The sequence below is a fragment of the Camellia sinensis genome, chromosome 5 (assembly GCF_055761805.1).
Source record: "Camellia sinensis isolate YWXY chromosome 5, ASM5576180v1, whole genome shotgun sequence".
NCBI classification, from domain to species: Eukaryota; Viridiplantae; Streptophyta; class Magnoliopsida; order Ericales; family Theaceae; genus Camellia; species Camellia sinensis.
The window spans coordinates 164,936,992-165,009,080 of NC_138965.1; the positions used below are offsets into that span (position 1 = coordinate 164,936,992).

Consider the following 72,089-nt stretch of genomic DNA (forward strand, 5'->3'; position numbering starts at 1 on the left):
TTGGGAGGTTTAGAGGCTAAAGGCTCCATTTTGCTATTTTGCTTTGTGTTAAGTGTAAATTCAAGCCGAGGGCTTTATATGTATAGAGCTAGGCCTCTTCTTTTGTTGTAACCAAGTGATAACTTCGAAAGATATAAGCCCGTAGGGCATATATTTTGTTGTTAGAGTTACATGCTATAGTTTCGAGATGAATATTTATGAAAGTGTAATGCATGTAATATCTTTTGTAACACAGACTCTGATGAATGACTAATTTATATAATATGACTAATTTATATAATATTTTGAGGGCGCTACATCAGGTGCAGGTAAAGAATTGCTCCATGGCAGCAATGAAATCCACCTGCAACATGCGAAAGGCAGAAACAATAAAAATTGAGGACGAGGACATGGAGGTCATGAACAATGTCGGCAAAGAGCCGGCCGACAAAAGCGAGGAAGCCTTAAAGAAAATTCTGGTCCAACAAGGTGATGAAGAGCGCTTCTTCCTTCTTAGCTCAAGACTGGCCGAGGAGGAGGAAAGGGAGTTAGAGTCATTCTTGTAAGAAAACATAGAGGTGTTTGCCTGGACGTCATACGAGATGTCTGGCATTGATCCCGAGGTCACTTGCCATAGACTAAATGTAGATTGATTGGCTAAACCCGTCATTCAATGAGCAAGGAGGCCGACGTTGGCTCATGTGGAGACAGTAGAGGAGGAAGTGAACAAATTGTTGGAGGCTAGAGCCATTCAGGAAGTAAACTACCCACCTTGGTCGTCAAACACAGTTGTTGTGAAAAAGAAGAATGGGAAGTGGAGGGTCTACGTGGACTTCATCAGCCTGAATAAGGCTTGTCCCAAAGATAGTTTCCCACTCCCCAAGATCGATCAATTTGTCGATGCCACTTCAGGGCATAGAAGGATGAGCTTCCTGGACGCTTGCAGGGGGTACCATCAGATAGCAATGTACCTTCCAAATGAGGATAAGACTGTATTTATCACCCCAAAAGGGCTGTATTGCTACAGAGTGATGCCTTTCGGGTTGAAAAATATAGGAGCAACCTACTAGAGGTTGGTGACCAAGATATTCAGACATCTGATTGGCAAAACGGTGGAAGTATACATTGATGACATGGTCATGAAGACCAACGAGCCTGAGAATCACCTGGCTGACTTGAAGGCAATTTTCGACATTCTTAGAACATATCGGCTCTGACTCAATGCTTCGAAATGCGTATTTGGAGTTAGGTCTGGTAAGTTTCTGGGATACTTGGTTACTAGAAGGGGCATTGAGGCAAGTCTAGATCAAATCAAGGCTATCCTTGACTTGAAGAGCCCAACATCGGCAAGATAAGTATAGCTACTGACAGGAAGGGCCACAGCCCTGAATAGGTTTATAAACAAAAGTTCAGATAAGTGTAAACCATTTTTTAGTTTATTGAAAAAGGCCACAGATTTTTTGTGGACAGATGAGTGCGAAGTCGTCTTGGCCGACTTAAAAAAAATACCTGACCACAACTCCAGTTCTTTCAAAACCAGTACCTGGAAAGGAACTGTTCTTATACTTGAGAAGGGAGAACAAAGGGCAGTATACTACATGAGTAAAACCTTAGCAAGTGCAGAGACCAAGTACTTGCCCCTGGAGAAATTGACACTGGCCTTGGTAATGACTTCCAAAAAGTTGAATCATTACTTCCAAGCCCACAAGATTGTGGTGTTGACTGAGCATCCCTTGAATTCCCTATTACAGCAAGGAGATTTGACAAGCAGGGTAGCCAGGTAGGCAGTGATATTAGGCCAGTATGACTTAGAGTTTAGACCCAGAACGACAATCAAAAGCCAGGCTCTGGCTGACTTTGTGGCCGAGTTCACACCTAGTGCCATCCCACATTGGGCTCTAGTGAACCGCGACTTAGGGTGTCTAGGGGAACAAAAGAAGACCTAGCTGGGAATGAAAAACCCCACAGCAGAACAGAAGAAAGAAGAAAAACCCTTGTCCTACGATATTTACATCGACAACACCTTCCGCCTGTTTGTTAATGGGAGTTCAAATCGTTAAGGAGCGGGGGGTAGGAGTAGTGTTGGTATCACCAGATGGGCGAATGCTGGAACAGTCTATTCGTTTGGGGTTCAAAACCTCAAACAATGAAGCAGAATATGAGGCACTAATCGCAGGGCTAAAGCTAGCAGCAGCAATGGAAGCCGACGAGGTGGTAGTCTTCTGTGACTCCCAACTTATTGTAAACTGGGAACATGCGAGTATGCAGCCCGAGATGAAAGAATGATAGCCTATGTCAAAGAAGTTATTGGGCTGCTAGCCTTATTTTAGGATTGTCGACTACAACAGGTTAGCCAAGATGACAACAGCCATGCTGATGCCTTGGCTAACCTCTCTAGTGCAATGAAATTAGGGGAGACAAGGACAATAATGGTTGATAATTTGTCAGGCCCAAGTGTGGAATCACTAATCACAGAGTATGAAGCAATGTGTGTGGAGATGAGTCCAAGTTGGATGGATGCAATAGTGATGTTTCTTAGGGACGGAAAACTGCTAGATGATCGCAAAGAGGTGCATAAGACCAGACTAAAGTCGACAAGGTTTAGCCTAATAGCAGAAGGACATCTCTACAGAAGGTCTTTTACTGGTCCCGTTTTGAGGTGTTTGCATCCCTTCCAGGTTGAAGACTTCTTGTATGAAATACATGAAGGAGTACGTGGCAGCCATACCGGGGGCAGATCGCTTGCTCGTAGGGCAATTACTCAGGGGTATTGGTGGCCCTACATGCAGAAGGATGCTGACGCCTACGTCCGAAAGTACGAGAAGTGTTAGAGGTTTGCACTCTTGATACATTAACTAGTAGCAGATTTGTACCCAGTATCTAACCCTTAGCTGTTTGCCCAGTGGGGCATAGATCTTGTTGGACAACTTCCCCAAGCAACTGGGCAAAGGAAGTTTCTGCTGGTAGCAACTAATTACTTCACAAAATGGGTAGAAGCTGAGCCCCTTGCAAATATTCGAGATATTGATGTGAATAACTTCATATGGAAGAACATTATCACCAGATTTGGGATTCCAAGGGCAATAATAGCAGACAATGGCACTTAGTTTGACAGGGAGTTAATCAAAAGTTTCTATGCAAAGTACAAAATCAAGAACTACTACTCTACTCCAAGTTTTTCCCAGAGTAATGGTTAGGTAGAAGCATCCAATAAGATTATCTTGGATGGGATCAAAAAAAGGCTGGAAGCAACAAAGGGAAAGTGGGTGGAGGAGTTGCTCAATGTACTCTGGGCATATCGGACTACGCCGAGAAAATCAACTGGAGAGTCTTCATTTGCCATGATTTATGGCACTGAAGCAATTATCCTACTAGAAGTCGGCATTCCAGAGATCAGAACCCAGGGAGTGGAAAACGGTACTAATGAGGCATTTCTTGCCCGAGATCTAGACTTACTGGAGGAGAAAAGAGAGAGAGAGCAGCAATTTGGCCAGGGGCATACCTGCAACAACTTGCTAGGGCTTACAACAAGAAGGTCAACTCTAGAGAGTTCAAAGTTGGGGACCTTGTGTTAAGGAAAGTAGTCGGCAGCAAGAAGGATTCTAGGGAGGGCAAGCTTGGCCCAAATTTAGAGGGGCCTTATAGAATCATCTCAGTCGCCAGTAATGGGGCATATCTACTTGAAGACAGTGATGGAAAAGAGTTGCCAAGACCTTTGAACACTTGCAACCTGAAGTTTTTCTATCATTAGATTTTTGTTTTTCGAAGTTTATGTCATAGCCGAAGTAATAATAAAATTTTAGTTTGATTTTTATGAATCTAAAATTTGTGTGATAGGACTGACCAGTCCTATGGCGATGCTTCTGATTGAAACATGATGAATAACTTAGACTTATTATATGACAGAGTTGAATTATACTTGCATATAATAGAGTTGAATTAAGTTGGTAATGTTTCTGAATGAAACATGACAAATAACTTAGACTTATTATATGGCAGAGTTAAATTATACTTGTATATAATAGAGTTGAACTAAGTTGGCGATGTTTCTGAATAAAATATAATGAATAAACTTATCATATGACAGAGTCGAATTGTGCTTGCATATGATAGAGTTGAACTAAGATTTGCCATGTCGGCAGAGTTAAATTCCGAATGGCACTAAGTGTGCTTTAATCGGATTAACAGAGAAACCCAGGTTGAACATCTTGGTTAGTCTTTGTTCGAATCTGACTTCGGTGAAAGACTATAAGTGCTTAATGTGAACTTAAGTGAAACTTAGGTTCACATTAAGAGGCAGAGAGCTTGGGAAGACTTGTTGAAATTTTTTACAAGCTAGAATTGGCTTAAACACTTGTTGAAATTTCAGGAAAATTTACAAGTTGAAGTTAACCGAGGTAATATTGAAAGAAGTATCTGAGATACATATTGGCCGAGATGACCAACTAGGTTGTTAAAACTTGGAAAGAATGAAGTCTTAATAGAAGACAGCTCATGGAGGTAAACAAGGAATGTTTGACTGAATAAACACTTGTAAAAATATTTTTTAAGTGTTATCCAAGGTATTCCAATTGTTGGCCGAGGCAAACAGTCAAGGTTTATATCCGAGGTATTATATTCTGGAGTTATTATACAGCTAAGGTATACTTTGAAGAAATGCAAAAATAACCTAAGTATGAAAGCAGTAAACATGCATAGAAGAAAATAAGGCATAAAGACTTGCATTCAGAAGATGGAACTTGTTCACAGACAAAAAAGCACTTCGGCCTGGCAAAAAGACAACTTGTTTGGATACAAAAGAAGGCACATCGACCAAATTGAAGTTTAGAATTGTTCAGACAAAAAGTACATACTGAAAGAAGAAAAGTTCAGATAAAAGAAAAAAGTTCTAAGTGTTGAAGGCATGGGCATAAGTTTCAGTTTGCTCAACCTCGGCTTTTGGCGTTGTGTCGACCTCGGTTGGCAAACTGGTTTCCTTCTCCGCCACTATCTCGGCATCAATTTCTAGCAAGGTTTGGTTCAAACTCCTCTCGGTTGCCTGAACCTCGGCCTCATAAGTGGTTTGTTTTGGAGAGGCTGCCTTGGAAACCAAGTCTTCCTCATCATGAGTCAAGTTTAGGACTTGATCATTCAAAGTTGGGGACTTGGTCCCCTTAGCAGTATCATCTTCCTCCTCAGCGTCGTTGGATCCGGATTCCTCTTTCTCGGCTTCCCCATTTGACTCTTTGGAAGTTAGAGGGAATGACGTTTGGAGTTTGCTTATATCCCAGAGGTCAGAGTCCATAGGGACAAATAATTTGTTAAAGGCTGTAGTCCAACCGAGATATGTTACAGGCTTGGTTGACTTGATCTTTGTACGGGTCGCGAACTACAGCTTGCCCTTCTGAGAAGGCCTTCTCGTCGGTCGCCTTAACCTCGACTTCCTTCGCAACCAGCATTTCTTGGAGCTCCGGCTTGACCTTGGCAGTTTTCTCCTTGGCATCCTTGATCTTAGATCTCAACACTTCGGCTACAGCCTCGGCCACCTCAGTTTTTTCCTCGGCCCGATCTTGGGTCCGTTTGGCTACCTTGGCTTGATCAAGCAGAACTTTGATTTTGGCTTCAGCATTGTTTAGAGAAAAGAGAAAACCAGCAGCTTCCTTGGTTTTGTACACTAACTCCTCTTTGAAAGCCTCAGCTTTCGTGGCGAAAGAGTGGGCGTGTTGGATTGCCTGCAAGAAGGCAAAGAAAATTCATTAAGTATGAAAATTAGAGTTCGAGCAAGATAAAAGAGTACCAAGTGTTAGATGCTTACCAAAACGGAATACTACATCATCAGAGCAAAATTCTCATATTTAGTGATCTCGGCCATACGAGTGAGATTGGTTGGAAGGAGCACGGCTATTGAGAGAGCGGTACCGACCTCAATACTATCGATGGTGCTGTCATTAGCCTTCATTGGCCAATCCCAATCATTATGGCTGGGGCCCAGGGCTCATTGGCTTTAAATGTACCAGAGGTTACGGCAGCTTCGGACCTCGGCTTCTTTGACGGAGCGGTATCAGTTGGATCGGCCTCAACAAGCCTCTTCTCGGCAGCAGGGACTGTTTTCTTGATCTCGGCAAGCTTCGAGATTGGTACTATATCTTCCGATTCGACTTGGGTGGCAGAGGCTTTTGCCTTAGCCCTCTTTACCTTTTTTTGTTTTGGTTTTTGTTGAGACTGAGATGGCGAAGAAGAGGTAACAGTGACCACTCCTGGTAGGTCGGCTAAGAGGTCCTCAACAATTGTTTTTCGGCCCATGTCTTCATGTTAAAACCTACCATCACCTACTCCACCTACTACACCTACCACCACCTACTACCACCTACTACACACCTACCACTACCACCTACTACCACCTACTCCACTACATCTCCTATATAAGGAGCCCCTCACCATTTGTAAAAAATAACAATAAATACATCAATCAATAATACAATTCTCTATTTCTCTATACATCAATTCTAACATGGTATCAGAGCTATAAGATTTAGGCCGGTATTTCTTTCTCACCGGCGGGCAGCCGGCCGGCAACTTTGCCTTTGGAATTTTCTACCCACTTCTTCTCACCTCTTCTTACCTACCGCCGTCCCAAACCCTAGAGAAAGTAGAGAGAGAGAGATGGGAAGCGATAGCAAAGCAGATAAGTCGGCTCAGAAGGAGAAGAAGAAGATTTCAGCTTTGGCCCCCATTGCCAAACCCCTTGCTGGCAAGAAACTCAGCAGACGCACTTTCAAGCTCGTCCGCCGAGCGGCTGAACACAAATGCCTGAGGAGAGGAGTTAAGGAGGTGGTTAAAACTATTCGTCGGGGTAACAAAGGATTCTGTGTTATTGCGGGGAACATATCTCCTATTGATGTCATCACTCACCTTTCAATCTTATGTGAAGAAGTTGATATTCCCTATATATATGTGTCATCAAAAGAAGATCTTGTAAATGCAGGAGCCACCAAGAGGCCAACATGCTGTATCCTGGTGCTAACCAAGCCTATGACGGGGGAACTAGGCCAGGTTGCCGGAGGAGGACGTACTACAAAGCCCAAAGAAGAAGCTGGTGAGGAAGAGGAGGAGGCACCAAACAATCCACTATTTTCAAAAGTTGTTCTGAATAGAATCTGCTGCCAGGACCAAAACCCCCCGAAAAACAAGGCCACAAACTTTGAACTGTCAAAAGTAAACCAACTATCAAGAGATCGAAGGAATCTTAGTCCAAGCCCCAACCTGCACTCTCTTTCACACGCAGTTCCCAAAACACATCCACTACCTCACCTTTATTTTTATTATTATAAAGCACTGCCCCTTGTTGATCTCTGACTCATGACTCATTATTATGCTTCTCCCTCTCTCCAACTTTCTTTATTATATATATATATATATATATATCTCTTTTTATTATACTATATTACCCAAATTCTCTCCACTTTCTCACATGGGTTTGTCCCTCTCTCTCCTCCGTTTGATTTCCAAATCAATTTCTTTTATTTATTTTTTCCAATTCACTTTTCATCTTTTTTAAATACCCACTCTCCAATAATCTATCTTTTGTAAGGGCCCTCACCCCCACTTTATTTTGAAACCATCACACTGATGTTTTTCATATAATCCATCTCCAAATATTTTTATCTCTTTTCTTTATCCCTTGTTTTCTTTCATTTTATTTTTATTTTTAAACAAAACAAACCAAAAAAAAAAACCTTTTCCAAACTTGTCATTTCTTCATGCCGGGGATCAACCCCGATCAGCATTTTACACCAAAACAAAAAAAAAAAAAAAAAAAACACACAAACCAAAAACAAAAAAACAAAACAAAACACACATCCACAGGCATGATTTTTCTTCTCTACTCTGCCGCCGGTCTCTTCTTCTTGCCTCCGTCCTGGGCGGCCCTTGACGGTGCTGCCTTCGTGTTTTCCACGCCGCCGAGCACGTTCACTCCCCCATACTCCTCCACTGCAGCATATGACGGACCTCCAAATCGGAACATCACGGTGGCCTTCCGCTTCAGCTCCTTGTTTTCTGCCTTTAGCACACTTATCTCTGCTCGCGCATCCTTATACATGCGCTGGAGCAGAGCCAGTTGGGCGTTTAATTGCTGCACCTCATTTGTCCTACTCTGCAGCCGGTGCGACAGGTTTGTGACCGCCGTCATGGTCTCCACACATGACTTCAAAGTATACTGATTGGCCTCAATATCTGTTTGCACTGCCATTTTTTGCTCCACCGACCGCATAGGGAAGTTCAACGGTGCAAAACCAGAGGCGCTTGGTTGAGGTTCACTGGCCACCGCACCAGTTATCTCTCTTGTTGACTCGTTGAGGTCGGGAAAGAAAGTGAGCAGACCACGGGACGAAGAGGCCATATTCTGGGTAGCTGAACGGGAAGACGAGGCCATGTTATGGGTTGCTGAGTGTTTCAGAGAAGGGTTGGTTACAGAGTGTTACAGAGTATCTCTCTCAAGACAACGAAGAGTTTCTCAGAGGTTTTTAGCCAGTTTTTTGTCTTAGCCTCAGCCTCAGCCTCAGCATCCGTCTTGGTTAAATAGCCAAGGCAGACACGCGCATCGCGCGCCACTTGACGCCAGACGACAAAACGGGCGCGCAAGCCAATGTGGTGACGCGCCTCGCCATCATGTCCGGCTCATCTTTTTATGACTTGGGCTCGCCTTTTGATGGCACGCCTTTTGATGGCACGCCTTTTGAAAAATTGGGCACACCTTTTGAGGGTGCGACTTTTTAGGGGTCCGACAAGACTCTGTAAACTGTCCCGACATTGATTCCGGTTAGCTCCTTCATGGGTCCGACAAGACTCTGTAAACTGTCCCGACATTGATTCCGGTTAGTTTCTACAAGGGTCCAGCAAGACTCCATAAACTGTCACAACAACTGTCACAACACCTTTTGAGGGTGCGACTTTTTAGGGGTCTGACAAGACTCTGTAAACTGTCCCGACATTTGATTCCGGTTAGCTTTTCCAAGGGTCCGACAAGACTCTGTAAACTGTCCCGACATTGATTCCGGTTAGTTTCTACAAGGGTCCAGCAAGACTCCGTAAACTGTCACAACAACTGTCACAACATTGTCTGCTATAACGGTCCGACATGACCCCATAAACTGTCTTCTACATCGGTCTTCCATAACCATACAGTCTTCTACAACGGTCTGACACGACCATACAATGTCTCCTATCCATTTTTTATTTTTCAGATTATTTTCTTGTTTTGTTACTCTCTCCAAACTCAAGTTGGTTAGTTCCTATCCCCCTTGAGTTAGCGGGGGGCTGTTAAAACCTACCATCACCTACTCCACCTACTACACCTACCACCACCTACTACCACCTACTACACACCTACCACTACCACCTACTACCACCTACTCCACTACATCTCCTATATAAGGAGCCCCTCACCATTTGTAAAAAATAACAATAAATACATCAATCAATAATACAATTCTCTATTTCTCTATACATCAATTCTAACACTTCAGCAGTAATAGCAAGGGTGACTTTGGTTCCAAAGTGAATGGCTGGCAAGGCAGTTGGTGGGTTCGCTGGATTGTAAGTCGATGCCTCCGAATCCTGACGTTTACGGCTACGAGTCCTGCTTGCTGGAATGTTTGCTGGGGCACGACGTCGGCGTCGGTGCTGGGATGTCGAGATAAGTTGAGGGGTAGAGGTAGATGGCAACTCAACTGGATCTGAGGAGGAGGCCTGGTCTGGCCTGGGTGATGAGGAGGTTGGAGGAGTTGTAGCGGATGGAGGAGTCTTACTTCGACATGGAACATCGGGCAGGGCTGACTTATAGGTCAAGATATAATCAAGTAGAAGTGGGGCCTTGCATTTTTCAACCGGCAAATCTAGTAGCTTTTTCAAATCTTTGCTGGGGAAGAAAGTTTGTCGGAAATCCTTTGCTGGCTGGGGAAGAGCTACAAAAAAGAACAAGAAGAAAAAACGTTCAAAAAGGGATATATGAGTTAGCAAGTCCTAAACAAAAAAAAGGATTAAAGGATGACTCAGTTCTTACCGTCACCCTCTTTAAACACCGATCGGCGCAGAGGGAAGAGATGAAGATCATCATCAGGAACAAACTCCTAGTTGCCTGAGACGATGAGGTAATCATCTTCAGTACCCTTGTTGGAGTCTGGAAGATCGGCTATGATTTTGTATGCTGCGGATATGGGTTTTAGGTAGTAAATGTAGCCTTTTTCAGACTTTAGGCCAAACATGGTATAACAATACTAAATGTCGGCTAAAGTGATCCTAGCCTTTTCTTGGCGTGTCAGTTCGATCATACTGTTTATAAACCTATATGAATTGATAGCAAGTTACATGGTGTTAAGTTTGTAATAGTGAAGGACCTCACAGAAAGGAGTGTCTAAAGGGAACCGAAGTCCACACTCTACAAAGGTAACTATGGGGAAGAGCATGGAGTCTCCGTCGAGCATGATGGAATCCTCCTTCCCGGCTAACCTAAACTGGACGTCGACAGGGATGGAAAATTCTCTCCTAAAGAGCTCAAATTTTTCTGGGGTATCCACTCTCGACCTGAACATACCCATTATCTCGGCTAGAGTGGTTGGATAACAAAGTGATGGATTTAGGTTTAAATACCTCGGCTAAAGCCTAAAACTGGAACTGAGGCGAGGGTTTTTTGAAGTTTAAAGAGGAATTTGTTTCAATTTTCCTAAAAGAATGTGATTTCTATCAAATCCCAAACCTAAGTATATATGGAAACAAGAATCAAAGGCAAGAATCTGGAAACAAGTCAAAGAAAAACAGAAAAGAACATGATTCAGAATCAAGAAAACAACATTTTTTTCGAGAAACATTGAGTAGGTGTGTACAGATGTGCAAAAGCCAAGAACAATGGCAAAATTGTTGAAGCTTCAAATTTATAACCACTATGTGTGGGAATCATGAACAATGTGAATAGACACAAGGATATATTGTACAATTAAGATTCAAGAACAAAAATTGATTTACAATGGCAACAAACAGCATGTGAACAGGTAACAGATTTTGAACAAATCAATGGAGCAATGAAAGTCCGAACTGAAAGAGGGAAGAAATTGTGAACTTACCGAGTGGAGCCGACATAAAGTACATCAGAATGAGGATCGCCAGAGTCTAACAATGGTATTGTCAAGAGCCTGACAGTAAAAAGGTCACCGGAAATAGTAGTTGGATGATCGCAGAAAGCTCGCAAACACGGTAATGGAGGTTTGGGGAAAAATTCGTAGACAGAGAAAACTTTGAGAGAGAGTGCAAGAATGCGAAGTAAAAAGACAGAGAGAGCGAAAGAGTTTTTGTTAAAACGTGAAAAGGCGGCAAAACTTAATTAAAAGGCCTTGAATGACGTGCTTGTCAGGCGGCGTGCGCAGAAGCAACATGACCTGATAGCGCGTGTTAGGTACGAACCAATAAGAAAGGGACGCGTCGAAGGAACGGTTGAGAAAATCGTGTGTGACAACTCATGCACAGATTAAACTCTTGGAATTCTTGATTTAATAATAAAAACCTCGACTAGAGGAATGATCTCAGTTAAGATACTTAAAGAACTTGGTTCTTGGTTCTTGATCCCTGATAAAAATGGACAGTTGAGTCCCGGATACTTGAAACTGACGAGTCATGATCTTGGTCAAAATAAAGAGTGAATTTTAGCTGACATCATCTAGGAGTGGGCGATGTAGGTTCTATCACCTCAGGATACCGAGGTAATAGAACCTAAGGGGCAGTTGTGGGGACATATTTTGAGCGTAACAACATGTGGCTAAGGTGACGCCGAGGTATCAGCCGAGGTGCCACGTGGCCTGGTTATGATACCGAGGTAATCTCGGCTAGGCCAAGGTTATCTGCGGGGATATCGGAATCCGAGATGAGCAGAAAAGGGATAAGAGTCCTAGACTAGGGGAGGACCTCAGTCTGGATAAAGATAAAGCTCTTAGGGAGTTTATCTCTATCTAGCTGGGAATCCAAGATGAGCATTAAGCCAAAGTCCATTAAAGTTAGCCTTCTACAGGGATCAAGTTAGTGCTGGCTATAAAAGTAAGGCACCCTCGTGGGTCTAAGGTATGGTTTTTATGTTCTGTCTAGTGAGTTAAGCGCTATTGGTTATCTTTGAGAGATATTGATTACTGACTTGATCATTAGAGTGTCCCTGGATGGACGAACCACCGTTGGATTCTTATCTTTCTGTGACAGGTTGTTTGGGCTTAATCTATTTTGCCCGTGCTCTCCTATTAAATTTTCCTATTTAGTTGTGTGGTCAAAAATCAATACATGCATTTTTCATAATCTTGTTTGGAAGCCTCAAAAAAACTTCAAAAAATGCAAGGTTTACAATCATATAAAGCAGAAACATCTAATATCAAATTTGACAACCCTACCCTAGCAATTTGGTATCGAGTTTACTGGGTGTAACCTAAGATTATGTTTGGATGACACGAATGAAGAGGCAAAATAAGAATATCATTTCAAGTCTCTTTCATTATGTTATTTGAATGTGTCTAAGAAAGAAATATGATTCATAATTTGATTCCCAAGGCAAAATGAGATCATCATACTAGTAAAAATCTTATTCAGAACTACTGCATGCTCATAAAAAATATTAAAAAAATTATTCAAAATTTAAATTGTGTGGACCAAATTTATTGTAAATATACCTAATGACACATTAAGTTTGAATTTATACCACATACTTCCTTTCTGATTAAATATTAAAGTTATGGGTTTATTTTTAAATCACATTATGTTAGCATGGGAATTTAGAACGAAGACAGTGGTAACTTTCCCATGAATCATATGATTATCTCTCAGTTTTCATTTGCTTCAACAGTATGAAACTTCAATTTCTACCTCACTACCCTTGTAGGCAAACAGTTTGCAATAAAAAGTCAAAGCACAGCGAAGGAGAGGGCTCAAGCCATCACCAAGATGTATTAATACTACATTCTACTTTACCAAGAAGAAAAGTAAAAGCACAAAAATTATTAGGTGGATCGAGAATTTTAACGTGGTCGCATGCTTATTTGGCGTGCCAATTTAATTATATGCGTTCATGTGGTCATTTTATTCATTTTATTTTTATTTTTTTGAAATAAGTCACATATTTCTTATTATTAGATGGACATATAAAGTATTTTAAGAAGATGATTAAATCTTATTTTTTGACTTTTTAAACTTTTTTTACTATTTCATGTGAGAAATAAAATGACCAAAAATAAATTAAAAATTGACTTTTGACATAGTCACCGAATATTTCCAAAATATCATATAATTTCTCACTTTTTTACATAAATTTGCACATGAGCACAGACTCTTCTAAAGCCAAGTTTAATTCGCAATTGAAGGGTGAGATTTAGGCCTTGTTTGGGAAGACTTAATAAGTTCACACTTTTTATCTTTTTATCATTTTTGGGTCACATCAATCAACATCTCCTCTCTATATTTCTACACATATTTTTATAAAAAATCAAAAAATACACTTATTTAGAACATTCCAAACAACTCATTAGACTAAATAATCCCGAAATAAAATAATTTTATGTTTGGTAGTATACTAATTTTAGACTGCAGTTTTTCTCTGTAGACTGATTTTGTCTCATGAGAGGTGAGACCAATTATTTTGAAATAACTGCGGCAAAATGACACCCCAAGATAAGTTATTTTGTAATACAACAATGATTCATCCCCCATTTTTTCCTCACCTAATCTTATTCGCAAATTAAACAAGACCTTAATTCATTAAAAAAAAAGAGATCCTAATAAGTGGATTTATTATCCAATAGGTCCTATGATAATTAATGGTATTTTTCCTCAAACATTATTGAAAAAGTACTAATTATTAATTTTCAGCGATAGTTTGAAAATAGTCACAAAAATGTCACTAATTATGAGTTTTAACGATAGTTTAAAAAATTATCACAAATAAAAGTAACTAATTTTTAAATTTCAGTAACAATTTAAAAAATTTGTCACAGAGAAATGTCACAAATTGTAAGTTTTATCAACAATTTATAAAAATCGTGACAAAAAAAGTTATTAATTGTCAATTTTTAACGACATATGCAAAAAATCGTTATAAAATTTATTTTTAGCGACGATTTTATCATGACTTATTTTTAATAGGACTCGATATAAATTAAGTCCAACTATTAGGATCTATCAATAATTTACTCAAAAAAAAAAGAGGGTAAACTCATATATATCATTTGAAATTTATTTAAAACTAGTGGTAATCTATGCTATGCACGGTATGTAAAAAAGTAACAATATATTTTTATACAAAATAATATAAATAGTTAAATTTTTGTATGCAAATTATGAAAACAAAGAAGATTGAAATTTATAATGTAAGTCCCATAATTTTATCACAATTTATTTATTATTTTTAATTTGTCACAAATTTAATAATGTAACTTTCAACCCCCTTGTTGGAATTGCAAACTTAGGTAATTTGAGTCGAGCTTAAATTTTTTTAAAGTTTGAACAACATAATTTTTAATTAAGTGAGAACCTATGCAAAAATTCAAAAATTCAAATTCAATTTGAGTGGATTTGGGTAGAAACACCAATAACCTAAGCAATCAAAACAAAATTATATATATAAATATATAAATTATTTGCTAATTTATTTTTTAAATAATAAATAAAATTATTTAAAAAATTAATATTAATGAATAAAAGAAAACGCAATATACTTAAGATTTCCAATAAAATTTTTCTTGAAAATATTTTAAAAATACACCTTTTAGAAAGGGATCAGCGAATAAAGGATTGTTTGGGAAGTGCCATATTAGCTCATTCTTTTTTTAATTTTTTAATTTTTTTATCTTTTTTAAGTCACATCACATCTCTATTTTTCTACATATCTATTCGAAATTTTTTTTAAAGTATACTTAATTATTTTTTTGAGTCACATCACATCTCTACTTTTCTATACATATTTTTGTAAAAAGTAAAAAAGTATACTTATTTCGCACTTTCCAAACTACCACGAAGTTGATATTTAAAAAATTATTTTTTATAATGGCATAAATAATTTAAATATGATTTTTTAGAAATTCTTTTTAATTTAAAAATTACAATAAAATGTTAAATAGAATAAAAACAAATTTCTTACAAAATAAAAATATTTGAATAAAAAAAGGTAAGAAGAAAATTTAATATGGTATTTTCAGTTAATCTGAAAATAATTCGAGATTAATAATAAATTATCACCTATAACCCTCTTTTTTTTAAATAAAAAAAAGTTTAATGAACTATCACTTTTAATATAAAAAAAAAATTAATCAGCTTGCTTGTTTTCATTTTTCAAAAAACACTTTTTAGAAAATTCTACTCTCTTATTTTTCATATTTTTTTGTTTTTACTGAATTTTTTTAATATTTTAAGCAATTTTTTTTTACTTTTTAGACACACCTAACATAAATACACCTAAAAAGTAAAAAAATTGTAAATTGTTTTTTTAAAAATTCACTAAATACCAAAAATATAAAAAAAAATACAAGAATTCAGTACATTTTTTGTATTTTTATGTATTTATTAATTTTTAAAAATATTTTTTCACAAATTTTTTACTTTTTAGATACATTTAAGTAAGGTGCATCTAAAAAAATAAAAAAAAATGTTTAAAATTTAAAAAATATTCACTAAAAACAAAAAAAAAAAACACGAAAACCAAAAAACTTAATTTTCAAAAAACTTAATCCAGAAAACTCAAACTAAACACATTGAATATTTCTTTCTAATTTATTTTTGCAAAAGTAATTTTTTAACAATTTGAGCCAAAGATATTTTTATTCATTATTTTATAATTGACAATTGAGATAAAAAAAATTAACAAAAAAAAAAAAACTAACAAAATCTATCATGTTTGGTGAGTGCTAAAAAAGTTATGTTTTGTTCTTTTGTTAAAAAACAAAATTTATATTAAAACATATTATTGTTCAAGTCCTTATAGTTTAGAAAAATATAATTTTTTTATAAAATTTAAAACAAAAAAAGAAAAAAAAAATAGCGATTAATAATTTGAACACATGTATTTAAAACAAATTATATTTAGACTAATAATATTATGACACATTTGAAAATTGATCTTATTCTAAATTCTTGTAATATAATTTGAAGAAGAATTTAAATTTGAAATTTTAAGGAATGAATATTGATCTCATTCCAATTATAGTAACATAACTTAAGTAAGAATCTAAATTTGAAATTTATTTTAAGAATATAAAATTAATTTATAGACCAATCATAATTTAAGTAAGGAATGAAATGACAATATTTTACAATTATAATAGTATATAGATATATAGATAAATCATGAAATAGATCATTATTTAATTTATATATTATTGAATAAATCATTATAATTTTAAATTTAAATTAATCGAATGCTGTCCATATTTAGTACCCCTCAAATTTGAATTTTGAAATGGATTAGTATACTTTCTATTTTTTATTTATATACTTGATATATTTTCCATTTGAAAGTCATAAATCAAGAGATATTAATTTTTTTTCTTTCTTGAAAGAGAGCAATAAAGAATTTTTTTAACTATTTAAAACCAAAAAATTAGAAATTTTAGTTTGAGATATTGGAGCTCCCCCAAGATTTGTGGTTAGAAATCCCTTTTTACTTATATAATATATATATATATATATATATATATAGATAGATAGATATATTTAATAAGAATTTATATTTATTTTAGATATTTTTTTAATATACAAATTATTTTTTTAGATTTTTTATAAAAATAATTTAACAATCCCATCACTAACCATAGTGTATGGGAGAAGTTGAAAATGGTGCAGCAACAGGTATGTGAGAAGTCAAAAAGACTTTTGAGTTAGGAGAAATCAATAAGTGCTGAGGGTATTTTTTTTTAAACTAAAAAATTAGAAAATTAAGATTGAGATATTAGAGTTGCCACAAAACCTGTAGGTTAGAAACCTCATTTTCTTTATATAATGTATAAATTTATATTTGTTTTAGATATTTTTTTCATATACAAATTATTTTTTAAGATTTTTTTATAAAAATAATTTAATAATCCCATTACTAATCATAGTGTATGGGAGAAGTTGAAAATGGTGCAACAATAGGTATGAGTAGGGGTTATAGCGATTCCGGTTTTGACCCAACGCATTTGATTGTCTGGACTTGGGTTTTATGGTTTCTGAATGTTGTTCATGTATTTTCTCTCTTATTCTTACTTGAGTTTGGCTATTGGGTTATGTTGAGCATGTTTGAAACAGGTTAGTTACTTAGTTTTCAAATCTCTTGTTGCCTAGGATTTTGGTCCTCCGTTCAAGCGACACTTTTTGCGCTTGAGCGGGTTTTGTGAACTCTCAGTACTTTTGTAGGTCTGCAAAATTACTGGGAATGTGCATTCTGCGCTCGAGCGTCACTTCTTGTGATCGAGCAAAATAACTTATTGTGTCCAACGCTCGAGCGTCAACTCTTGCACTCGAGCGGACTGTGCGTATATCTGTTCGTAACAGCCACTTTTTACATCATTTTTTCATCTCTTTTTCTCTAAAGCATTTCAAAACCTTAGATTTTGAGCTCCTCTCTCCAAAACTCATATTTTCTTTACATTTTCACTTAGATCCATTGGGTTCTCTACCCATGCCTTTGTTAAAAAGGTAGAGCACCTCAAGGACTTCGTTTTCATCCAAATAAAGTTTTGTCTGAGCATTTTTGAAGTTTCCACTTTGCTTTGGTCGACTTCTAACTTTGAGGTTTGGACATTCTATACTCTCCTATGATTTTTAACTTAGTTATTTATTGATGGTGTAAACAATGTTGGGATTTGAAGGATTTTAGACAAACCTAGGATTTTGGTTCAAAATCAAAAGAGGGGTTTTTAAATGAAGGTATTGAAATGGTTATGGGTGTAGATATGAGGATGTGTTGTGTTAAATTTTTTGATTTCAACACATGAGTTGGTTTTAGAAGGAAATAGAGTTTTGCCCTAAAATGTTTGAAATAATTATTTTGTATAAATAATGAAATTGGTATTGGGAATATGAAATTAGAGGAATGTTTATATAAATGGTGAAGTTTGATGTGTATTATCTCTCACTTATGGAAATTTGGATAATCTATTTGTCTTGAAGATTGTATATCTATTTAAAAATATTTGTTTTGTGTTATCGGTGGAAGATAGCTGTGATTGTTGTAGAAATTGAATGAGGATTAGGTGAATTAAAACTAATCTCTTAACTGTTGTCATTGAATATGACCGTGTTTTAATACATTGTATATGTATGATATTTGAGAGAAGAAAGGAGATGTACTCCATTGAATTAAGTTGACCTGTGTGTCTAGCGTGAAAGTTTCGAAAACCGCATGTATACATGGGTGCCAATTCCTGCAGATGAAATTTTCGTAAAATGGCAAATTGAAGTGTTTGTGTAACGGTTGTATTGGTTAGAAAACCGCTGAGTTGTAGTCTTAGTTGGGTTGTCTGCATAACAATAGATTTGACTCATGAATTGAGGTGAAATGAATTATCATGAAATGAATTAAGATGAAATTGATTAGGATATGAAACTTGGCATATTATGATCTTGTGCAAATATAAATAATTTTACCACGGGCATTGTATATGCATATCATACTTATATCTTCGTTAAGATTTATATATTATGCTAGATTATTTCTACTGGATTTTGACTCACCCTACTTGGGAAAAACTATTTTTAGATACTGGTGATGTGCCTCCGCCAAGGACTTAATTTGGGAGGACTGTGGAGATGAGGGCTCAATTTCTGTTTATTTTGTATTTACTTTCTTTTCAAGCCTGGGGCTTTATTTGTATTGAGCTGATAACTCATTTTGTTGTAACCAAGTACGGTCTTAGAAAGATGTAAGCCTTTAGGGCATATGAATATCTGTTTAGATTTCATTCCTTATTACTTCTTGTAACACATGTTGTAGATTCAGGATGAACGATCTATGATTGTATATTGCATGTGTCACATTTTGTATATCAACTCTAATTAATGAAAGCTTCATATTTTATTTATATTACTTTGTACTAGTGTTTGGAGTTAGATTTTTGTAATTATTTTGGGAGCGTTACAGGGGTACTCGCGGTTCGATTTTGGACGGTTCGGTTTGTGGTTTGGACCCGCTGGCGTATGTGCGGTTTGGGAAAAATTGAACCCGCAACCGCCTACAGTGCGTGTGACGCCCCAAATCTATACTAAGGGTTGTAATCAAGGGAAAGTCACTAATAAGTCCTATGACCAATAACTAAGTAAGAGTTCAGATCGCCAAAGGAGTCAAATTAGCCTACTTTCTAAGTCCAGCTTTCTTAGGTAGCGCACTACATTTTTCACAGATCTTAAGAGGTATTGACACAAGGTCTCATAAACAATGTAGAGAATTATATTGGTGTTGGAATATAAATATATAATAATAGAATAATTACAAATATCCTTAATTACAAAAGCTCGTTCCATCAACATTATATTCAAAAGAAAATTTAAAGTTCATATGGACTTTACAAAACAACAAAAGAAAATCCTAACTTTCTAGAATAGCCAAAAGGCCTCAAAGGTTTCTGGTTCGTCGTCTTCTGTTGTGCATTCCTCTTCGACACCTGGTATGATACGTCGTGAGCTTTGAATGCCCAGTAAACACATATACACCCCATCCCCTTTTCCCAGTCCAATACGCAACAGTATTTACAAAAAAACAGAGGGAAGGATCATCGCATTTAAGTTCATAGCCCAGATTATATGGTTAATTGTTAGTAGTTTAGAAATCTCCCAAAGAGATTTCGTCCTCCCAACTCCAAGAATTAGATGCGGATTATTCGGTATGCCCCCTCTTTTCCTACTTTGTTGTAAACTTTACCTTGGATGCCTACTAACGGTTATATACCGCGTAGCGCCAGCTGCAGGGCCTCAAAAGAGACGGTAATGACGGGCCCTGCCCAAATCCTTCCTTACACCGATCTACCTAGGGTCCGAATACAACCGCTTCATTCAAGGGTTCTGAAACAATCACTTGCGCAAGATTTAACTTACCAAAGGGAATGCATCCCACTAACTAATAATTTCTTCTCATAACAATAATCGGGTGATCGAAACCCCATTAGCCACCCTCATTAAGTTTTCCGTTAGATTAATCATTGTAATTAGTTAGTACAAATGAGAAGGAAAATAAATTTGTATAAGTGTAAGCATCATTAAAGAACAAAAAAAAAAAAAAAAAACTTAACCATGACATGTATAATATCATGCCAAGACATGATATAAGTAAGCACATTCATAAAGTCAAGAGCACAAAACATCAATGCAAAAAAAATTTCCAGATTCAAAGTCACTTAAAGATCAAGATTAAAAGAACTTTTTCAAATTTTTTCCAAATCCAGCCATCCTATAGTTCGTAGAGAATTTTATCTAGTTTTCGGAACATTTTTCAGAAATGGAATAGTTTTCCAGATTTTTAGTTATTTCAGAAATACTCCAGCTCTATCCAGATTAGTCGACCGTTTTGAAAATCGGATTTTCTCACAAACCGCTCACTCGTTTTCCCTGAAACCAATTTCCCTTGAAATCTAACTCCTTAAGGAAGATTTTTACATAAAATGGAGGTCCAGAAGATTTTTATACATTTTTCTATAATTTTTGAAAGTTTGTTGTAACATAGATTTTTCTAGCACAGTTCTTGAAAATAGAAAGTTTGTGAGAAAAGAGGTCAGCTAGGGGAAATTTTCCACTTTTCTTGTGACGAAAACATACTAAATAATATGTATTAAACTCAAAAATTTAAGGTGAAGGTGTGCCTTTGAAAATTTTGAGAGTTTGATATGGAAAAATGTAGTCTTATACCGATTAAGAGAAATACACGAAGGGTAGAATCAAGGCTCAACTTCTTTCATTTTTAACACAAGAATGCCATCAAAACACCCCTGAAATGAATGTTTAAAACTTCTAAGAGTATGTGTTTGAAAGGAAAAGAAATAAGAGAGAGTGGTTTTGTGGCTTATTTGAGGGTTGTTGAAATTGCTAGCAAATTTTTTCTTCCTCTCATCTCTTTTACCAAGATCACCCTCCTTCCTCTCTTCTCTCTCAGCTGAATATAGTGTGTATGTGTGTGTTCTTGCATGTAAAATGCTATGGGAGGGGTTGTTTTTATAATGAATTTGGTGCAAAAGGTCCTAAATGGCCGTTGGTTGGAATTGGATTGGACAGTTTGGATTTAGTTTGAATTCAATGGAATAGTGGAGGATTAGAGGTCTTAATTTGGTTCCTAAATATGATCTAGTTAGAGTTTTTCTCCTAATCAAGCCAACCTAGTTGCATATATACACACACACACATATATATATATATATATATATATGTATATATATAAGTTGTACCAAGTCAAAGATTTTTTTTCCTTAAATCATGCAAGATTATCTCAAAGTACGTTCATTATACCCACAATGGTGATGGGCAGCCATGTGATGGTGAATTGATGGACCTGTTTTATATATATATATTTTTGTGTACAATTGTTGGGATTTGTAAAATAAAATGTTTAAAAAAAGATTTTGGGGTACAATTGTATATATAAATATATAATGGTACTTGTTTGGGGTCTTTGTGTTATTTAATAAAAATGTGAGGGCTTCGGGTATAATTTATGAATTGAAATATATACTTTAGTGTAGAATTAAATTAAATTAGTGTTAGAGAGTCTAATTCGGTTTGGATCCTTGTTTCGAATAAAAAGACTATCTACTGACGAACAAAATGAAAACCTGATAATCTAGAATTTTCGAGTGGTAATTCCACATGTAGGGAGTCAATTAATCAGTATTAGAGTATTAGAATTGATTCCTAAGTTACCGAAATCGATTAGGGTTTGCGTGGTTTTAATTGGTGCATGCATTTTGGTCCTAAGGTTAGAATGACAATTAATTAAGAAACAGAAGGACTTCAAAGAAATAATTTAAAAGTAAGGGACTTTTAAGAAAATAAAATTTTCAGGGGCCTCACAGTACGGGTCGCGGTTTGTGTGGATAGGGTTCGTGGATATACAGGCGGTTTTCGGATTGAACTTTTTCCCTTAAAAATTTATTTTTGGGCCTTTTTTTTTCCGTTTTGTAAATATTTATTTTTGGCCATTTTCCCCCCATTTTCTAAAATGCTTGACATTAATAATTAATGAATTAAAATTTATAAAATTAAAAACACAACAAAATCAATTCCTAATACAAGTAAATCATTCAAAATCCTAACTTTTAAATAAAATCATAAACTAACACAAGTACATCTTTCAAAATTCTAAACTAAATTATCAAAATCATTTACTACCCAACAATACAATTAAAGTAAAACCATTCAAAATCTTAAACTTGCCTAAATGTAATTCTTCATTAACTTTTACATTCATCGAAAATGTAATAATAAAATAACAATAAATTGTTTTCAAACTTCATCCAATTCAAATCCATTAAATAAAATAAAAATATTTACAAACTTGCAAACTCTATCATGAATCACATCTAACTTTCAAAAATTTCAATTCTATGCATATGTTTGTTGAGCAAAAATATCTAGGATAAAATGAATGAAATCAACGGTCTAAGTTTTTATAAAAAAGGTGCAAGAGGGGATAAAACCAGCAACCAGCAATAATGCCATATTTCAAACCACACGTACTCGTATTGTATCTATGAAACCGCCCATTTGTATGCAGATCGGTTTGGATTGGGCGGGTTATGCGGTTCAGATAACCTAATACCCAGCCTTAGGTATGAGAGAAGTCAAATAGGTTTGTGGGTTGGGGAAAGTCAATAAATGGTGGGATTATTTTTTTAAATCAAAAAATTAAAAAATTAAGATTGAGATATTGGAGCTTCCATAAAGTTTGTAGGTTAAAAATTCCATTTTCATTATATAATATACTAGCATATCACTTGTGCTATGCACGGGATAAAATAATATATTATTTAATAAAAATATGATAATTATATTTAATTTTTTAACATTATAAAATAAAAGTTAAATGGAAGTTAGCCAATGAGAATTTTCTTAATTGTTTAAAATTAAGAAAATCAAAAAAATTAGTATGAGATATTGATCATAAGGTTTCTCACTAAAAATCTCATTTTGCTTATATAAATGATAGTATAAGATTTACTTTACGTAAGTGAAATAATTCACTTTTTTCTTCTTTTCTTGATGTGAGATTATAAAATAAAAGTTAAACGAGAGCTAGTCAATGGAGATCTTTTTAATTGTTTAAAAGTTGACAATTATTTAGACGGAAAGTTTCTTTCAAATCAAGTAATCTTAGTTGTTTAATTTTTAATTTATTTCGAATCAAACAAATTTATCCAACATATTTTGATAAAACTGCTAAAATCACGGTTAAACCAGCGAATCAGTCAAACCGAAAACGATTCACCCTATCAGTTAGGTCAAAAGACCAGCCAACTTATAGAAAAATTAATTAATTAAAACTTTTAAATTTTATTTTAATTTTAAAATTTAAACTGTCTTGAATTGAAACATACACAATACTACATTATTAAATGGAAGCATAAGGTTTATATAGTGGAACAACTCATTTTTTCTTTTTTTTCCTGATGTGAGATTATAGAATAAAGTTAGCAGTTGTTTGGACGGGAAGTTCATTTCTAATTAAGCAATCTCAGTCGTTCAATTTTTAATAAGGTTAATCTTAGTTTATTTAAAATTAAACAAATCTAAGCAATATATTTTAATAAAACAACTAAAACCGTGATTAAACCAGTAAATCAGTCAAATCGAAAATGATTCAGTCTAATCGGCTAAGTCAAAAGAGCAACCAATTTACAACAAAATTAATTAATTAAAACCTTTAAATTTTATTTTAAAATTTAACCATTTTGAACTGAAACATGCACAATACTATAATATTAAATGATAGTGTAAGATTCACTATATACAAGTGAAACAACTCACTTTTTATTTCTTTTCTCGATGTGAGATTGTAATTATTTTTAAGTTAAATATTATGAGAGTTTCAAAATTTCATACAAAATTATTTTTAAAATCAAAATGTTTATGTGAGATTGTAAAATAAAAGTTAAACGGAAGCTAACCAACGGAGATTTTCTTAATTGTTTAAAATTAAGAAAATCAAAAAAAAAAAAAAAAAATGGTATTGATTATAAAGGTTCTCACTAAAAATCTTCTTTTACTTATATAAATGGGAGTATTAGATTCATTTTATATAGGTGAAACAATTCACTTTTTCCTTCCTTTTTTTTTTTTTTTTTTTTCACAATGTCGGATTGTAAAATAAAAGTTAAATGGAAGTTAACCAATGTGGATTTTTTTTAATTATTTAAAATTAAGAAATCTCAGTTATTTATATAAATAAGAGCATGAGATTCACTTTATGTAAAATGAAACAATTCACTTTTTCCTCTCTTTTTTTTCCCAATTTGAGATTGTAAAATAAAAGGTAGGGCAAATTACACTAACGGTCTCTATAGTTTGAGCCTTGTATCACTTTGATCCCTGACTTTTCAATTATGACACATTCGACCTTGAATTTTAAATCTTGTTCCAAATAAAGACATTTGAAGATACTATTGCTCAATTTCAAAGGTAAAGTCGTCAATTTGATAAAATATAAACTAATTTGACAAAAATAAATGTCAAAAAAATATTTTTAAATTTTAAAAAATTATTTCTACCCACTAAAAATAAAATTAATAAAATTGATAAATCTTTTAGATATTTATTCATTTACCAAGTTAATTTTTATTATGTATTTGGATGATGATCATATAATGAGTGGTTATTTTTATTTTCATTAAATTAGTTTCTATTTTTCTAAAAGTCAAATATGACGACAACTTTGATATCATTATTAAACCAATCTATTAAATAAAAAAATCCAAAAATATAAACATTTCATATATTAAATATATCAATTACACATTAAAAGCCTAACAACCACCCATTACATGATCATCATCTAAACACAGAATAAAAGTTAATTTGGCAAACGAAAAAAATGTCTAATAGATTTATCAATTTTATATTATTTTATCTTTGGTGGGTAGAAAATATTTTTAAAAATTCAAAAATATTTTTTTGACATTTATTTTTGTCAAATTACTTTATATTTTATTGAATTGACGACTTTGCCCTTCAAATTGGACAACGATATCTTCAATTGTTCTTATTTGAAACAAAATTCAAAATTCAGGGTCAAATGTGTCACAATTGAAAAGTCAGGAACCAAAGTGACACGAGCCCCAAACTATAGGGATTGTTAGTGTAATTTACCCTATAAGGTAAATAGAAGCTAGCAAATGGAAATTTTCTTAATTGTTTAAAATTAAGAAAATTCAATAATTTTAGAATGAGAGTTTGGAACTTCTAGAAGGTTTCTCCCTCAAAACCTCTTTTATAAAATTCACTTTATATAAGTGAAACAACTCATTTTTTTCCCTTGATGTGAGATTGTAACACTTTATATAAGCCAAACAACTCATTTTTTCTTTTTTTTCTCAATGTGGGATTGTAATTATTTTAAAGTTAAATATTACGAAAGCTTCAAAATCTCATACAAAATTATTTTTAAAATCAAAATTATGTGGGATTGTAAAACAAAAGTTAAATAGAAGCTAACCAATGAGGATTTTCTTAATTGTTTAAAATTAAGAAAATCAAAAAAATGAGTATGAGATATTGATCATAGGGTTTCTCACTAAAAATCTCATTTTGCTTATATAAATGGGAGTATAAGATTCAGTTTATGTAAGTGAAACAATTCACTTTTTTTTTTCGATGTGGGTATTGTAAAATAAAAGGTAAATGGAAGCTAACTACCGGGAATTTTCTTAATTGTTTAAAATTAAGAAAAATCAATAATTTTAAAATAAGGGTTTGGAGTTCTTAGAAGGTTTCTCCTTAAAAACCTCATTTTCCTTATATAATATATAGATAGATAGTAAAACAAACTTTGTTTTTCTTCTTCTCCCAATGTGGGATTATAAAATAAATTATAAATTAATTAGAGTTTTATTTTTACATGGTTAATGGAAGTTAGCCAATGAATTTTTTTTTTAATTTTTTAAAATTAATAAAATTAATATGAGAAATCGTGATTAAACCGGCGAATTAGTCAAACCTAAAATGATTCAGCCTAATCGGTTAGATCAAATGACCAACCAACTTATACAAAAATTAATTAATTAAAACTTTTAAATGTTATTTTAATTTTAAAATTTAAACTGTTTTGAATTAAAGTATATACAATACTACATTATTAAAACTCACCTTATATAAGTGAAACAACTCTTTTTTTTTTCTTTTTCCGATGTGGGATTATAAAATAAAAGTTAACAATTATTTGGACGAAAAGTTTATTTCTAATCAAGCAATCTCAGTCTTTAAATCTTTAATCAGATCAATCTTTAGTTTATTTCGAATTAAATCAATCAAATCAAAAATGATTTAGCTTAATTGGCTAGGTCATAATTAATTAATTAAAATTTTTAAAATTGGGCAAATTTCACTAACAGTCCCTATAGTTTGGGACTCGTGTCACTTTGGTCCTTGACTTTTCAATTGTAATACATTTGACCTTGAATTTTGTACTTAATTTCAAGGGTAAAATTATCAATTAGATAAAATATAAATTAATTTGACAAACATGAATGTCAAAAAAATATTTTTAGATTTTTAGAAATTATTTCTACTAACCAAAGATAAAATTATATAAAATTGATAAATCTTTTAGACATTTATTTATTTTTTACCAAATTAATTTTTATTATGTATTTGGATGATAATTATGTAATTGGTAGTTATTAAAATTTTAATGTATAATTGATATATTTAATATATGAAATATTTTTAGTTTTAGTTTTTTTGATTTAATTAATTAGTTTAACAATGATATCAAAGTTGTCGTCATATTTGACTTTTTAAAAAAATAAAAACTAATTTAATGAAAATAAAAACAACCACTCATTACATGATCATCATCCGAACACATAATAAAAATTAATTTGGTAATAAATAAATAAATAATAAATATCTAAGAGATTTATCAATTTTATATAATTTTATCTTTAGTGGGTAGAAATAATTTTTAAAAATTCAAAAATATTTTTTTGACGTATTTGTCAAATTAGTTTATATTTTATCAAATTGACGATTTTGCTCTTGAAATTAAGTAATGGTATCTTCAATTGTCCTTATTTGGAATAAGATTCAAAATTCAGGGTCAAATGTGTCACAATTGAAAAGTTACGGATTAAAATGACACAAGTTCCAAACTATAGAAACTATTAGTGTAATTCGCCCTTTAAATTTTAAACTATATTGAATTAAAACATGCACAACACTACAATATTAAATAGGATGAGAGTATAAAATTCAGTTTATATGAGTAAAATAATTCATTTTTTTTCTTTCTTTTCCCAATATGAGATTATCAAATAAAAGCTAGCCAATTGAGATTTTTTTAATTGTTTAAAATTAAGAAAATTAGAATGAGATATTAAAACTTTCATAAGGCTCCTCACTAAATGAGATGTAAGTATAAGATTCTCTTTATATGAGTAAAACAATTAATTTTTTTTTTCTTTTCCCGATATGGGATTATCAAATAAAAGCTAGCCAATGAAATTTTTTTTTAATTATTTAAAATTAAGAAAATCAAGAAAATTAGTATAAGATATTGAAACTCTTATAAGACTCTTCACTAAAAAGATCATTTTCCTTATATATATATATATAGATAGATAGATATGAATCGTCTCTTGTAGTTTTAGAAATTACATCGTGTTCCTTTTCAAGTTTCTAATTTCATAACAAATGGCCTATTTTATTGATAAATTATTAAGTTAATTAATAGTTTTTAATAATATTTGAAAAAAATCAATTAACAATTCAAGTTATATAGTGTTATATAGGAGAATAGTTAGATTTTTTTGGGTTAATTATGTTAAATAAAAAAAATCTAATAAATGAGTATTTGTAATTTTTTAAATCACATGTGGCAATTCGTATTTTAAACAAATGTCAAGAGACGCATTTGTAATTTACCAAAAAAAATTTATGAGAAGAGAGTTACATAAAATTCAAATTTGTTAGTGTTTGCCAACTGATTAATTACATCAAGACCCCCTCAATTATTAATAAAAATAATATTGATCCATTCAACTATAAACTTATATACATTGACCCATTTAACTATAAGAATCGTACAAATATACTCATTTTTGAGGTGGTCTGAAAGTAGCATAGAAAAGTCAAAATGCATGAGTTGATAAATAAGAGAATAAAGTAATATTCGTTAATAATTGAACATCTTATTATAATTAACTCTTAATTAAACCCAACCAGATCTGTTATTGGACTCTCTCTCTCTCCCCTCTCTCTCATGAGCAGTGAAACCACCGACCATGTATGCTAGAATCCAAAATGGAAGGAACTTTTTATTCACAATGTGATTAGGAACAACATGAGCTCCACCCACTTCTCTCCACAAAAAACACAATCCTTGTGCACATAAAACACATGCAATCAAAGTTTTAAAAAATAAAAATAAAGAGCATGACCACAAAAGGAAATTCATCTTCCAAGACCTATAATTATAAATAAAAAAAATTAATTTAATTTAATGTAATAATTATAATTATTTTATTTCATTATAATTGTTTCATAATAAATTCTTAAAAACTATGTTCGTCGTTCATTTGTTTAAAGAAAAGAGAGGAATGTATGGGTTATGAAAAAAGTTCTTAAAAAAAAAAATTAATAATAATACCTTAAAAAGTCAAATTATTCTCCCAAACCAATCTCTCAAAGAACCCAATATATATATATATATATATATATAAATGGAATCCCTAATGAAAGATTCGAGTAAAGTTGAAGCACGAGAGAAATGGTGCCCTTCTAGCTTAAGCTATTGAAAAGGTACTTCAGATTCTCTTTTTTCATTTTCTATTTTAATTCTTTGGTAATTTTTGATATAATTTATTACAAGTTAAAAGTTGATAATGCAAAAACAGAAATCAAAAATACCCCCCACTCAACTTTTAGAAATCATTTTTTTTTCAACTTATTTAAACTATTTCTGCCTAATAAGTTATAGACACAATTTGTATCAAATAGTATGTCACTCTCAAAAAAAAAAAAAAAACTATAAACAACTTTGTCTCACACTCTAATGTTGTTACAATTTGAATAAGGGCATGTTTGGTATAATTTTGCACCCTGAAAATTGATAATAATATAAACTAAAAATAATCCCCTCTAGTTTCTCAATAATCAACGCCTTTTAATTTATTTAAATTATTTTTATGTAAAAGTTACGCTAAATATTCTGTGACACAAACTTTCAAAAAAAAATTATTGTGATGACGTAGTGGTCTATTAGGATTGCACAGAGGACCCAATAGCCGGCACCACTAATGTGTTGCCAACAGACAAATCACACGTAGGGCTTGATCGTGGGAAGTGTGGTGGGTCACCACATATAATCACAACATCTCAGGCCACAGTTAGGCAAGTGAGGTGTGGGTGACTCATTTTTCAGATGAGTCTCTCACCACCAGCTTAACCAACACAACACTACACAACACACACAGTCATGGACAAAAGCTTTCAAGAAAAGCATACCTTCTGTGAGAATCTGACCTAAAAAAAAGCTCTTTATACCCAACTTTACTTAGCCACCTCTCTTTCCTTTCCTTTCCTTTCCTTTCCTTTCCTTTCCTACTCATATAATGCCTTAAACCAAGCATTCTCTGTCTTTTCAAGCCATTCCTTTTAATCAATCCCTCCTCAAAACAAGAATATAAAGCAGAGGAGGAAGAAAGAGAAGATAGTAGAAAAGGAAAAAAAAGATGTGTCACCCAGGTTTGCCTTTAACAAGTCTCCGGGACTTGGCCCAGCAGCGCAGATGGAATGTTCTAGAGAGGCCTGTGGTGGTTCGGAGGCCAACGGCAACTGGGCGGGTACCGGGAATTGCGGTTGAAGCAGCAGCGCAGGGTGGTGGAGGCAGGTTGAACCAGTGTGTTTGTTCACCTACAAGGCACCCAGGGTCATTCCGGTGCAGGCACCATCACGATGAGTATGTCTGGGGTGGTCGTGGTGGTGGTGGCCTAATACAAGCTGCATCAAGGAGTAGTTAACATCTTGTTAAGCTTGTTTAAGGAAAGGGCAATATTTTTTTTTTTAATTGTTAGCTTCTTCCTCAATGGTTCTTAGTACAAATTGGACTACTATGGAATGGTATGTTTCATTTGATTTCAACCAGTACACATACTACAAAACCAAGATGCTCTCTCTCTCTCTCTCTCTCTCTCTCTCTCTCTCTCTCTCTCTCTCTCTCTCGCCTGCCAGCTAAAACCTCTCCCTCCAATCCAGCCAAGATTGTGATTCAACTCAGATTGAGTCTATCCACTAACAAGTTTCATCTTAAAGACTCAGCAGCACACAGATTTGTAACCCACAGTTATTTGTAAAACAGAAATTACAGGCACCAAAAAATTGCACCGGGTAAAGACAAGGCACAGGCCCAGTGCCAGCATTAGCAGGCATGAGTAACGTGCATTTTCTGACGCTACCTCCCAGGTTCGAACTTCATTCCACCCCCAGCTACTATACTGCAGTTCTTGCTTATGAAAATAAATAAAAATTAAGAAGCACCAAAATTTGCAGGTTTCAATCTTCACGACCCCCCCCCCCGCGGCTATTTTACTGCGAATAATGCTATATGCATTAATTAGTATACTAACTAGTGTACTAATTGATGATGTGACATAATTTAAGAGATTTTTGGTATTATAATGTGATTAATAAGTGAGGTCAATAATAATATCATAATTAGTGTTAATATACTAGTTAATACACTAATTCGTGCATGTAGCAATACCTTTTTACTGCAGTTCTTGATTCCTCAAAAATAAAACAAAAAGGAGCACCGAATGACTCACCTCCCCCTAACAAGTGGGTTTTGGGGTCCGTAACACGATTATTACATATGTTTTTATAAGTAATGATATTACCACTCCACTTTTAACCTCTCACACTTCCTTTGTAAGAGGCTAAAGAACCCAAAAAAAACAAAACAAAAAAGACAGAATTTTAAAGTTGTCATTGTTCTATATTATAACCTCCAAAGTGGGACTTATGACAGAGTGACTTCACCGTTGCACATACTGCAATTTGAAAGGGCATTGCATGAAATCCTAAACAGAATTGCACAAGTCGTATGAAATTGTAGAAAAAGACCCCACCCAAGCTAAGTGAGTGATACATTTAAAAAAAAAATACAAAATATCATTTCCATGGAATCTCTATTGATTGAGCAATATAAAAACCTTTTAGAAACTTTGAATTTAGGTTAAACTTTTAGGTGCGCATTATTTGGCCTAAAGGCTTGCAGCCCGGCCCAACAGGCTTGTACCCAGCCCAAGCCTGTACCTAGGGCAGCCCAACCACTTGGCCTGTGAGAGGCGGCCTGCCAGCTTGGCTGGTGAGCCCAGCAAAAAATAGGGAAAAAAAAAAACCAAAATAAACCTGTATCTTGGCCTGTTGAGCTTAGCCTGCAGCCCAACATGCTAGCCTGCCTAGGCCAAGCCCATTGGGCTTGGGCTGGTCCAGACTGCCATTAAAAAAAAAACCGCGGGCATAGCCTAAGGGTGGGCTTGGGCACCAATTTTGCGGGCTGGGTCAGCCGGCTGCCAACCCTCAGTTCCATGCAAAGCACTCAACCAAAAAATTCTTACTTTATATTTTACCTTACTGAGGAATAGACTTGTCTTCAGAAAGTTGCTTCTCAGTTTTTATTGGGAAAGAAAGCTTGACACCCACATTGTGCATAATTCCACTCATTACAATTTTCTGAAGGAACTTGTATCAACTATTACTGCTATAATTAGTTGTACAAGTTTGTACATGAAAAAGAGATTTAACAGAGGTATCAGCTCTTCTATTAATGAAGTAAATCATCTTGATAAATTGCGTGATAACACTTATGGCCAATATGCATTCAATCATAAGCAGGTCAGATCCACATACTGAACAGTCAAGTTTGCCAAAAGGACAAGACTCCGTGCTTTCACTTCACTGCATATCTGAGATGATTTTCAGTCTCCTTTTATATCTACAACGGTTACTGCAAAATCAAACAAAGCCTTTGATAGCAAACTTAATTTAACTGCTTTAGGTTACGTTTCTCTGAAGTCAAAGACGTAGTTTCCATACAACTTCCTGTTGGCTAATAAATATCAATGACAAAGGTATGTTCATAACTGCTTTGGCCAACCATCCAATTCCCATTTTATGTTTGAGCATGCACAGCATTTCAAACAAGAACAGTATCGAGTAAATTACAATTGTAGTTTTTGTGAAGAGATGGCTATGCCCATTGCAAATTTGGATAAGATGAACTATGAAAATGGGGAACAAGGGCTAACAAGAGTCACCAAATGTCTACCCCAAGTATGAAATACCATACCAAACATGTGAATTGGACCAATCTTGGATATACAATGGGAGGATCATAGCCAGCAGCTAGGAATACTCTTGGAACATATTTAATTCAGTTGGGTACAACAAGATAAACCTACTAAGAAAGTATAAGTTCCTCACCTGAGGTAGGCAATTCTGACGAATAACTGTTTGGTTGTTTGTATTTACAAAAACTTCACATGATATTGTTGCCTGGTGAAAATTTGAAGAAAATAATATTAAATCATTGAGAAAGAAGATGAAACTTCTAATATAGGCAGAAGAAAAGAAACGAGCATATAACGAATTAATTGGCATTGCTATAATAAGAAAAAGAAAAGAAAAACTCACTCATACTAGTAGTATACCATTTATTAAGGTAATGAGTAATAAAAGCATGTTAATACACAAATATATTACAGATGATTTAAAAGACATTCATAACAAGTTAATATAACTTGATCAAAGCCCAGCATGCACTGACATATCAAGATTTTCCTCATAAAGTTCAGAGTAGATTCATTTAAATTAAAAATTATGCCAAAACAAATTAAATGTAATATAACATAACAAAACTACAAAAAACTGACTTATCCAAAAAAAAAAAAAAAAAAAAAAAAAAAAGAAGAAAAAGAACAAGAAGAGAACTACAAAGATTAAAGCATGATTGTATCAACTCATTCACTGACCACCTTCATATTGTGTGTATTCCTCCATCCGCCTTTTTCAAAACGCTCAAAGAAGACCAGTTCATGTTTTCCCTAACCGAAGAGAAGTGGGGGAACCAGCTCACAACCACATACCATCAGCATTCATTAAACTTCTCCATGCATTTAACCACCTCAAAAAGCATGCATGAGAACCAATTGGCTACCCTAGTTCCATTCAGTCTTAATAAACTAATTGAACTTGTTTTACAGGTATCAACTTTAGTCCAGCTTAATCTACAACCTCCAGATTTTAAAAGCTTTAAATAACCTTGTTCTGCTATTATAAACCAGTTGTTGGCTATGGGTATATTACAAAATATGCTATCCATATTGAAAATGAGCCATTCATACACACACTTAGTGATGTACAAACATTCATCTAAAACACAAGTTGTCAAAATTAGCCACCAACCCAAGAAGTTCTAAATACACTGAGATCTGAGCAAACAGAATTCATGCAAATTTTCTTCTCTCCCAAAAAAGCTAATCTAATTTTTATGCTTCTTCAAAACAACACAGATGTTTGTGCATATGAGGGAGAGAATGGCTTCAGTAATCTATCATCATTAAATGAAGCCAACAAGGTTTAATAAAATATTTTCATTAACACCTCCGCAATGTAAATCTTTCCTGTGTTGTTGATAACAACGTACAACTAGGAAGCTTCCTATATGTTTTATAGGGTTAATTTTGTTTTCCAAATCAGATCGTAAATACACCACCAATTTCTAACATGAGTTTTCCATACTAAATTGGAAATGACATTTGAGCAATTTCTCACCTTGTCCTGCCAAAACACCTCAATACCTCAATCAGACTAAATACATGTAAATACACAAAAAAAGAAAGACGAAACCAAATTCAACAACAAACTAACTGGCATAAGTCCTAGTTGATACAGACTCTTCCCGTTCCTACTTCCAACTTAATGTGTTTTCTTAGTTAATCCATTCGAATTGTGCATTAAATTACTTCAAAGAATACAGGCATGTGTTAATATGGACTATGTCGATGTGTCAGAAAAAAAATAGGAATTAAAACTATATACATCCGGAACAATTCCAACGCTATTCATTGGATCATAAACACAAAATACAGTGTACCATTCACCATTTTTAACCAAACTATTAAGCAAACTATTACAAGACCCTAAGCTCAGCACACGAACGAACTTACCCATTTTGTCAAACACATACAAGGCATTTTCTGTCAAACCCTTCTTAGCATTAACCTTCAGAATCATATCGAAAACAGCCGGCTAGAACTTCAATTCTCTATAAACCCTAACTAGTTCATCCCAAACCACAAAACTATTGTTCTTAGTCTTACAAGAAGCAGAGTCAAATGTTTGTCTCTCAAAGGCCCTCCCCCCCCCCCCCCCCCCCCCCCCCCCCCAAAAAAAAAAAAAAAGAAAAAAATCTTGTTAATTTCATTGGATTTTGAAAGAATGAGAGCTTCACAAGGAGGCATATGGCATGTATAATTCATCACTTTTTAGAAATATTTTTAAGTTAGATCAAATTCAATTCATAACTGGCAGACTTCCAATAGGACACTTGGTCATCTTCTGGCACCCATTAAGCGCTCCACTCGAAAAAACCGCCAACTAAGAAACGAGTTAATTGGGAAAAACTGGAAATATGAATTCAAGTGCCAAAGTGAGAAATGGCTAAACATAAAAGGAGCAAAGTATAATTTACCCAAAAAAAGCTTTACCATAAAGTAGACAACAAATGCATATAATCATATCACTCAAACGTTACACATATTTGTTCCCAATTCTTCAAAACCCTCAATCCATTTGTCCACAAATAAATCAAAAAAACCAGAACCAAAAAAAGAACATACCTTGATCGGAACATCAATGAAGAAGATCTCAACCGTGCCATTCACCTCTGAATCAGTATCAAAAGGAATCGTACCTCTGGCCAAGTCCGCAATCAAATAGACAACATCATGAATCACCTCAAATCCATCGAGCACAAGCGTGGCGTTCACATAGGACGATCCTCTAGCCTTAACGTGACCGCCATTGGAAGTGACGAACCCTAGCTCACGACCTCGGTAGCCGATTGTGACATGGACAGAAGAGTAATCGAGGGAGAAGAAGTCGCGATTGAGGACTCGGAGGGTGAGAGAGAGAGAGAGGTCGAGAGAGAGTTGAGGGGAGGTTAGGATTTGGATGTGGTTGAGGTGGATGCGGACGAGGGAGAGGTGGGGGTCGAAGGGGTAGAGGAGGAAGGCGGCGGTGGAAAGGAGGAGGAAGGCGGCGGCGACGCCGACGCACCGGGAGAGGCTCGGGTAGCGGTGGTGGTGGTGGTGGTTGTGGCGGCGGCGGAGGTGGGAGTGGGGGTAGAGCGGTAAGACGACATAGTTTTGGTTGCTGTTGTCGGGATTGGTGGGAATAGGGGCGTAAAAGACTACGGGATCTTCGTCCTTGGTAGTCGTCATTGTTCGTTGTCTGTTGTTGTGGTGGTTGTGGTTTTTGTGGTTGATAGAGAAGTCGTTTGATTGAAGCCTCGGTAAAAGGCTTGGTCATACTTTCCTATGTTGTCGTGGCAGTCTGTTTGTTTGGTTCACTATGTTGTCGTGGCAGTTGCAATTATTTTGATTTTTTTTTTTTAATTGTAGACTTTGTTTTATAAAAAATTCTAGGATAAATTACATATAACTCCCTCGAGATTTAGGCCTTGTTTGGGGACTTATCTTTTTAGTTAAAAAGTCAAAAAGTTATATTTTTAGCTAAAAAAGTCAAAGATTCTCTTTTCTCTCTACTTTTTGCACATCTTTTCGTAATTAGCTAAAAAGTCATCCCAAACATATAGCCAAATAGCCAAAAAGTTACTAAATTAGCCTGTTCCCAAACGAGGCCTTAGTTAAATTATAGATATCTTCTGAGGTTTCGGAAATTATAAATATTTCTTGAGGTTTATATTTTCATAACAAATTATCCTCTGAGATTTATATTTTCATAACAATTTGTCCCATAATTTGTTATGCAAATAGTACCTTCAGGGGTATCTGTAATTTCTTAAAGCTCAGGAGGTATCTATAATTTTGCTAAATCTCGAGGGGGTATATGTAATTTGTCCAAAATTTCTATTATACACCCTTACCATATAAGTTATGCTATTTTTTTAATTATAATTTTATTTTAATTATAACTCATGAGATTTTTAATTATATCTAATATATTATTTGGTTATGACTCTTTTTTATTTTTTTTAATTTATATCTAAAAATATATAAAATTATATCATTTTCTTATTTAGTTATAAGGCGCGTGCACAATTTAGATAAATAAGAATAAAAATGAATAATAACGAAATTAATATCATAATATATATGTTGCCTAAGTGGCATGAATGTTCTTAATGAAATCCAAAGTCTTATGATCACACCTTTGCATAATAATTTTTGGGTTGGGCTACGGACTAGAGGGTACAGTTGGGCCAACGGGGGCTCACCACGGATCCCATTTCAATAATTCGAATCATTCAATATGTAGAACTCGTTGAGTACTATATACTTGTAAAAAATCACGATGATCGGATATTGATAGTTATCTCATTTGATTGGATTTCTGTCAACCGTTTATTTTTTTACTGTCTATTTTTTTTATACAAAACTGATTAAATCATGTAGTTATTAGGGATGTAATAATGGCCCAGTCCGACCCAGCCCATTCGGGCCAGAGCTCGGGCTGGCCCAAGCGAGTTTTGCGGGCTCTCGCATTTTTAGTGGGCCGGCCCAAGCGGGCTTCGCGGGCTCTTGCATTTTTAGCGGCCCGGCCCAAGCGGGCTTCGTAGGCTCTCGTCTTTTTAGCGGGTCGGCCCGGCTTGGCCCATGGGCCAAAAAATGCCCAGCCCCAAGCCCAAGCCTACTTAGAATAGGGCCTAAGGCTTGGGCCGCGGGCTAGGTCTAGTTGGGCTTATTTTATTTTATTTTTTATATTAGGAATAAAAAATTTAAAAAAAATTATATTATAGTATTTTAGTTAAGATTAATGAGATATTTTGTTTAATTGTGTAATGTTTTATGGTGATATTTTGGCAAGCGGTGATTTTAGTTTAAAAGCCAAAAAATCACTAAAAAAATCAAAAAGCTTACAATTTTTATCCTACAAACCTATACACTGTACCTATAAATGTTTTAATAATTGTTTTCAAACCTACAAACCTACAAGCCTACAAACCTATAAACCTATAAATGTTTTCAAATTCAAGTCTATTTTTTTAAAAAATAATAATAAAAAATTAATATTTTAAATATGACTGATGCTTGCAAGTTTGCCGTCATTGTCATGGGTACAATGCCGTCATTGTCATTGTGACGATTACAAAAATTAATTATTTATATTATTTTTTTCACATCTTTTTGTAAAAAGTTAGAGAATTCTTCTCAAACATACAAGTTTTTTTTACATTATATTTTAGCCAAAATGTCCAAAAATTACTAAAAAAATCTGTTCCCAATATTAAATTATTTATATAACATTTATTGAATGAATAATTTTTATTTCAAAATGAAATAAAATATTACAAAAATTGATATTATGAAATAAATTAGGTGTAGATTACTGATGACGGTAAAGTAATTGTATCACTATAGGTCAAGCACATCCTAATTAGGTTGGCACCTACTAGCCTACCAATCATTTGCATTATACTTCACCTCAAAAACCTAATACAAAAAAAAATAAAAATGAAATGAAATAGTAAAAAACAAATTGTTGATCAATCATCGGAGGAGATAGACATTTCAGTCACGTTGCCCGCAGTTATGTCATCCAAATCATTTTGAATCTGCTCATTTTCACTATAATTTTGTTTTCTTATAAGTGCATGCATATGATCTCTCGATATCATCAGTGCCTTAACCATTTCGGGTGAAAGCTTGCTTCAGTAATCGTTTAGCATCCGTCCACCTGCACTAAAAGTTGTTTCCGAAGCAATTGTAGAAATAGGAACGATTAGTATATCATGGGCCATCTGTGAAACCACAGGTTACATAGTTTCGTTTTGTTTCCACCATTCCAAAATGTCAAAATCATCGAAATGATCCATTGACGGGCTTTCCAAATAACATTGTAATTCAGAACTACTTACACGTGTATGTTGAGATATTCTTCTACTTTTTATTGTTGAAAAAACACTTAATCTCCTGCCTCGAGATGAGACTGCTAGTGTAGTGTGTGTAGGTATATTTACAGATGCAGCTGCCCTGTATTCTTCAAATAATCTATTGCATGTTTGCATAATATGGGCAAACTGTGTTTGATCAGTGAAAAGACGTTCTAAAAATTATTGTAAACTAATTTCTTTACACCTAGAATCAATTATTATAAACCTAATATATGAGGCAAATGATCAAAATATTTATCAAAATTTTCTTTTATTGAAGTAATAATGGTTACCCAAATATATAATATTCGTTACCCAAATATTTTACGAAAATTTTAATTATTTCTACTAGCATATGTAAAACAAATGGTGAAGTAGGAATATGTAACGCCCTCAAAATAAACCTATAAATCATGCATTCATTACATCCATAAACTTAAGAGAGTAAAACATAATGCTATTTATCAGAGTATTCTTACAAAAGATATTACATGTTGACAACAAAAGTAAGTGCCCTATAAGCTTACAACTTTCCAAGTCAACACTTGGGTTCAACAAAAGTAGAGTCCTAACTCTTTACACAGAATAAGCCCATGACTTGATATACATGTAATATACGAAAGAGACAACAAAAAGAGTTGTCAGCCTCAAGCCTCCCAAGCTACTTCCTTGGAGGTGGCATATCACCTGAACTTGAAAATGATATCCCATATAGGGTGAGCCAACGCCCAGTAGAGATATGCTAAACATAATATGAGCAATAATTAAAACATTAGCATTTGATAAATGTTTAACTCATATGAACCAACTTATAACACCATCCAATTCCATGACAAATATGTCCATGTTCATTTTACTTTCCTTTACTTAACCAATTTTCAATTCATAACATGGCTCAGAACCTAACCAACAATTCAATGAGAAAATGACTAATAATAGAGCACTCCCTTTTTAAATGAGATATCAACTCAAATCAAAACACTTCCAAACTTCACAATAGATACACAAATTTGCTGTATCAGTAACATATTAAAACACTTCCATACTTCATAAATGATACACAGATTTGCTGTATCAATGGAATCCATCCCCTATCTCTTCCCAAATAACATCCAGTTTAGGAGTCCATCCCCTATCTCCTCACACACAATACAATGCATATAAATAATTATCATATACATAAACAGTCAATACACATATTTGATGTATTATTCCAACCGTCGTATTCAATGACACATTCAATAGATTAGTTTTAATTTGCCTAATCATCATGCATTGTCTACAACAATCAAGACTATCCTCCACCAATAGCCCAAAACAATTATTTCTAAATAGATAACAATTACATCCAACAGATAAATTATCAACATTATCAACGGTGAGTGATTAATCAATCCAACTCCACCATTTAATCTCATACTAAGCCAATTTCATTATTTCCAACTCAATTCCACATTTTCATAACTTCCCAAATGAATTACATAAATTAATTTGTAACAAAATTAGGGCTTTCCTTCCTCTTTTCCCAACATTGACCCAAGGTCCAAATATTAACAACTAATATCACTAATCTCATTCCAAGACCCAAAATACACATGTATTGGTCAAATTAACAAACTCCTTTTTATTCATTTTGAAACCCTAACACCCAAAATTACCCAACATCAACATTAAATCAAAATGACCAAAGGCTTATGTCAAAGATCATATACATGAGTAGTTATTCCTACCTCAAGAGATGAGACCAAATGGAGAAGTTGAAGAAAACTCGAAGTGCTCCAAACCAAGAGATTTTCGGATGGGAAGGCAGCCCAAGCCAAGCTCTACACTTTTTACAAAGGGACAAGGATGGAAGATCACTTAAACTACATCAAACCTTAGAGAGAAGTGGTATTCTAGAGAGAGAGGCTCTCAAAATAGGGTTTTGAAAAGTAAGAGAGAGAAAGAGAGCGTAAAAAGTGATTTAAAATAACACAGTCCAGATCTGATATACGTATGACCTGCTCGAACGAAGAATAGGACGCTCGAGCGTCAAACACAAAAACTTAACCCGTTCGAGCGCCAAGGCACAAAACAAAGCACCACCCACTCGAGCGTAGATTACATTCTTCCAGTACTTTTACAGACATCGAACATCGGCTCGAGCGCAAGGATACCCGCTCGAGCGTAAGGAAATCCGCTCGAGCTCGAAAAACACATCTGCAGTATTTTTTGCAGACGGACAAACTACTGAAGGGATGTAAACTTCACTCGAGCGCAAAAAGACCCGCTCGAGTGGATCACTAAAAATCCGGGCAACAAAAGTTGGGACAAAAGCTCAACCAACCTGTTCGAAACACGCCCAAGGTAATTCTAAACTCAAATACAAAGAGTTAAAGGACGGAAATGAAATACAGACAACAACAACTATCAACAGAACCAAGTCCGGAATACAGTAAACATGAGAGGAAAAACCGGGATCGCTATAACCTCCCCCCCTTAAGGAATTTCATCCCCGAAATTAGATACAAGTTTCAAAAACATGTTTTCTCAATTCTTAACAACATTATAACTCAATGTTCAACATCCTGACCCATTACCGGTCATCCCATCTCTATTCAAGAGGCAATTCACAATATATTACTCAATATGCATTCCCTTGAAATTTACCAATTTCAACACATATTCACCATTCCATTACATATTCAATGCCAATAATATATTTGCATTTCTAAAACAGAATTAACATATGCAATGTTAAAATAAACTTCCATTTCCGAACCATATTCAACAATTTCCATAAATCAAAACATTTACAATATTTTACAACTTAAGACATATTCAATACTCTTAAAGTTCATTAATACAACAAAATTCCCAACACATGATTACACATCAATGAACAAGTCCGGATATTTCTCACGGACCTCCAACTCATGTTCCCAAGTGGCTTCCTCCACTCCGTGATGTTTCCACAAAACTTTCACCAAGGGTATTGTCTTGCCTCGCAAGACTTGTTCTCGCCTATCCAAGACCCGAACCGGTCTCTCCTCATACGAGGCATCCTCATCAACCTTTAAGTCGGTTCAATCCAATACATGCGATGGATCCGGCTCGTACTTCCGAATCATACTAACATGAAACACATCATGTACTCCGGACAACTATGGCGGCAAAGCTAAACGGTAAGCAACCTAACCAATCCTCTCAAGGATCTCGAAGGGACCAATAAACCGAGGGGATAACTTCCCACTTTTCCCAAACCTCATCAAACCCCGTCTAGGTGATATTTTCAGAAAAACATGGTCACCCATCTCAAATGCCAAAGGTCTCCTCCTACGGTCAGCATAACTCTTTTGGCGACTCTGGGCTGTAACAAGCCTCCTACGGATAAGCTCAACTTTCTCCGTCGTTTCCCTCACCAACTCCGGGCCCAACAAAGGTGCATCACCCACCTCGGCCCAACACACTGGAGACCTACTCGGTCGGCCATACAAGGCCTTAAACGGTGCCATACCGATACTCGATTGGAAACTGTTATTGTAGGCAAACTCCACCAAGGGCAAGTGCCTCTCCCACGACCCACTAAAGTCAAGAACACAACCTCGAAGCATGTCCTCAAGGATCTGAATAGTACACTCGGACTGCCCGTCAGTCTGAGGATGATAAGCCGTGCTAAAGGTCAACCTAGTGCCCAAGGCACTTTGCAAACTCTGCCATAACCTAGTAGTAAAACGAGGGTCTCTATTTGAGACGATCGACACTGGGACCCCGTGCAACCTCACTATGTCCCGAACATACAAGTCGGCAAGATGATCTACCGAATCTCTCACGCGCATAGGGATAAAGTGCGCCGACTTAGTTAACCGGTCTACAACCACCCAAATAGCATCACTACCCTGCTGAGTCCTCTGAAGACCTACAACGAAGTCCATAGTGACAGGCTTCCACTTCCACTCGACAATAGGCAAGGGTTGCAACAAACCCGCTGGCCTCTGATGCTCGGTCTTCACTTGCTGACAAGTAAGGCACTTAGACACAAACATTGCCACATCCTTCTTCATCTCCCATCACCAAAACTGGTGACTCAAATCACGATACATCTTAATGCCTCTCGGATGCACCGCAAGGCGTGAATGGTGAAACTCTCGAAGTACCTCCTCTCGGCAAGACTCCGGCACACACAAACGGTCTCGGTATCTCACACTTATGTCGGGATACACAGTTAAACCCTTCTCAGCCTTCCCACTGGAGATCTTCTCTCGGAGGGATTCTACCTCAAGGTCACTTCTCTGTGCCTCCAACACTCAATTCACAAGTGTAGGCTGCGTAACTATAGAAAATAAGGTCACAGCCTCAACAGATTCACCCAGAAGCAAATCAAACTCGCCCAGTGCACCCAACATCTCCCATTCCCGGATGGCTATACAAGCTACATCACTAATGGATTTCCTACTAAGGGCATCGGCCACAACATTGGCCTTTCCCGGGTGATAATGCAACTCGAAATCATAATCCTCAATGAACTTCATCCATCTTCTCTGCCTCAAATTCAAGTCTCTCTGTGTAAACAGATACTTCAAACTCTTATGATCCGAGAACACCTCGAACCTCTCACCATAAAGGTAGTGCCTTCAAATCTTCAAGGCAAAAATCACAGCTGCTAACTCTAGGTCATGTGTAGGGTAATTCCTCTCGTGTATTTTCAACTGCCGCGAGCCATAGGCTGCCACTTTCCCCTCTTGCATCAATACACAACCCAAGCCCTCTCGTGAGGCATCACAATATACTGCATAACCCAAACCTCTCTCCGGAATAATCAACACTGGAGCGGTAGTAAGTCTAACTTTCAGCTCTTAGAACGACTTTTCACAAGTCTCACTCCATACAAACTTGACCCATTTCCGTGTCAATCTAGTCAACGGCGAAGCAAGCCTGGAGAAATCCTTCACAAACCGGCGGTAATACCCAACTAATCCTAGAAAACTGCGGATCTCAAAAATACTCTTAGGCTGTGCCCAATCCTACACTGCTTCTATCTTGGATGTATCAACAAACACCCCTTCCCCAGAGACTACATGGCCTAAGAACTTGACCTCTCTTAGCCAGAACTCACACTTCCCAAACTTGGCATACAACCTATGGGCTCTAAGAAACTCAAGCACCACTCTCAAGTGTTCCTCGTGCTCCTCCTCAGAAGGTGAATAATCAGAATGTCGTCCATAAAGACGACCACAAAGTGATCTAAGAACTCCCGGAATATCCGGTTCATCAAATCCATAAACACTACTGGTGCATTGGTGAGCCCAAAAGGCATCACCAGAAACTCATAGTGGCCATACTGTGTACGGAATGCTATCTTCGGAATATCCTTCTTCCTGACCCTCAACTGATGGTAACCCGATCTCAAGTCTATCTTAGAGAAAAAACGGGACCCCTTCAACTGGTCAAACAAATCATCTATACCGGGCATAGGGTATTTATTCTTAATCGTAGCCCGATTCAACTTTCGATAATCAATGCAAAGTCTCAAGGCACCATCTTTCTTTTTAGCAAAGCGGGCCGGTGCTCTCCACGGTGAAACACTAGGGCGGACAAAACCCTTATCAAGCAACTCCTAGAGTTGAACCTTCAACTCACTCAACTCGGCTGGGGCCAAACGATAAGGTGCCATAGAAATTGGTGCCGTGCCAGGCACTAAGTCAATAAAGAACTCGATCTCCTGATGAGGTGGTAAACTAACAAGATCCTCGGGAAAAACATTCGAATACTCACAAACCACTCTCGACAACTCAATCTAGGTCTCGTCACAATCACCACTCATAAAGCTAGCGAGAAGACCACAAAGCTCACTCTGCCCTCGCGGATCATACACCGGTGACAACACACTACCAACCCGATCTCCCAAGAAATGGAAACAATCCCCGCTCAAGGTACATACAGTGACCCTTTGGCGGTAACAATCAATAACAGCCCGGTATGACGATAGCCAGTCTATACCCAAAATTACATCAAAACCCGACATAGCCATAACTACAAAAGAAAATGGAAGCCGGCAGTCGGCGACCTCTATATCACATCCCCGACACCCTTATTTCAAAATTAACTCACCCCCAACAGGTGATACAACACAAATAAGAGATGCTAACTGCGCCAACTCCAACCCTAAAATAGATGCAAATGTAGCAGATATAAAAGAATGTGATGCACCCGTATTAATCAACACATTAGCAACCGAGTTGTAAAATAAAAAGGTACATTTCACAACAGATGGAGCCGGTACAAGATCCTGCGCGGTAATAGCATACACACGCCCTGAAGGCCCCTGATCTACTTGCTCACCTCTTAGAACAAAAGACTGCTGCACAGGTTGAGACCATGAAGCCCCGTGATTGGCCCTCGAGGCCTGAACTGACTGTGCTGGCTGAAAACTCTGTGTTGCCTCGAACCAGACGCACCAGATGTGCCACTCAACTGCGGGCAATACCTCTTCAGGTGCCCTGCCTGACCACACTGGTAACAAGAGAGCGGCTGGCCTCTGCCCTGACTCTGGCTCTGAGGTCGAGCCGAAGATGAAGCTGCTCTCTGCCCTCCACCCTTCTGCGGGCAAGTTGGAGACTTGTGGCCCAGCTGACCACATTTGTAACAAGTAATGTCTCCTTGACTGCCTCTCCCAGAGCCTGAACTCGGCACTGGAAAGGTAGACCGCACAAAAGCTCCCTGGGACTACTGAGGGTTAGAACCTCTCTGCCTCCTACCGTCCCCCTGGCCATCCTGACTCCTCTTGGAGCCCCTCATTCTCTCCTCCTCCTCCTTCTGCATCATAATCTCCATATGGGCCGCGGCATCCACAAGACGCCCATACTCCCGGGTCATGGATCCCCTAACTCTGGTCTTGAGTCCATGCCTCAACTTCTTCTTAAACTCAAGGCAACGGCGTTCCTCAAACACCACAAGCTCAGGTGTAAACCTAGATAAACTGGTAAATGCAGCCTCAAACTCGGCCATTGGCATACTCAGCTGCTTGAGCTGACAGAACTGGTCCCTCAATTTCTCCCTGATAGTTGGGGATAAAAACTTCTCCTGGAAAGCATCTACAAAGGCCTCCCATGTACCACCAACACGACCCCTCATGAACTTCCACCACTAACCCGCGTCTCCTTTCAGCTGGAAAGACGCCAATGTCATCTTCAAAGCCCCGCCTTCTATGCCAAGCATCTTAAACGTCTTCGTCATCTGCTCAAGCCACTTATCAGCCTTCAGTGACTCTTTTGGATCCCCCAATAACTCGTCCGGGTTAGACTGGAAGAACTCCCTCTTCAGAAAAGAAGGCCCTGCCTCAACTACATGGGCCTGGGCTTGATTCTCAGCCCTGAGAATGCCCATAGATTCCCTCAAAGCTCCTGCCATCTCGCCGGCTAAGGCGCCCATGGCCTGCTGACCTACTGGCTCGGCTACATTGGCCTGACCAACCCCTTCCTGCTGCGCTGGAATTTCATCCGGCATAGGCATCTCCTGCCTCCTTGGCCTATCTCGCCTACCACCACGTCATCGTCCTGACATCCTAATAAAGGTAACAGGAACATTAGCACATTCACAAATGTGCCGAAGCTATAACACTCACGTCCTAATACATGGACAACTGTAATTCATTCCACGTAAGCACATAATCACATAAGCACTTGCGAATTTCATTTCCGGAAATGATAGTCCCGAGACGTTACTAGAGTTCCGGTTAGAAATAACATTGATCAAGTGCCTTTCCAACAAGACTCACAGAAACCCAAGGATCCAATCAACATCCTAGAAATTAAATCCCATACCCATATAGTCACAAAAGCATGTTATCACATAAGCACATAACATTACATCTAAGTCTCTAACAAGCGAGACAAACCCATTGTGGTACTAACCACTTCCCGCGTACCCAAAGTATTCGAACCCTGTACGCTCTGATACCAAGTTGTAATGCCCTCAAAATAAACCCATAAATCATGCATTCATTACATCCAGAAACTTAAGAGAGTAAAACATAATGCCATTCATCAGAGTATTCTTACAAAAGATATTACGTGTTGACAACAAAAGTAAGTGTCCTATAAGCTTACAACTTTCCAAGTCAACACTTGGGTTCAACAAAAGTAGAGTCCTAACTCTTCACACAGAATAAGCCCATGGCTTGATATACATGTAATATACGAAAAAGACAACAAAAAGAGCTATCAGCCTCAAGCCTCACAAGCTACTTCCTTTGAGGTGGCATATCACCTGAACCTGAAAATGATGTCCCATATAGGGTGAGCCAACGCCCAGTAGAGATATGCTAAACATAATATGAGCAATAACTAAAACATTAGCATTTGATAAATGTTTAACTCATATGAACCAACTTATAACACCATCCAATTCCATGACAAATATGTCTATGTTCATTTTACTTTCCTTTTCCTTAACCAATTTTCAATTCATAACATGGCTCAGAACTTGGCCAACAATTCAATGAGAAAATGACTCATAATAGAGCACTCCCTTTTTAAATGAGATATCAACTTAAATCAAAACACTTCCAAACTTCACAATAGATACACAAATTTGTTGTATCAGTAACATATTAAAACACTTCCATACTTCATAAATGATACACAGATTTGCTGTATCAATGGAGTCCATCCCCTATCTCCTTCCACACAATACAATGTATATAAACAATTATCATATACATAAACAGTCAATACATATATTTGATGTATTATTTCAACTGTCATATTCAATGACACATTCAATAGATTAGTTTTAATTTGCCTAATCATCATGCATTGTCTACAACAATCAAGACTATCCTCCACCGATAGCCCAAAACAATTATTTCTAAACAGATAATAATTACATCCAACAAATAAATTATCAACATTATCAATGGTGAGTGATTAATCAATCCAACTCCACCATTTAATCTCATACTAAGCCAATTTCACTATTTCCAACTCAATTCCACATTTTCATAACTTCCCAAATGAATTACATAAATTAATTTGTAACAAAATTAGGGCTTTCCTCCCTCTTTTCCCAACATTGACCCAAGGTCCAAATATTAACAACTAACATCACTAATCTCATTCCAAGACCCAAAATACACATGTATTGGTCAAATTAACAAACCCCTCTTTATTCATTTTGAAACCCTAGCACCCAAAATTACCCAACATCAACATTAAATCAAAATGACCAAAAGCTTATGTCAAAGATCATATACATGAGTAGTTATACCTACCTCAAGAGATGAGACCAAATGGAGAAGTTGAAGAAAACTCGAAGTGCTCCAAACCAAGAGATTTTCGGATAGAAAGGTAGCCCAAGCCAAGCTCTACACTTTTTACAAAGGGACAAGGATGGAAGATCACTCAAATTACATCAAACCTTAGAGAGAAGTGGTATTCTAGAGAGAGAGGCTCTCAAAATAGGGTTTTGAAAAGTAAGAGAGAGAGAGAGAGAGAGTGTGTGTAAAAAGTGATTTAAAATAACACAGTCCAGATCTGATATACGTATGACCTGCTCGAACGGAGAATAGGACGCTCGAGCGTCAAACATAAAAACTTAACTCGCTCGAGCGCCAAGGCACAAAACAAAGCACCACCCGCTCGAGCGCAACAAGGAACCTGCTCAAGCGTAGATTACACTCTTCCAGTACTTTTACAGACATTGAACACCTGCTCGAGCGCAAGGATACCCGCTCGAGCGTGACCCTCTTGAGCGTAAGGAAATCCACTCGAGCTTGAAAAACACATCTGCAGTATTTTTTGCAGACGGACAAACTACTGAAGGGATGCAAACTCCGCTCGAGCGCAAGAAGACCCGCTCGAGCGTATCACTAAAAATCTGGGCAACAAGAGTTGGGACAAAAGCTCAACCAACCTATTCGAAACACGCCCAAGGTAATTCTAAACTCAAATGCAAAGAGTTAACCAAGTTCGGAATACAGTAAACATGAGAGGAAAAACCGAGATCGCTATAGAATATATATATATATATATAAGAAAATAATTTTGATGAAGTATCGAAAACTTTTAAAAAATCTTTATACAAGGCTACTTGACGCCAATTAAATTCTGAGGGAGTCAGTACTCCTCCTATTGATATTGTTGCAAAAATAAATCTATTGCTCTTCTTTGTTTACAAGCTATTTTTAACATATTGTATGTTGAATTCCACCTACTATCTACATCTAAAATTAATTTTTTAAATGACATATTTTCTCGTTGACAAATTTTTTTATATTCCGAAATTCAATTACCAAAAGACATAATAGAACAACTGCATTTTTTATTACAAGTACAGAAGTCTCGTATACATGCATAGCTTCTTTAACAATCAAATTTAAAATATGGGCACAACAATGAACATGAAATAAATCACCATAAACAAGTAATTGTAAAGTTGATTTTAAATGAGTTACAGTTTGATTATAATATGATGCATTATCTAAACTAATTGTAAATATTTTATTTTGTAAAGTCCATTCATATAATAAATTTCTTATTTGTATACCAAGCGAATGACCAGTGTATGGAAGTTTAACTAATTTAAATGAAATAACTATTTTATTTAATTTCCAATCATTATCAATAAAGTGTGCAGTGATACATTGATATTCAAAACAATTATTTGACCACAAATCAGATGTTAAACAAACTCTTCCATTCAAATTTTTAAAGATGTCAAATAATTCACTTTTAACATCCTCAAATTTCTTTAAAATCCTATTTCTAATAATATTTTTTGAAAAACTTTGATATTGCGATGCAAAACTTTCGTGAATCATTTCGGTAAAATAGGGACATTCACTAGTAGTAAAAAGTTGTTCTTTTTTAATAATATAATCAATTATAGAATTTTGTGCATGTATAGGATCGTATGAAAATATTTACAAATTACTAGTTGATGAAGCCCCTAATTGCATTTGACTTCGAATATCAAGTTGTTGACTTTGTAAATGTTTGTTAGCATGTCTTTTTAGATGACTAGTACTCCTTACAAATGCAGTACTAAGTAAATGTGCACAATATTTACATTTTCTTTTAAATGTAATTGTACCATCAGGACTATTTATAGATATTTTTTTCAAAATGTTCCTAAACACTACTACTTCTGCTCTTAGATGATAATCCAACTGTTGGAAGATGGATATTAGAAAGAGAATCAACAGATTCATGTTGTGCAGTTGTAACATGCCTGGGGAGTACCCGTGCGCGTTAAACAGTTCGAACCCTTGGTCTCTTTGATCTAGTCTCACTAGTGCAATGTGAAACATAGATGAGAGTCTAGATTTGACAACTTTTAGAAGATCCATTTTATTGCAAAACTTTTTGTCAGAAATGGATTGCATTATCAGAGCTCAGAGTAGCCACCTAATATTTTTCGGAAATTAGGAAACTCATGACTCATGCCAAGGCCACTGTTCATCATAACCAAAGTTGTCTCAGTTCAGAACCTTAGGTATGAGAGGGGAAGGTCATTAATTGAGCACCCCCGCTCACCCAATCAAAAGATCGGCCTTTACTAAACCATGATATGAATTTTATTTTCTTTACATGTTCATATCCCCATTATTTAATAAATCCTAAAAATTACTATGTGAAGCATACAAGTATAGACTATGTCATTTATTTTGGAATAATTTGATTTCATTTAGTTTTGAAAAAGTTTTGGAGATGTACAACCCAAATAAATTGAGTTTACAAACATGAAAATCAACATTATTCCAAATTAAGTGACACAACCTCCATCCACTAGCATTCATACAGTTATATCAAGTAAGCAAGTAGCCACATGGTAGGATGCTTAAACATAATAATAAAAACACACACAAACGGGATGCTAAAGCATAAAAACTTACATATTTACCGATGTCCCTCGAACAACTACAAAACAACATTAGTAAAAATATGCATGATCTTATATACAAAATCATAATGTAATTCACTCATGAGATGCAACTAAAGATTCAACTTCTAAGATATGACATATGAATCATCTCAAGAATATGAGGTAACGCACATAATCACATAAGAATTGATTAAATCCACAAATGCAAACTTAGCCGAATCAAGATGCATGAAACATAGATGCAAAGAATGAATATAACGACAAAAAATAAAATAAAATAAACATGATGCATATTCACAAATAAGGAAAGCAAGTAAAAGAACATGATAGAAAGAAGTGGGGCGAAAAATTATTACAACACTTTGAATAAATTATTACAAAATAAATTAGAGGTGAAGTGAGAAGAATATTACAACAAAATAAAAACCTCACAATACACTCAAAATAAAATAAACAAAAGAAAAAAAAATTTCATGTTCCTTGGAAACCATCGGAAGTTGGTTAAGATCGGAAGACAATGCTGTCTTGTCCAAAAGAAGCTAACCAGCCGGCCAACTAGGCCTAGTAAAACCTGTCTTATTGCGAAACCAAGAAAAGAAACAAATAAGAAATATGTAGGTGGCTCAACTAACCACTACCGGTTAGATTAAAAACAAGAAAACAAATATAAAATAAAAAACAAAGTGCAAACTTATAACAAAACTAATATGAATCTAAAATAAGAAAACAAATATAAGGAAGAACATGCAAGATTACAACAAAACTAATATGAGACTAATATAAGAAAAATATAAGCTAGGAAATGCAAGATTACAACATAATTACTACGAAACTAAAATAAGAAAACAAATATAAGATAGTACATGCAATATTACAACAAAACTAACATGAATCTAAAACAAAAAAAAGCAAATATGAGGTAGAACATGCAAGATTACAACAAAACTTATATGAGACTAATACAAGAAAAATATAAGTTAGGAAATGCAAGATTGCAACATAATTACTATGAAACTAAAATAAGAAAACAAATATAAGATAGAACATGCAAGATTACAACAAGACTAACATGAACCTAAAAAAAAAAAAAACAAAAAACAAATATAAGGTAGAACATGTAAGATTACAACAAAACTAATATAAGACTAATACAAAAAAAATATTAGCTAGGAAATACAAGATTACAACATAATTACTATGAAACTAAAATAAGAAAACAAATATAAGATAGAACATGTAAGATTACAACAAAACTAACATGGACCCAAAATAAAAAAAAAAAGCAAATATGAGGTAGAACATGCAAGATTACAACAAAACTAATATGAGACTAATACAAGACAAATATAAGCTAGGAAATGTAAGATTACAACACAATTACTATGAAACTAAAACAAGAAAGCAAATATAAGATAGAACATGCAAGATTACAACATAAACTTAAAACAAGAAAGCAAATATGAGGTAGAACATGTAAGATTACAATAAAACTAATATGAAATTAAAGCAAGCGAATAAAAATAAATAAATAATTATGAGTTATACAAACCACTTAGATTACAATAACACACTATGAAATATAAAGTAAGAAAATAAATATGAGATAGAAAATATAAGAAAATGAAATACTAGAAATTCATCTTCCAAAGAAAGATTGAACTTCTTGATTTTCAAACTTTCTCTTGATCACCCTCAAGTTTAGGAAGTGTGTTCTCAATCCTCAATTTGAAAGCTTGGAATCCTTGCTAAAATGATGGCTTGGAGGTGTATGTGGGGAAAAATTATTATCTCTCTTATTTTTGCTTACTTTTATCAACACTCACTCTTTCTCTTGATCAAGACAATTGATCTTTGGCTATATCATAATTTTTTGAGTGGTTTTAGTGTATGAAAATGAGGAATTTCAGTAGCTATGGAAGGTATGGGGTGTATATGGAAGATTAGAGTATTTTTAGCTCAAAAACTTAATTTTTCTCTCTTTTTTCACCATTTTCTCACTATTTTCTCTTCAATTTCGTGGTCCTCCCTCTCTCTTACAATATGATCATTCTATATAGGCAATGAAGGAGAGTAAAGGTCAAAAAGAAGGTGGGAGACAAGAATGTGATAGGAAGGCAAAGTTTCAAGGTAGTTGCATGGGATACTCCTTTATGGATGCAAACAAAACCTCTTTTTGACAATGGGGGATGATTAGTTATAATGGAGGATGAGTGGGTGCACTTGAATCGATCAGAAAATAGGTAAATGGGGTGTCCCAACCGAGCCAAAACCAAGAAAAATGGGGCTGCTGCTGTTTTGTGCCGAGTCAACAAAATCTGCTTTTAAGCCCAACTTCAAATGGACGTATCTCCCTTATATGGACTTGGTTTTAGGTGGTTCTTGGGTCTAAATTAAAGCCCCAAAAGTCTAATTTTTAATGGTGGTAGCCTCACATCTAAATTCCAAGTGTATAGAGAGATATGACTAATTTAGTGAAGGTTGTTCATTTCCCTCGGGCCAGGTCAACAAAATCTGTTCTTAAGCCCAACTTCAAATAGGCATATCTCCCTTATCCGGACTTGGTTTTAGGTGGTTCTTGGGTCTAAATTGAAGCCCTAGAAGTCTACTTTCAAATGGTGATAGTCTCACATCTAAATTCAAAGTGTACAAAGAGATATACCTAATTTAGTGAAGGTTGTTCATTTCTCTTGGGCCAGGTCAACAAAATCTGTTCTCAAGCCTAACTTTAAATGGGCATATCTCCCTTATCTGGACTTGGTTTCAGGTGGTTCTTGGCTCTAAATTGAAGCCCCAGAAGTCTACTTTCCAATGGTGGTGGCCTCACATTTAAATTCCAAGTGTACAAAGAGATATGCCTAATTTAGTAAATATTATTCATTTCTCTTTCATTTATTTCTATTTTGTCCTTACTCAGTTTACTGAAAGTGTAATATTTTAATTGAAATGGGAGCCTCGAAACATCGTAGAAACATTTAAAAAATATTTTGAAAATAGGGTTTTAAAGTCTAAAATAGTTTGGTAAAAAATGTGTGAAGGTTGGGATTAAAGCTCAAATTCCATTTTTCTTGTTGAGGACTGTTGGGGAACACATTCTGATTGTCATCATCGGGTAATCAACAGAAAGCGCCCAAGTCTTAAGGCTAGTCAAAATGGGGTGTCTACAGTAGTATATGTATTAACATCAACATAAACATTAGGCATATTAGGATCCATAGTAATGTAAGTAAAACAATATATAAGAATTAACAATTAATTTAAATAATGTGTAAATACAATTAGTAAAAAATAATAATTAATATATTTGCACAAATAATTAATGAAAAAAATGAGTAGCTAATAAATTTAATTAAACTAATTAAAATTACACTTTGGTGAATGCAATACAAAAATTTGTTTTTTCTGATAAAAGTTTCCTATTGCACAATTGCAATTGTCACTTAGGGATGACACTTCAAAATTAATTGAGAGTTGAGAGAGACTGAGAGTTTAAGAGAGTTTAAGAGAGAGAGAGAGAGAGAGAGAGAGAGAGAGAGAATTATTTGTTGTGAGATTTATTTTGAAAAATGAAGGATATTTATAGTAATTTTAAAGAGTAAAATAAATTTATAAAAAAATATATACATATTACCATTTAAATTGTATCCGTTGGTTTGAATTATGACTGTTGGTTTGTTGATTTGAATTATGAACGTTGGTTTCTTTATACTCTCTCTCTCTCTCTCTCTCTCTCTCTCTCTCTCTCTCTCTCTTTTCTCTCCTCTCTTTTCGACTGCCATAATTCTATTATAGCAATGCTATAGCACTGCCGTTTGCCACACACAACACTGCCACTGGTAGCCCACTCCCACACTCTATCTTTCTCTCCCTCTTTCCCTTGTGGCAGTGGCTAGGCTAGCCTAGGGTAGTGGGTAAACTATTACACTATTATACTATTATAAACACACACACTCTCTCTCCTGTGGCTAGGCTAGCCTAGGTAGGGGTGGTGGGTAATTATTTGTCATAACCCTGTTCCGTATTATGTTAATTGGTCCTTATTATGAACGTGATTATGTGTTTGATATGATTTTGTGTGCCATTATGTGAAAATATGTGGTTTTGAATTTCTATCTGTTCACCGTAGAGATATGTGTTTGATTATCTGCTTTGGAAATTAAATTGAAGGCCTTATCGGCCACGAAACTCGAAATTGACTGCGCCATTATGATTGGCATAATTTTTAGAGCCTACGGTGAAATTTAATTGAAAATTGATTCGGATCAAATCAATTAGATTAAATTAAGGATATAGTACCCATTTATTTAAATATTATAATTTTGATTAGTAGGGCTTTTATTTAAAGGGCCATATACACTCTCATTTGTTTCTTTGAGCTCAAAATTTGAGTTATACATTTGTGAGGGTGAGAAGGCCGGTTATAGAGAGAGGGAGATGGGAGAATTGTGCAATTTTGCTCAAGAAGCTTGGTGATCTTGAAGGCACACTCAAGAATTTACCATAAATTGTGAGAATTAAGGCTCCTAGGTGAGTAATCAACCATTGACTCACGGATTTTAGTTTGTAAATTGTGTATTCAAGCTAGTTGGGTAATCAAGAGTGAGAATTGAAATGAAATTGACTTGATCATGTTGAATTGAAGGTCAATGCATGCATGTATGTAGGAAATTGCTATGAATTTCCATGTTTGGGCATAGAGTATGTAATCCATGTTGATTTTTGATTGAGGTCCATGTATTTGATCATCTCTTCACCAATTAAGTTGAGAATAATGAGTATCTCCCACATGCAAGTACAAACCATGGAGGTGTTGGTCTTGAATGTTTGAATTTAATGTGTTGGTGATGAGTTTGGGTCAATTTGAGCCATGCATGTGTTTGATTCATGGAATTGAGCTTCATAATGTTGTAATTTAGTGTTTGTACCATGTTAGTACATGTATATGTGGAGTTTGAGCTGAAATCATGCATTTAGAGCCTTTGAATATCAAGTTGAAGCTCAAGAACATGTTCTGGGAAACCCAAAATTTTTGATGTCCGCTCGAGCGGGGGAATCGCAGCTTGAGCGAGAAATACGAGCTCCCAGTATTTTTTGCAGACTTGACGTCCGCTCGAGCGGGGAGCTATGTAGATCGAGTTCGCGCTCGAGCGTAAATTTGATGCATCCTGTACTTTTGCAGACCTCATGGGTCCGCTCAAGCGGGGAAGTCCACGCTCGAGCGGGGGCCATGTTTTTGAAAATTTTAAAAGTACATTCTATGTTTCGTTTTCCGTTCTCTTTCACTTCTAAGTACTCTTAGGCATGCATTAAGCATTATAAATGAATTAAAGGGATAAGAATAAAGCCTAAAGAGGAATACGTGAATTAAAGAACGAATTGAACCATTTGTGACCTATACGTGTCATGTGATGTGTAGGGTCAAGCTCCAGGGCAAATCAACCAACCGATCACTGTGAGTAATATCTTGACAAAGATATATGAAATATGTTGTTGTCCAATTGCTTACTTCTATGTAAGTTTATAAGTTTGTTAAATTTGATTGGTGGAAAATGTTTGCTATGCCAAACAAATGGGCCAAATGCCAGTTTGACATGAAAGTATGAATGGGCCAAAGGCTAGTTTGACATGAAAGTATGATTGGGCCAAAGGCCAGTTTGACATGATTGAATGAATGAATGGGCCGAAGGCCAGTCTGACATAACTGAATGAATGGGCCAGAGGCCAGTATGATTTGAACGATAGAATGAATGGGCCAGAGGCCAGTACGATCTGAATGATAGAATGAATGGGCCAGAGGCTAGTATGACCCGAATGAAAGTATGAATGGGCCAGAGGCCAGTCTGACATGAATGAAAGACAAATGGGCCAAAGGCCAGTTTGACATGAATGGATTGGGCCCGAGGCCGTCCGAAGTGTTTGGAACCGAAATTACTTGATCCATATCTATTTACATACTAAATAGAAATATGAATTGGGCCTAAGGCCGTCCGACCTATATTGTTCCAATGCATCTTCTTTAGTTGATATTATTCACTGGGCTTTCGTTCACGCTCATTCATGTGTTTGTAGGTGAGCCAAGAAAAGTCCAGACCCAGCCTCAGTGAAGGCTGTGTGGAACAACCAAGGTTTTGGAGAGTCAGCCCTTGCGTCTCACGCACGAGACTCGTCTTTGCCCTTTTATTATGTATTTATATTTTGTCATGTTGGCAAAGACTTTGAATCTGTTGTATATAGTTTTCATGGGTTAACTTAGACTTAAATGATCCTGTCTGTACAGAACCTTATGCTACTATATTTTCTGAAGTGAGTTATTAACATGTATGTGTATGGTTTGTTATGACGTGCCATGTAAACACAACTCTATGGACAAAGTTTTAAATTTTACTTCCGTTTGGCCCCTTTACTCTGATAAGTTATGTTTGGTTTCATTTGAGGCCGTAGGTAATCTCGTGATTACTGGCCGGTTATGGCCTAAACCCATAGGGGTGGGTTCGGGTCGTGACATTATTAATGTTATACTATTAGTGTTTAAAAATTATTTTTAAATTATTAATGTTATTTATTTAATTACATAAATTTTTATGTCAGTTCTTGTAATTCAATTACAGATAATTGTATAAATATAAATTATTAATTATTAACTATTATGTTATTTTATTTTTGTTTTTATTTTTACAAGATCAATCCTTTTATTTATTTTTAATTATTTAACCGTTGCAAGTTGTTTTTTATTTTTGTTTTTTGAAATTTGACCATCAGTAGAGAAAGGGACGGATGGGTGGGCTGGGCCGCTCATAGGGCCCGAGTTTTTTTTGGGCCAAGCCAACAAGCCGGGCTGAGCCACAAATGGAAGGCCTAGGCCTAGGAGTAGACACCTCATTCTTGATTGCCCGCAAGACTTGTGCGCTTTGTCCTGTACACTTGATGATGAAATAGTATTGCGCATGATTCACCTTCTCAACCAAGGTCGGGTGCTCAAAACAATCTCAAACCTCTCATATCTACACTGATTGAACCTTTGAGCTTAAAACAGAAAAACAGGGGAACACTTTTGGGCCTGGCCATGCCTCGATAGCGATTGTAGACACTTCATTTTTGACCGTTCTTAAGACTTGGATGTTCTTGCAGGTACATTTGATGATGAGTTTGATTGCTCGTCAAGCGCTCGAAGTCTGCGACGGAACGCCACAGGTTTGAGTTTTCCAAACCCTGCATCTATGCTGTCTCATCTTTGGACCATGTGTAGGTCCTTTTAGCATGTTGTTGTTCATGGCTTGTCGGCCATCCTTGGGCCCTGCCGGCCATGGATCTTGGCCTGCCGGCCATCAATGAGCCCCTGCCAGTCATCACTGATGGCTGGCCGGCCACCAGTGTATCAGTAGATATTTTCTGATATTTTGTGCCAGCTGTTTGCACAGATTGAGCCATCTGCTTGCACGTGTATGGCTGGATCTCTCTGAGGGGATTTTGCATTCTCTATATATAGAAGCCCCCTCTTGCATGTGAGGGGGTTACAAAATTTTGAAGACAAAAAAATTTCTCTCTCTCTCTCTAGAATTCTCTCTCTCTTGATATTTTGTGCCTTAAAGCCTAAATTCTCTACACTTTTGCATATAAACCCTTGATCAAACTTGATCACCATTGAGTTAAGGCTACTTGAGGCCCTCTTTGAGCTTTAGAAGAGGATATTGGCTTGGTTTAGCTTAATTTTGTTACTTAAATTGCATCTTGTCTTCAAGAGGAGAATACTTGTGTTTTAAGCTTAAGTTAAATACTTGTTTTGCCATCTTTTCATACTATTTTAAGGCTAGTTCAACCTCTGAAAATCTCTATTTTTATGGTCTAAAATGGTGGTTTGAGGTTTGATTGGAGTTAGGGGTGGTCAACCCTTCTTGTAGCTTGCTTGCCAAGTTGTTATGCCATCTTTCAAAGTTTTTTAAAATCAAAATTTTTGGCCTTTCTAACCACTGAAACTCAGAGTTATTTCAGTGGCAAAAACTTTGTTTTGAAGTCCAAAAGTGGAGGGGTTAGCCTTCCCTCCTTGTGTCTTGTTTGCATAGGTAGATAGCTTAACATGTAACCATGTTTTTCTAGCATTTTGTGACTTGATCTCAGCATGTTTTTGCTACTACTTTGACTTGTTTTACCTCTGTTTGGGGCTGGTTAAGTCACTTGAGGCTTGCTTTGTATGCTTGTAGTGCAATTGTGCTTAATAGTCTAGTTTGTGCTATGTGTTAGCCTCTTATTCTAGCTTTTTTTAGCTTACTTCAAGCATGTTTTAGGACTCCTTTTAAGCTATTTTAGAACTGTTTTGAAGTGTTTGTACCTTGTGAGCTTTGTATTGTATGCCTATAGTGTAGTGATCTTCACTAGTTTGGTGTTTTTGGCTTTTAAACATGGTTTGCATGAGTTGCTTGCATGTTGTAGTGTCATTTTGCATGTAATTTCAACACATACAATCTTTGAAACATCCCTCATTTCATCACTTTTTTCATTTGCTTTGAGGGTTGATTGACCTTAGGGTTGTGTTTAAGCTTGAGATTGAGACTTGTTCTTAATGGTTTAATCTTTTTTGAGTGTTTCAACTAACCAACGGCATGATCTGGCATGATCTCTCTCATGCCTTAAATCATCTCACCCCTCTCTTATTAGAGGACACTCACCTTGGACAAATTGACTAAAGAATGGTTTGGTAACTTAAAATGCGTAAACAAAATTTGACAAGTAAAACTTAAGCAAGTTAAGCATGTTGTGTTGCATAGCATGTGTTCAATCGGACGTTATATTGAACACAAGGAAGATTGGAGTATTTCATACTCAAAGTGATAAAATCAGCTAATCTCCTTGGTCTCCATTGCCTTTGATCACACATGATAAGGTGATGGCCTCGAGTCTTGTTTTGTGCATTTATTGAAATTGTACTCCTTGGATCTTTGGCCATCATGCATTAAAAATGCTTAATTGGTGGTTTTTGATCCAAGAGCGTCACTCCTTTGATGTTTTAAGATGATAAGGAGGGGTACAGTACAAACATACCCTTGGAAAACCTTTTTTTTTCTCTGTTTGTGCTCTGTTGCAGTGTGGTGATTCAAAACACCAGTGGCCGGCAGTGGCTCATTGGTGGTCGGCAGTGGTTCACTCTTGGCCGGCAAGGCATATTTTTGCTCGGCAGGGGGCCGCCAATAATAAATCATGGCCAACAGGCCACTGGTGTAATCCTTAGCATTGAATTGGTAAGGTGGAGCAGAAGGATTCTGAAGTATGTTCAACCCTGCAAACAGAGCCTTTCAAGAGCAAAACGAGGGTTTTTCGGGGTGAAAACCGAGTGCATGCGTCCTCCACTTCCTGAAGCAGAGCTGAGGCAGTGTAGTTTAAATATTTTGCATGATTAGTTTATTTATATTTGTGTTGAAATTTAATTAATTAGTTGCTAATTAGTTAAGTGTTGTAATAATTAGTAATTAGTTTGCTAGTTATTCATTTGATTTATAATAATTAGTGTAATTAGTTTAATTAGATTAGTTTGATTAGCTTAGTTCTTATTCATTCGGACCCTTCTTCGTGAGGGCAAAATGTTGTAATAAGCGTGTGTGTGTGTGTGTGTGCATGTCTACCAACCCCGCGTCTTTCTCCCTTTTATTTAATCGCTTTTGATGGTTAGATTAGGGACATTTTCAAATAACATGCTTGCATGTTTGCATCCATTCATTTGTCTTGCATGCACCAAGGCTCGGCGCATCATTCAAACTGCATCGTTATTTCAATACACTTCTTTGAATACGTGTTTAATCGCATGTTGTTCAAATTGTATCATATGCCATATTAGTAGCTGAGCCTATTAATCGCATTATTGCATGTGTTGCATTAGACACTTAACATAGTTAGGAACATGCATCTTTCTAACTAGTTTTTGTTTTGGCTCGGAGTACTCGGTGAGTTTTTACGCTTTAGCATGCTTGCATGAGTGTGATTGTCATATTGCCATGTTTCGCATGCTTGCTATGAGGCTATATGCTTACTTGCTAAACTGCATGAATGCCTGTAGATGAAGGCTTGGTTGTTTGAATTGGAACAATTCGACGAATGTGAGTTTTAAGTTGACTTTGCGAAGTGGCAAATCATGTTTTTTTAAGCCCACTTGAGGTGGCAAATCCGCACTTTTAAGCCCACTTGAGGGTGTCAAATTCAAACCATTTTCGAAAACAAACATGAAGTGAATTTGTTCCAATTCTTGCGATTTTAGTCTATACTTGTTTGTGCGCATCACATAGTAATGTTAGCTATTAACCGGGAGTGCTCATTTTAGGACCTTCTCCTCTCGTACCCAAGTTCCCGAGCTGAGGCAACTTTGGTGATGACGGACACGTGGCCTTTGGCATGATTTAGGATTTCCTAAAGTTTTCAAAAATAAAATATTTAGGTAGCGACTCTGTAATCTGGCAAAGCAGTCCAGTTTTGGCATTATTTGATTTAAAATCAATTTTTCCAAAATGATTTTCCAGATTGGACTCTTTGGTGCTCATCAGTCTCACATTGCACTTGTGAGACTAGATTTAGAATTGTGACAGGAGTCCGAACTGTAGGACCAATTTGAGCTCTCCGAAAGGGGGTGCGAAAAAGTTAAGCCACGGTTTCTGGCGACTCTGCTGGGGATTTAGAGAACTTGACTCAAACTCATGATATGTTGTTTTATTTACACTTATGTGTTTCTTTACATTGCATTTGTATCGGTGTGTCTAAGTCACAGTGTTTTCCATCTGCTATTCCTGAGCGGTTTGCTGGAGGCTTGCTTGGAAAAGCTCGCCAAAAGGCTGACCGGTTGTGGGTTCTTCCATGATGGGAACATAAGCATTGGATCTGGACTACTGCTGTACCGTTTGATCCTCATTTCACTTCTCGGTGTTAGGTGCGAGAGGTATATTAGGTAGACTTACTAAGGTACCCTTTTTGACCAATCGACCTAGTTGCATATCAAAATCCATAGAGGCTGTTCCAAACTAGAACAAGATGCTTATCCGAATGCAGGATTGTATGAAACCGCTTGTTTGCGTACTAGCTCCTGACGAAACTGTACAGGGTAACCCTCCCCCCTCATAGCTTGTAACTCTTGCTTTTGTTTTCATCTTCTATCATTTTCTATCCATTTCTTGTGTCTTTGTATCGTTTTGATCCTAGTTCAAGTGTTGAAACTTGGGTTTGAATAGCTACCAAAGGGTAAAGAGGGTTGACACCCTCTCTTACACCTTACTTCATAGCTCAACCCTTATCACTACACTCTTTTCTTCAACCTTTCAAACTGATTTTCAGAGTTTAGAAGTGGCTAAAAATCATGCTTTGAGGTTTCAAAGGTGAAAGGGTTAGCCACCCCTCCTTGTTCTTGCTTACTAGCCTTATTTTCTTTGCTTATTGTTTAGCTTTTTTGGGGGGGAGGGGCCTCTTTTCACGCACTTTGAGCTACTATTTAGGGCTATCCTAATTTATTTAATTAGTTCATGCTTTGATTAGTTTGCTTGTTGTCTCATAAGTTCGCATATATAGTTTGTTGTATGTTGTTCTTGGCCTTTCTTTGTTTAATTTCCATATTAAGAGCCTCATTTTAATAATTAACTTACCATTCATTTCTTTCATTTGAGATTTGTTTCAATCAGTTGGTGGTTGTTCAAAATATGAGCTAGAGATCTATACTTAATGGCTTAATCTTTACGGAGGTTCATCGTCAACGACATAGTTTCTCTTTCATGTTGAGAATCACTTCCCGTTTGACGTGCTTCTCATTTAGTGGATGTAATCTTTAGAGGACTTAACTGTTATCTTGGACAAATGAACTAAAGAATGAAAAGGTCTAAAAATTGTTAAAATAAACCAACCCACATAAAGAAAATGAGTCATATTGCTTGGATTCAACCAGATGTTATGCCGAGTCTATTGTGTCAAGGGTTGTCTTACATCAATTCATGATATTTCAATGAGCGTTGAAGTGTTTCTACCTCCCTCTTTGAGCTTACTCCATGATAAGAGGGCGAGGTGGTTATTGATTCATTGCATTCATTAATTTTTGTCCAAAATCATGTCCTAACTCATCAAGCAATCAATTTGCTCAATGACGGTTTTGGAAATGACATCATTAGTCTCTTGAGGCTTTCCATGACAGAGAAGAGTAAAAGGGACAAACAAAGTTCAGAATAACTCTGTCTTCACTGTTTTCACTTCAAAGCATAAAAACATGGCTTTTCACAAAAATAGGGCACGACCGGCCTTATTTGGGGCCGGCCAGGCTCCAATGTTTGGTTAGCAGCATGTTTTGTAGAAAACACAAGGCAGCGGCTGAAGGTGAAATAAAATGGTTTAGGCAAATAGAGCAGTTTCTGGACACTGCTCATGTGAGAATTGTGCATCTTGTTTGATGATTAATCATTAATTATTATTGTTGTGCTTAATTAATATTATTGTAGCCATTGTTCATTTGTAATTGTTAGAGTTAGTTAACTTAGATAGCTAGTTCATTTCTTTGGTATTCAGCTTAGCTTAATTCATTCGTTCGGTTTTATAATAGTTAGTTTAATTTGGACACTCGGACATTCATTCGAACCCTCCTGCATAAGGGCAAAACTTGTAATAATGTGTATATCTTCCAATCCCACGTCTTTCTCCATTTTATTTACTCACTTATGATGGGTAGTTTAGAACATCATGTTTTGTTTAGCATTTTCCATGTTTGCATCCACTTGTCTTGCATACATCGAGGCTCGGTTCATCATTCTAACAACTATTGCCGTTTATTACTTCGTTGAATACGTGTTTAAAACGCATGCTTCCAAATTGATTCGCATATCATAATAAGTAGCCGAGCCTATTAATTGTATCATTGCATGTATTGCATTAGTTATGTTGCATTAATTAGGGGCATGCATGTTTTCTAACTCTTTTGTTTCTTTTAGCTTGCCTTGGAGTACAAGGTGAGCATTTTTGTGCTTTAGCATATCGCATGCGTGTGATTATTGCCATGTTTAACATGAATATCATGAGGCTAAGTGCTTAATTGATATACTTGCTTGAATGCCTGTGGATGAAGGCTAATTGCTTGAATTGGAATAATTTGAGTAGTGTACATATGCGATCATTTTTTCAAGTAGTATATATTCAAAACACATTTTCAAAACAAACATGAAATCAAAGTGTTCCAATTTTTACAAATTAGCTATACTTGTGTGCAACGCATAATAATGATAGCCTAATAATCGGAACAAGAGCATATAATGTAAATAAGATTCACATCATGATTAGTAGAGGCTAATCTTTGATCGAGCAAGTGGGGTGCTCAATTCATGACCTTCCTCTTTCGTACCTAAGTTCCCAAGCCGATACAATCTTGGTGATGACGGATACGTGGTCTTTGGTACGAGTCATAGGTTTTCTATATTTCTCAAAAATATTTAGGTGACGACTCTGTAATCAGGCAAAGCAGTCTATTTTTGGCATTTTTGATTCAAAATTGATTTTTCAAAAGAATTGTCGGATTTGGATTCTTTTGTGTTATCTATTTCACATTGCACTTGTGAGATTAGATTCAAAATCACGGAAGTCCGAACTGTAGGGCTAATCGTATCCAAAAGGAGCATGAAAAGTCAAGCTACACCAGGCCCAAGATACTGGGCTGGGCTCGAGCCCAGGCCTAACCGGGTAGAAACGGGCCCAGCTCACCTCGAGCCTCGGGTGGGCTTGGGGCCGCCCACGGGCCATGGGCCATTTTTACACCTCTAGTAGCTATCGATATCGGATCAACGTAATTTTTTACAAACATATAATACTCGACAAGTTCTACACATTGAATGGTTCATATTATTAAAACAAGACTCGTGGTGGGCCCCCACAGGCCCAACAGTACCCTCTAGTCCAATCAAGAACTAGAAGGAAGCCAAGCCCATAATTTTTTATTTTAAGTGTGAGAGGTATATTATGTGTCTTGCTTAGGTACCCTCTTTTGACCATATGGCCTAGTTGCATATAATAAAACCTTAGTGACTGTTCCAAACTAGGACAGGATGCTCACCCGAAAGGCAGGACTGTGTGAAACCGCTTGTTTGAAATAATGAAACCTAGTTCATGACAAAACTAGGAATGTGCTCTCTCTTAGCTGGTATGTGTTTTACAGTGAAATTGTACAGGAATGTGCATAGTCAGTTACAAATTTGGTGTTTGTTTTGGGAGCAGAATTCAGTGTGGAGTACAGTCTTACAACTTTGATCATGTTTGTGTTGATAAACATCTTAGCTGAGGTGTTGTACTTCTGATTACTGCTTTTTTACTTTATTTCTTTTGCTAGGTAGTTTAAAACTATAGCTTCAGAAAGTTCAGATATCCCTCAAGTACTCTGGACCCGAGTTAGAAGACTTTGTAAAGCCGGGGATCTTGTTCTGGGAAAACCCGTGTTTATCTCACTCCCACCGGTTACAAGACGAAGGAGAATCAGACAGAGTTCACCAGTTTAGTTTTTACAACAGTCACCCCTCAACTCACCTATGTCCAGTCTGGTTCGGGAACGGTCATCTACTTCTAGCTTGGCACGAGATCAATCCCCCATTCCAATGGCACAGTATCCCCTAGTCAGTGTGGAAGAACTTGTCATGACCCGCTTTCCGTATCCAAGGGTTAAGCATCGTGATAGCCAGTAACTGAAGTTACTTACGGCCAATTCTTGAACAAATAAATAAATGCGAGCAGAAAAAATATTTAAGTGAGGGTACCAAAATAATCATTAGAACTTTTACTTTCATAACAAAACTCATTGACCAAAAGGCCGATATTTACATATGAAGTGCTATATGTATCTATTTTGCAGCCCCGCGTCTAAGACTCTCCAAAAGCTATTTTTGAATTGTATTGTTTTCTGAAAATTAGTAAACAGCTATAAGCACATGGCAAAGTGAGAAATATTATACTGAGAGCATGAGGGTATAAAACCACCATGAATAATTATTGGCTAAATCAAGCTTGATATTAAAATACAAAGTATATAATACATAAATCATTTGACATATAATACAGAAATCATATAAACAAAATAATCATAACCACGGTACAGAACGGAACAAAATAGATGTATGGACTCAAGAAGTGGCTCGTACGAACTCTAGAGGTGGCTTCCACCATAGTGTAGCACTTAGCTCCATACAACATTTTGCTCCACACCAGAAATCATAACCACGGTACAGAACAGAACAGAACAGATGTATGGACTCAAGAGGTGGCTCCCAAAATAGTGTAGCACTTAGCTCTGTATAACACTTTGCTCCATACCAGAAATTTGAGTGTCAGTGGATCCATGACAGACAGAAGGTCACAAACCCCCAAGGCACGGGACCTCCGTGGTAGTACTAATAAAATAATTACTCAAAACACATTTTAATAAACAGTTATATCCATGGGTTTTCCTTATTATATAAAATAAGATTCATAAATTAAAAATGCTAATATAATTTATAAAACACAATTTACATAAAATAAACTATGGTAACTCAAAACATATGTAAACATACAATGGTAACTCAAGGTATAATATAACTCACCTTAAAATTAATACCTCATTCTTTCTTTCCACTATCAAAGACCTTCTTGATTTCTAATATTTTCTCCCCCTTTCTTTGTTTATGTTTTCCTTTCTTTCCTTTTCTTTTTCCCATCTTGAGCAACCCCCCTCTCCTTTATATAGAAAGAGGACCGTGGGCACCAAGCCACACAGCTGCCCACATGTATCATTCCCATTGATATGCTATGAATTCTTGTTTATCTCAATTGTTTACCTTTAGGTTCAATTCTATTTTAGTCAAAATCTTAAACTAATTATATATCCTTTTTTTTCCCGATAATATATAATTCCTAATTTAATTACACTTTATCTCATATACCCATAACATTCAATATTTAATTTTACTCTTACGAAATATTTAAGATTTTTTTTATTTATAATTAAATAATACGAATATAAAATTTAAGGGACAACTTAAATTTTCAAGTTGTTATAGAGCTGATACACCATCTGTAACAGACAGTTAAGACCCTATAGCAGGATGCGGCCTGTCAGGCCGAGGTTATAACCAGGCTACAACAACAGCAACCACAACTGGCTGTGGCCTTTGTATCCCATGCTCCTACCGCGGCTATCCCCGCACCCGAAGCCACCACTCATACTGCCAATGTCCAAGAAAAACAGGGCAATCCAACAAAGCCAATCCTAGTACAAACTTCCAAAGCACCGGTTTATCAGATCAAGGCTCCATTTGAATTCGAGGTTGACCCAACTGTACTCAAGGTCAATAAACTGGAAAAGTTATTCAAGAGAGCACCTGGGATTAACTCCATCGCGGACATAGAGGACGAGTATACTGATTCTGCAGTTACATTGCCAGATCAGTTTAAAATGCCGCACATTGACCGTTTCGACAATTCCGGGGATCTAATGGTCCATTTGTGTTTGTTTTCGGATATCTTGAGGCCGATGGGCTTAACTAGACTACAGAAGCTGTCACTCTTCGGTCGCACCATGTCAGGTATAGCGGCCATATGGTATGCTAAGTTAGAAGATTCTATCAAACAAAATTGGGAGGAGATGGTCGAGGCCTTCATTGCTCGGTATTCTTACAATACACAGATTAAGGTTACCACTCGTGATCTCGAGGCAACACGCCAAGAGCTGAAGGAGGGTTTCTCTGAATTTGTGACAAGATAGAGAGCTAAAGCCTCGATGATGACCACAAGGCCCTCTGAGAAAGACCAGATAAGGATGGTTGTCCGGAATCTACATAGCAAGGTGTTGCAGAAAATGATTATGCTCCCATTATTTACATTTACAAAACTTTATGAAATGGGAGTGCAAATCGAAGATGCCATGAAGCAAGGGCTTATTACAGATGAAAAGGAGTTAGCAAAAAGACCGTTTGTTCACAGTTCCAATGCTGTAGTGGTAGTACAGTTGCGAGGCCATCAGACGTAAGTGTTGTCACCACAACCAAGATTGCTGACCCCTTTGCCAACACAAACACACAAAGCCCATCCAACCCAACCTGACCTCAGAGGACTTTTAACCAACTATACATGACCCTTTTCAAAGCTATGTAGGTGCTAGTCAAGAAAGGGCACCTAAAACCATTACAACCTTGCCCACTTTCTGATCCTCTCCCACCCAAACACAACCCTGCAAAATACTGTGTATTTCACCAATAGCATGGTTATGACACTGACCAGTGCTACCGTTTACGTCATGAGATTCAAGGTCTCATTGACAACAAGGTGATCGCTCCACTTCAGAAACTGAACGTAACCACAAATCCACTCCCAGCCCATAATCAAGTCCCTTCACCTCGGAACCTTAACCTTATCCATATATTGGCTACCTCTTACGACCCCAGTATATATATTACTCTTTTCCACCTACCAAAACCGATGTTGTTCATTCTGAAAGGCGCAGACCTGTGTATGATGGATACGTCCAAACCTTAACCCAAGCCTGTGGTGATGAGACTTACAATGAAAGGGGAGTCGACCTTAAAGGAAGGTACTAATTTGTTGCCAAAGTTTCCTGAGGACTTATCTGATACGGTGTATGATCCTAATTGTTATATTGTGTCAACTGGTCAAATCAAGCCTGAATTGGTGTTGCCAACCTTGGTAGACATCAATGTGGTCAGGGAAAATGGCCTGAGCCACGGGTTGGATGATTTGGCAGATCTCGAAGAGGATTTGGACAACCTACAGTTCTTTGATAAACAGGATCAGGGAGATGTACAAATCGGGTGGTTCCACCTGAACGAATCAACTGACAACACTGAATGGTTGAGTGATGAGCTGGACAAAGAAAAAGAAACTAGGGTAAAATCGAAGGGAAAGGAAACATAGATAACTGCGGTTGCACCCGGAACTAAAGTCGTGCCTGAAGCCGTGACTATGACTAAGGCCATGACTAAGCAAGAATGGAATCTGGAACAATTTCAAAATGAAAAGATAAAAGAAATTTGGAGAAATCTAGCACTGGGGTAGGAAAATGATAAGGAAAAAGCAAAGGCCGACCCAAATGCAAACAATGTTCAACGAATGGGAGAACCCGAATGGGAACCCAGTGATAGAAGAAGTATTCCAAGGGAACTCAGGCGACTTTGGGACGCAGAACCGAGAGCTGTTGTGGAAGAAGAGTGGTATGATGATGGAGGGCGTGATATGAACATGCTCCAAGTAGAACTGAATAATGGTCCAGCTATGGTTGATGGTCAGTGGTGGGATGACAATGATTTATATTTGGCCTATACTGACGAAGACTGGGGCGATTGCATTCCGAACAATACACGGTATACCAAGGAAATAGACTATCTGACGAGAAGTGGGCAGTATTTTAAGCCGCCGCACCTGGATCAAGTAGAGGTGTCTGGAAAAGACAAAGAGGCCAAGAGACAGAAGGAGAAACAACTAGAAGAAAAGGCAGTATTGAAATAGCTCAAGAAAATCCAAGTTGACATCTCAATCTAGGGTCTTCCTATGGCCTCACGAGTACATTGGCATGCAGTATTGTCGGCAGTAGACAAGGCCAAGTTGTCCAATGATACCATACTCGAGCAGCTTGTGGGTTTGGTCTTTCCAAGTGGTGTCAGACCAATGCTTATTTTCTCTGACAAAGAGCTGCCGTCGGAGGGCTCCGCTCACAACAAACCATTGTACATATCTATGGAATACAACGAGAAATGGGTATCGGTGGTGTTGGTAGATACTAGTTTGGCCATTAATGTCTGTCCTTCCCGTACCACCTATGCAATTGGTTTCAAACCAGTAGACTTTGTTCCCACAGCCCAGGTGATACGGGCATATGATAATACCAGCAGAGAAGTCATGGGCATAGTGCAAGTTAGAGTCCAGGTGGGCCTAGTTGAGCAAGAGATCGAGTTTCATGTCTTGGATGTGTCGGCTACCTTTAGTTTGCTATTAGGGAGGCCCTGGTTGCACCATGTGAAGGTTGTCTCTTCCACTCTCTATCAGATGTTAAAGTACCCTCATGGGGGAGGAGTGGCAATTGTCTTTGGGAATTCATCCATCCATCCGCCGCCAGAGGTGACTATGCCAGCGCTAGAGATCAACCATGGCGATGAGGATGTATTCCTCTCGGGATTCACTTTGGTTGAAGCCCGGGTAGTACAAACCATTCTGGCTGTAGACGAAGGCATGTATGTCAGTGCCCAGCCCATTTACTTCATGAACAAACTACGGCACATTCCAGAAATGGGACTCGAAAAAAGTAGCTAGAAAGGTGTTGCAACACTGACAGATGTGCCGCATAACTCGCATGCCTTTGGACTGGGCTATGTGCACACCAAAGAGGACTGGATGAGGAAGAAAGAAGAGATGAAGGGCAGAGCCAAGGCCAAGACTACTGGAAAACACTATGAACTCATCCACAGGCCAATCCAGGGGACATTGAATGGCCGTTTTGTTCGGGAGGGAGAAGACTTCCCTTTTTGTGGCTTTCCCGAGCCTTGGGTAAATTCTTCAAAGCAGCGTGTCCCCGGGTTTGAGATCTTCTTTGACCATCAGCTGCAGGACAGTGATAATGAGGAAAAGACTGAACCAAGCATCAAAGCTGAATAGAGCACGGAAGGTGACTCGGATGACAGTGAACCTGGAGTAGGGGCAGCATTGGCTAGTCTCTTGACAGATCCTGCGATCGACCTAGGGAACTTGGGGGATAACTTTATTATCTCCATGATCGGGGAAGAATCGGGTGTGAACCCAATCAATGGCATTTTGGATGCATCAGGGGCACCATCTCTTACCTGGCAGTTGGAGGAAGGTTATCTGTCCAATTCTGAATCGGGTGATTAGTTAAAATCTAATTCCACTAAGTTTGTGGGGTCGGGATCAGGTTCAAGTTCTTCTGGGTCTAAGTCTGGTATTTCTGGGGGTGGTAACCCGGATACCAAAGTCCTGTCTAGGTCTTCATTCAGCTTTTCTTTTGAGTCTATAACCGAAGATTTGAACCTTTTGAATAAAAACTCTGCAGATTTTATGAACTTTTTTGTGCCGCTGGTTTATTGTATTAACCAAGATTTTCAAAATTTTAATGAAAATGAAGGGAAAGAAATTACTCTAGCTTTGAAAAACTTGATTAATTGAGGGAATGAGAGGTTTGCTAAACCCTGTGCTGATGAAATCATTGCCATTAAAATGGGTACTGAGAAAGATCCGTCCTTGGTCCAAATCGGGTCCACGTTGTCTTCAGAGGAGCGCGAGTGTTTAATCGCTTTATTAAAAGATTTTAAAGATTTTTTCACGTGATCCTACGAAGACATGCCTGGAATCGAAACTGAGTTGTACAGCATCAGATCCCTCTTGACCCTGAGGCCCGACCGGTCAAGTAGAAGCTGCGTAGAATTCATTCGGATTGGGAGCTGAAATTCAAGGAAGATGTCACCAAGCAGATTGATGCATGATTCTTGTTAGTATCTGAGTATCTGACCTGGTTGGCCAATATCATCCCAGTGCCGAAGAAGGCTCGTAGAATTCGGGTTTGCGTTGACTTTTGGGACTTGAACAGAGCCAGTTTGAAGGATGACTTTCCTCTGCTGCATATTGATGAGTTAGTGGATTTCACTGCAGGCCATGCATTGCTATCATTTATGGATGGGTTTTTTGAGTACAACCAGATTCTGATGGCGCCCGAGGATAGAGAAAAGACCGCATTCACTACGCCGTAGGGTACTTATTGCTATCGGTTACGCCGTTTGGGTTGAAAAATACTGGAGCTATCTATTAGAGGGCTGTGACCGCCATTCTGCATGATATGATCCACAAAGAGGTTGAGGTGTATGTGGACGACATGATTGTCAAGTCCAAAGAACGAGAGGGCCACTACACCGCACTGGAGAAATTCTTTCAACGGATCAGGGAATACAAATTGAGGTTAAACTTGTAGAAATGCACCTTCGACGTAATGGCAGGAAAAATGCTAGGCGTGCTGATCACCTAGAGGGGAATTAAAGTAAATCCTTCTAAAATCGAGGCCATCTTAGAAATGCCACCACCAAGGACCAAAAAGGAGGTGCGTGGCTTTCTGGGTGAAGTGTAATTCATAAGACGAGGTATTTCCAAATTAACCTTGACTTGTGAACCACTATTTGGTTTCCTGAAGAAAGGGAATAAATTCTGATGGGATGATTGCTGTCAGTTTACGTTCGAATAGGTTAAGTAGTACTTCCAGAATCCGCCTGTGTTGTCGCCATCGGAGCTGGGGAAACCTCTGATTTTGTACTTGTCAGTAACAGATATGACCATGGAGTGCATACTCGCTCAGGAATCTGAAGATAGGGTGGAGAAAACCATCTACTATTTGAGCAAGAAAATGCTAGACTACGAGACCCGATACACTCCTTTAGAGAAAGCTTGCCTAGCCTTGGTATGGGCAACCAGGAAGTTGAGGCACTACTTGTTAGCTCACTCTGTAATCCTGGTTTCGAGATTAGATCCCATCAAATATCTCTTTAAGAAATCAGCGTTTACGGGTAGGTTGGCCCGTTGGTTGCTTCTCCTATGTGAATTTGATCTCAAATATGTCACTCGTAAGTCAGTTAAAGGAAGAGCTGTAGCGAAGTTCCTGGTCGACCACATGGTAGAAGGAGATGAGACTGTGGAATACTTGTTCCCAGATGAAGACATTGTACAAATTGAAGAGGAAACTCTGACGATGTACTTTGACGGAGCGTCCAATCAGTACGGTTATGAGATAGGTGTGTTACTGATAGCACCCGACAATTCCCACATATCTTTGGCCTTCAAACTTTGATTTAAGGTGTCCAACAATAAAGCAGAATATGAAGCGTGTATTGTTGGTTTAGAAGCCGCCCTAGAACTAAGGGCAATAAGGTTGGATGTCATT

The 72,089-nt window shown here is 36.5% G+C and overlaps 1 protein-coding gene across 1 annotated transcript; it reads right to left on the reverse strand.

Annotated features, from left to right (window-relative positions):
* Nucleotides 1-29,663: 29,663 nt before the first annotated feature.
* LOC114298369 (Late embryogenesis abundant (LEA) hydroxyproline-rich glycoprotein family) lies at nucleotides 29,664-35,731 on the reverse strand. Its single transcript, XM_028242931.2, has 3 exons — nucleotides 35,046-35,731; nucleotides 32,629-32,700; nucleotides 29,664-30,144 (listed from the first exon to the last, which is right to left on the reverse strand). The coding sequence occupies exons 1-3, from the start codon at nucleotides 35,646-35,648 to the stop codon at nucleotides 30,058-30,060; spliced, it is 762 nt and encodes a 253-aa protein (XP_028098732.2). The 5' UTR covers nucleotides 35,649-35,731; the 3' UTR covers nucleotides 29,664-30,057.
* Nucleotides 35,732-72,089: the final 36,358 nt, after the last annotated feature.

Coding starts and splice junctions, on each gene's coding strand:
- LOC114298369 (XM_028242931.2), bottom strand. CDS start 35,648: ATGACGACTACCAAGGACGAAGATCCCGTAGTCTTTTACGCCCCTATT. Junction 32,701..35,045: donor TCATTGATGTTCCGATCAAG/GTATGTTCTTTT, acceptor AATTTTCACCAG/GCAACAATATCATGTGAAGT. Junction 30,145..32,628: donor GTCAGAATTGCCTACCTCAG/GTGAGGAACTTA, acceptor TCCTTGATGCAG/CTTGTATTAGGCCACCACCA.